We start from the raw sequence: 72089 nt of genomic DNA, 5'->3' as shown, positions 1-72089 counted from the left end.
TGACAAGACACTTACATAACAAACATGTGCAATTTAACAGTATATGTACAAATAACAGCTAAACATGTACCATTGGGAGGGGAAACATGCTGAGGAAAACACGAGATAGAGAACTACAGCAGGTTGGTAACGTGAACAGCCAATATACTAAGAACCAATAAGAATAAGTAAACACAGTAAAGGAAAAATGCACAGCATCATCCTTCGTGCTTTTACTCTCAGCCTTACCATAAAATCAATAGAAACGGCACGGCATCACCCTTCGTGTATTAACTCCCATAACATGGCACGGCATCACCCTTCGTGCATTAACATTCACAATATGGCACGGCATCACCCTTCGTGCATTAACACTCACAATATGGCACGACATTACACTTCATGCATTAACACTCTCCCTTACCATAATGCAATGAACAAATAACAATAGGGAGATAGAATAACAAGTACAACCCTTACTTCAATATTTGGTTCCACAATATCAGCCTCAACTTCGGAATCAATGCTCAATTATCACCAGAAGATCCGTAAGCATGATAAGAACGATCAATTTAACAATACTAGTCTAAACATGGATAACATGAACAAAGGAAGTTATAATTGCAAGAAACCAAGCCCCGCCCGCATACTTTAACCTGACTACAATGCATAAGTACTCGTCACCTCACATATACGTTGTTCTCCAACATTTAAACATGTAGCAAATAGACAAACAAGTCATATTGCCTCAAGTCAAGGTTAACCACGACACTTACCTCGCTCCGAAGACCAAACTCAAAGCTCAACCACGTCTTTTTCTTTTAAACAATCCTCCGAACTAATAGAATCTAGAAATTTACCAACCAAATGATTCAAATTAAGCCTTAGAAATTACCCACGATTGTAAAGAATTCAATTTAGGCCATTATTGAAAAAGTCAACAAAAGTCAACTCCCGGACTAGCTTGGTCCAATCCCGAAGTTCGGACCAAAACCCGATTACCCATTCACCCCCGAGCACGGTCATGTAATTTGTTTTGGAATACGACCTCAATTTGAGGTCTAAATCCCCAATTTACCAAATCCCTAATTTCTACCCAAAACCCCCCCAATTACACCATGAAAACTCTAGATTTTAGGTTGAAAACTTGTGAAATGTAATGAAAGATTGAAAGGAAATAGGTTAGAATCACTTACCAACGATTTGGGGAAGAAACGTTCATTGGAAAATCGCCTCTTTTCTAGGTTTGAAAATTTGAAGAATGAATCAAAAATCCCGTCTAAGCCATCTTTTGTTCAGCTGCAGCTATCGCATTGGCGACCTGGGGTTCGCAAATGCGAAATTTCCCTAGGCCTATTGTCATCGCAAATGCGAACAAGTGTTCGCAAATGCGGATAAGAGAGGATCGCAAATGCGAAGGTCCACCCCCCCAACCCACTGCTCGCAAATGCGATGGTCCCTTCGCAAATGCGAAATCTGCAGGTCTGATGCACAAGCTATGATTTTCAATTCTAAGTTCAATTCAATCTGTAGCCTATCCGAAACTCACCCGAGCCCTAGGGGCTCCAAACCAACTATGCACACAAGTCTAAAAACATCATATGAACTTGCTCGCTCGATCAAAATACCAAAATAATACCTAAAACTACGAAGTGAACACCAAATCAAATGAAATATTTTAAGAAAACTTTGAAACTTCTATTTTCACAACCGGACGTCCGAATCACGTCAACCAACTCCGTTTCTCACCAAATTTGACAGACAAGTCATAAATATAGTATTGGACATATAACGGGTTCTGAAACCAAAATACGGACCCGATATCCAAAAAGTCAACCATCGGTCAAATATTTCAAATTCATTAAGCCTTTAACTTTCAAATTTCGACAAAGTCCGATATCTCAAGCTAGGGACTTCCGAATTCGATTCCGGGCATACGCCCAAGTCCCAAATCATGATACGGATCCACCGGGACCGTCAAAACACGAAAACGGGTCCATTTGCTCAACACGTTGACCAAAGTCAACTCAAATGGTTTTCAAAGCAAAATTTCTTATTTTTCACATTTTTAACATAAAAGCTTTCTGAAAACACGCCCGGACTGCGCACACAAAACAAGGAGGGTTAAAATGAGATTTTTAAGTCTTCAAAGCGCAGAAGTAGATTCTAAAACATAAAATGACCTATCGGGTCATCACAGTTCTACCTTATGCGATATCCGCATCTGCGGGCAGAGGGTCGCATCTGCGGGCGTAGGGCCGCATCTGTGGTTTTCGCTTTTGCGGTCTCGCTTCTACGACTCTTCATCGAAGAAGCGTGGTCGCTTCTGCGCACACCACGCCGCTTTTGCGGTTACTGGCAGCCCCCTTCTTGGCCGCTTCTGCGAGCTTGTGGCTCACTTCTGCGAGCTTGCACCTGCGGTTGTCCATGCACAGGTGCGGTTACACCAAAAGTTAGGAGCTTCAGCTATTGCTCCCAAGTTCCAACTTGGTCCGAGCCTCGTCTGGTTAACACCCAAGGCCCTCGGGCCCCGCCCGAACATACCAATAAGTTTGATATTATAAAACGGACTCGCTCAAACCCTCAAAATGTGTAAAACAACATCAAAACTAAGAAACATACCCCAAGCCAAATTGATTCAACTTAGAAATTTTAAATTCTTTAAACTTACTCCGAACGGGCCGAAACATACTTAAACTACTCGGAATGACACCAAATTTTGCGTGCAAGTCTTAAATAACCATATGGAACTATTCCCACGCTCTGAATTCCACACAGACCTCAATTACTCCGAAACCTACTCCAAATCAAATTTAAAGAACTTTAAAACCTTCAAAGAGCCAACTTTCATTATTAGGCGACAAAACGCTCTCGGGTCGTCCAAAACCCGATTCGAACATACGCCCAAGTCCAAAATTATCATACAAACCTATTGGAACCGTCAAATCCCAATTCCGGGGTTGTTTACTCAAAACGTTAACCAAAGTCAAAGTTACCCTTTTTAAAGCCAAACCAAGGAACCAAATATTCCGATTTCAACCCGAACCCTTCAAACTCGTGAACTAATCATCCCCGCAAGTCATAAAATAGTAAAATCACATACGGGAATTCTTATTTAGGGGAATGGGGTTCTAGATGGCAAAACGACTGGTTGGGTCGTTACATTCTCCACATCTTAAACAAACGTTCGTCCTCGAACGGGTTTAGAATTTTACCTAGAGTGCTGAATAAGTGTGGATGTATGCTCTGCATGTACTCCTCGGCCTCCCAAGTCGCTTTCTCGATTGGTTGGCCCCTCCACTGAACTTTAACCGTAGAAATATTCTTGGAACTCTACTAGCGAACCTGCCTATCAACAATGGCAATTGGTTCCTCTTCATATCCCAAGCTCTCATCTAGCTGAATTGTGCTGAAGTTTAACACATGTGATAGGTCGGCATGATACCTCCGGAGCATAGATACATGGAAAATCGGGATGAACTCCCGATAGACTGGGAGTCAAATCAAGCTCGTAAGCAACCTCCCCAACTCGTCTCAACACCTCAAATTGGCCTATAAAACTTGGGCTCAACTTGCCCTTCTTCCCGAACCTCATGACTCCCTTCATCGGCGAAACCTTCAAGAGAACTTTTTCACCCACCATAAATGACAAATCACGCGCTTTCTAATCCGCATTACTCTTATGTCTGGATTGTGTCGTACGAAGTCACTCCTGAATCAACTTTACCTTTTCCAAGGCATCCTTCACCAAATCAGTACCATATAACTTAGCCTCGTCGGGCTCAAACCATCTGATGGGCGAACGACATCGCCGACCATATAAAGCCTCAAAAGGAGCCATCTCGATGTTGGATTAGTAATTGTTGTTATAAGCAAACTCGGCCAAAGAAAAGAAATGATCCCACTGACCTCTGAATTCAATCACGCATGCCCTAAGCATATACTCCAAGATCCAAACTATCCGCTCCGACTGCCCGTCGGTCTATGGGTGAAAGGCTGTGCTGAGCTCTACATGGGTCCCTAATTCACTCTCTACTGCTCTCCAGAAATGTGAAGTAAACTGAGGACCTCTATCTGATAAAATAGAAACGGGCACACCATGCAACCAAACTATCTCCTGAATATAAATCTGGGCCAACCTCTCTGAAGTATACGTGGTCACAACCGGAATGAAGTGTGCCGACTTGGTCAACCTGTCGACAATGACCCAAACTGCATCAAACTTTCGCAAGGCCCGCGGCAACCCAACTACAAAGTCTATAGTAATGCACTCCCATTTCCATTCCGGCATAGTCATTTGCTGAAGTAGGCCACCTGGCCTCTGCTGCTCATACTTAACTTGCTGGAAATTTAGGCACCTCGCTACATACTCAACTATGTCTTTCTTCATCCGCCGCCACCAATAATGCTGCCTCAGATCATGATACATCATTGTAGCACCTAGGTGAATAGAATATCGGGAACTGTGTGCCTTCTCTAGGATCTTTTCCCTCAAGATATCAACATTAGGAACGCATAGGCGACCCTGGAGTCGCATAACACCATCTTCGCCGATAGTAACCTCCTTGGCACCACCCTGTAGTACCGTCTCTCGGAGAACCAACAAGTGTGGATCATCAAACTGTCGAGCCTTGATCTGCTCAAATAGTGAAGACTAGGCAATGACACATGCAAGAACTCGGCTGGGCTCTGAAATATCCAGTCTCACAAGTTTTTTATCCAAGGACTGAATGTCCTCCTCTATTGAAATGAAGGATAAACTACCCATACTCTCCTCCTTTCTGCTCAAGGCGTCTGCAACTACGTTGGCTTTGCCCGGATGATAAAGAATGGTAATATCATAATCCTTCAGTAGCTCAAGCCACATGCGCTGCCTCAAATTTAGATCCCTTTGCTTGAACAAATGCTGTAAGTTGCGATGATCGGTGTAAACCTCACAAGACACTCCATAAAGATAATGCCTCCAAATTTTTAGAGCGTGAACAATCGTAGCCAACTCCAAATCATACACCGGATAATTCTTCTCGTGAGGCTTCAGTAGATGTGAAGCATATGCAATAATTCGTTCCTCCTGCATCAATACACAACCCAGGCCAATGCGTGAAGCGTCGCAATACACTGTATATACCCCCTAACCGGAAGGCAACACTAACACCGGTGCTGAAGTCAATTCTGTCTTGAGCTTCTGAAAGCTCACCTCACAATCATCGGACCATCGGAATTGAGCACCCTTCTGGGTCAATTTGGTCTAAGGTGTTGCAATAGATTAAAAGCCCTCCACAAATAATAACCCGGTAACCCTAGAAATCTCCTGATCTCAATCGCCGAAGTAGGACGATGCCAATTCTGAACTGCTTCGATCATTTTGGGATCAACTTTAATACCCTCGCCCGATACAATATGCCCCAAAAATGCTATAGAGTCTAGCCAAAATTCACACTTGGAGAACTTAGCATATAACTTTTGTTCCCGCAAGGTGTGAAGCACCACTCTCAAATGCTGCTCTTGCTCATCCACACTACGTGAGTAAATCAAGATGTCATCAATGAAGACAATGACAAATGAATTAATATATGGCTTGAACACCCGGTTCATCATATCCATAAACGTCGTCGGAGCATTAGTCAAACCGAAAGACATCACCAGAAACTCATAATGGCCATATCTAGTACGGAAAGCAGTTTTCGGAATATCAGAATCCCGAATCTTTAACTGATGGTACCCCGATCTTAAGTCGATCTTAGAGAACATTCTGGCACCCTGCAACTGGTCAAACAAATCATCAATACGCGGCAACGGGTACTTATTATTAATTGTAACTTTGTTCAATTGGCGATAATCAATTTACATTCGCATAGTCCCATCCTTCTTCTTCACAAATAATACTGGTGCGCCCCAAGGCGACACACTCGGCCTAACGAACCCCTTTGCTAACAACTCCTCAGGGTGTTCCTTCAACTCTTTCAACTCTTTTGGAGCCATACGGTATGGTGGGATAGATATAGGCTGGGTATCTGGAGCTAAATCAATACAGAAATCAATATCACGATCTGGTGGCATACCTGGAAGATCAGAAGGAAACACATCGAAGAACTCTCGGACTACGGGCATTGAATCAATTGCTGGAATCTCTGTAGTAGTGTCCCGAACATAGGCCAAATAAGCCAAACAACCCTTCTCGACCATGTGTCGAGCCTTCATAAAGGAAATAACCCGACTAGATTCACTGACAGACGAACCCTCAATTCCAATCAAGGCAACTCTGGCATCGTCAAGGTAAAAGTCTTGGCATGGCATCTATTCTGTCCGGAAACGCATAGAACCTAGCTGGAGCACCACCTGACTGACCTCCACCTGGCTGGCCTCCACCTCTAGGACGACCCCTACCCACCTGCCCTCCACATTTGGGCGGTCGAACAGCTGGTGGAACAACTGGTGTTGTAATCATAGGCTGCTGACCCTACTGTACCGCCTTGCCCCGAAGCCTGGGGCAGAATCTCTGCACATGACTGAAATCCTCACACTCAAAATAACCCCTCAGTACGGTGGACTGCTGACCTGAAGTCTGGCCCTGATGAACTGAATACCCACTGGAGGAGCCCTAAATAGCTGGTGGGAGATAAGAACTCTCTGGCATAACACTGAAATAAGGTCGCACTATAGCACCCCGAGAAGGTGGCGGTGCTGGGTAAGAGAGCCTGATGGACTGACCCCTCACAAACTGACCTCTGCCTCCAGCCGGGGCACCATTTAACTCTCTCAAATATCGAAATTGTTTGTCCCTCGCCGCTTGCTCTCAGCTCCGCTGACGGACACCCTCGATCCTCTGAGCTATCTCCACAACTAGCTCGTAAGAAGTCCCTATCTCCACCCCTCGAGCCATGATGTCCTGAATACCATAGTGCAATTCGGCAACAAACCTCTATACTCTCTCTGCATCGGTAGGTAGTATCATAAGTGCATGGCGAGACAACTCAGAGAACCTCGCTTTATAGTCGGTAACTGACATTTGACCCTGCTGGAGCTGCTCGAACTGGAACTGCAACTCTTCCCTCTGAGAGAGTGGAATGTATCTGTCTAAGAAGAGGCGTGTGAATTGTTCCCAAGTCATGGGAAGAGAACCTGCTGGTCTGCCGAGAAGATGTGACTGCCACCACCTACGGGCCCTGCCCTCCAACTGAAAGGTAGTGAAGTCTACCCCGTGGGACTCTACTATCCTCGTATTGTGCAGTCTGTCCCTACACCGATCAATAAAATCTTGGGGGTCCTCATGTCGCTCACCTCCGAAAGCAGGATGATGAAGCCCAGTCCATCTGTCTAATAGCCTGTGCGGATCACCTGCCATAGCTGGTATGGGCTCCAGTGTAGCTCCTGCAACTGGCTGAGCTCCGCCTACGGGTAGTGCACCCTAGGTCTGATATACAGCAGTTGCATGCCTATGACCCTGTATGGTAGGGGTCTGTGCTCCCCCTCCCGCCTGAGATATGGCTGGGTATGCCAAAAATAAACCGGCGTGAGTTATAGTATCCATAAACTGCAACATACGGCACATGAACTCTGAAATCCCAGTGCGGACGTGAAATCCACTGAAGTTGCTCTGCTGCGGGCACCTCGCCTTGCTCCTCAATGATAGGATCCTCTACTGGATCCACTTGTGGCATAACTGGAACAACTCTAGGATGCCCTCTTCCCTAACAACGGGCCGGAGCCCTCCCCCGACTTCTGCCTCGACCTCTAACAACAGGGGGGCAGCTCTTCCCTGGTCTGGAACCTTTGTAGAGTGCGTTCTCACCATCTATGAGAGAATAAGGGAAAGATACTTAGTATTACATCAACTGCACAATAGGAGATGAAGAAAGGTAGTTTCCTAACATCCTATAGCCTCTCGAAGATAAGTACAAACGCCTTCGTACCGATCCGCAAGACTCTATTATGCCTTCTCATAACTTGTGAGACCTACGTGAAACCAGCGCTCTGATACCATGTTGTCATGACCCAATTTCACCTATAGGTAGTGATGGAGCCCAACATCACCACTAGTCAAGCCAACTAGTGAATTAAACATGCATTTCTTCTTTTAATAAGTTTTCGAGTAATTAAACTCTCCTCATTTGCAAGATTTAAGAAAATAAAAGGTTTAAACATATAAAACCAAGTAATGGTTCAAAACCACCATTCTACTAGTGTGTGTGCCAAGACCTAGTGTCACAAGTATATGAGCATCTAGTAGATTATACAAACTTCTAACCACTGTCTGAATATGAAATTGACAGAATATAAAATTAAAAAAAAAAGGAGAGGCTCCAGGGATGCAGAACGACTCAGGAAGCAGCTCACCACTAGGCCTCGGGATATCGGGGGTACATGCCGGAAGGACCACCTGATGTACCTGACTCAGATCCTGCACAAAAAGTGCAGCAAGTGTAGCATGAGTACGTAAGCAACGTGTACTCGGTAAGTATCAAGTCTAATCTCGAAAAAGTAGAGACGAGAGGTCCATTTCGGCACTTACTATGGGTCAATAATACTAAGATAGAAATATTTAAATAAACACCATTTATGTGATCAATAACAAATATTCCTTAGGAGGCAAAAACAAATAATTCTTTCACAATTTTATAATTTCCAAATAATTATTTACCTTCACAAGCTGCAATAAAATAAATACCAAAGCACCGAATAATTTTTATTATTAAGCACGATTTATGCGAGGTCGTACGGCCCGATCCAGAATAATGTGTACACTGCCGAGGGTCGAGCGGCACGAACCATAGATGCATCTATCAACTGCCGAGGCGTTCGGCCCGCTCCACAAGAAGAGGAAGATATTTTTATAAGCATATGACTTAAATATTACTTAAATTTTATACAAAAATAATACAAATTTCATTAACGATCTTCCACAATTTCTCCAACAAATACTAATATAATTTAGGCATTTTTAGATTAACAAGTATGATCCAAAATTTCCAAATAATTCATGAATTGGGTCCAAAAACTACCCGGTCAATAGCATGATAGTAGTTACGAACGGACTCTCGTCACCTCGTACATACGTAGCCCCATCAATTAGAAACAAATATTTATTTAAATCACTTGTGGGGTAAATTTCCTCTTATAAGGTTAGACAAGAGACTTACCTCGTCTCAAAGCTCACTTCCCAATCACCATTTCGCGTTAAAGCCTCAATTTGGTGCCGAAAAATTCGAAACTAGTCAAATGTTTTATAATTTAATCAATACATACTAAAAATTTTGTAATTTATCTATTAGAGTAATTACCCAACCCAATTTGGTAAAAGTCCTAAAATTCACCCCTGGCCCACGGGCCCGGATTCCGGAAGTTTTTGGAAGAAATCGTCACCCATAACCTCAAGAATTCAAATATACAATTTTCATCCCATTCCATAACCATTTTCTTGGTTAAAATCTCATTTTATCAAAACTTAGGTTTTTCATCTAAACCCTTGATTTTCACAATTTACAAGTTATAATCTACCCATAATCTATGTATTTAACATACAATAAGTAGAATTAACTTACCTCCAAGTTGCTAGGTGAATACCCCTCTCAAGAAGCTCCAAAATCGCCCAAGAATGGAGAAAATGAGTAAAAAATACTCAAACCCGGACTTAAATGAAGGTTATGCCTTCTGTGATTTCCGCATCTGCGGGCAGAGGGCCGCATCTGCCGTGATGCACAGGGCCAGCGCTGGCCGCTTTTGTGGACGTTTTCCCGCTTTTGCGGTCTCGCTTCTTCGGCTCTTCATCCAAGAAGCTTGTGGCTTCTGCGCGTACCACGTCACTTCTGCGATCACTGGCAGTGCCCCTCTTGGCCGCTTCTGCGAGCTCGCACCTGCGGCTATCCATGCGCAGGTGTGGTTACACCAGAAGCTCGGAGCTTTAGCTGTTGCTCCCAAGTTCTAACTTAGTCCGAGCCTCATCCGGTTAACACCCGAGGCCCCTGAGGCCCTGCCCGAACATACCAACAAGTTTGAAATCATAAAACGGACTCGCTCAAACCCTCAAAATGCGTAAAACAACATCAAAACTAAGAATAATACCCCAAACCAAATTGATTCAACTTAGAAATTTTAAATTCTTCAAACTTACTCCGAACGCGCCGAAACATACTTAAACTACTCGGAATGACACTAAATTTTGCGTGCACGTCTTAAATTACCATACGGAACTATTCCCACGCTCTGAATTCCAAACGGACCTCAATTACTCCGAAACCTACTCCAAACCAAATTTAAAGAACTTTAAAACCTTCAATGAGCCAATTTTCACTATTAGGCGCTAAAACGCTCCCGGGTTGTCCAAAACCCGATTCAAACATACGCCCAAGTCCAAAATCATCATACGAACCTATTGGAACCGTCATATTCTGATTCTGGGGTCGTTTACTCAAAACGTTGACCAAAGTCAAACTTACCCTTTTTAAAGCCAAACCAAGGAATCAAGTGTTCCGATTTCAACCCGAACCCTTCAAATTCCTGAACTAACCATCCCCACAAGTCATAAAATAGTAAAATCACATACGGGGAGTCTTATTTAGGGGAACGAGGTTCTAGATGGCAAAATGACCGGTTGGGTTGTTACATGAACTATCCCAACTGGCGGGACTGCTGGAGCTTGATACTGGGGAGCCATCTACTCCAGAGAGGGAGTAGTGGGAGTTTGTGCTCCTCCCCTAGCCTATGAGACAGCGGAACCACTGGAAATGTACCATTCTAGTCCACACCCTCCATTAGGCTCACCAAACGGACTAGAGCATCATGAAGTATTGGAGTAGCTATGAATCCTTTCGGGACATGAACTGGTCCAACAGGTACAGTCTGAGCTGGAACCTTCGCTTCGAAATCCACCTGAGGCTCCACAATAGGTGTTGCTGCTCGATCTCAAGGCTAGGCTCTGTCCCTGCCTCTACCTCGGCCTCTTGCACGACCTCGGCCTCGGCTTCTACCCTTGGTCATAGTTGTCGCCGGGGGTTCTGGTCCTTGTCCGTCGGTAGATGTATTACGTGTTCTCGCCATCTATGAGAGAATAAGAATAGAATGGTTCAATCATCAATGATAGAATAAAATCGCATGACAGAATAAGAAAGAAGTGATACTGTTCCTAAACTTCATAGCCTCTAGAAGATAAGTACAGATGCCTCCGTACCGATCCTTCAGACTCTATTTGGCTTCCTCGTGACTCGTGAGACCTAAGTAACCTAATGCTCTGATACCAACTTGTCACGACCCAAAATTCCCACCTTCGGGACCTGATGGCGCCTAACATTTCACTTGTTAGGCAAGCCAACATAAGAATAATTTAAACCATTTTTAATAATTCATTTTTAATTAAGTAATAAAGAAACCAACAACCGAAATAATATCTAAATTTAAATGTGCAAACCAAAAATAATACGATATCTAAATATCATCCCAGAACTGGAGTCACAAGTGCACGAGCTTCTCGAATAATACAAATAAGGGTCTGAATAAAAATAAAGCTGTCTGAAAGAAAGCACACAACTAGGATAAAGTAGAAGGGAACTTCAGAGCTGCGAACGATGTGCAGCTATACCTCAAGTCTCCTCTGATAGCTGAATTAGAGCAAATCTACATTACGCCCCTGGGACCAACTCCAGTATCTGTACAAGAAGTGCAGAGTGTAGTATGAGTACAACCGACCCTATGTACTTTGTAAGTATCGAGCCTAACCTCGACGAAGTAGTGACGAGGCTAAGGCATGTTGCTTACATTAACTTGTACGTAATAATAATGATAATAAAACGACTGGTTGGGTTGTTACATAAACTATCCCAACTGGCGGGACTGCTGGAGCCTGATACTGGGGAGCCATCTTCTCCAGAGAGGGAGTAGTGGGAGTTTGTGCTCCTCCCCCATCCTATGAGACAGCTGGAACCACTGGAAATGTACCATTCTAGGCCACACCCTCCATTAGGCTCACCAAACGGACTAGAGCGTCCTGAAGTATTGGAGTAGCTATGAATCCTTTCGGGACCTGAACTGGTCCAACAGGTACAGTCTGAGCTGGAACCTTCGCTTCGAAATCCACTTGAGGCTCCACAACAGGTATTGCTGCTCGATCTCAAGGCTAGGCTATGTCCCTGCCTCTACCTCGGCCTCTTGCACGACCTCGGCCTCAGCTTCTACCCTTGGTCATAGTTGTCACCGGGGGTTTTGGTCCCTGTCCGTCGGTAGATGTATTACGTGTTCTCGCCATCTGCGAGAGAATAAGAATAGAATGGTTCAATCATCAATGATAGAATAAAATCTCATGACAGAATAAGAAAGAAGTGATATTGTTCCTAAACTTCATAGCCTCTAGAAGATAAGTACAGACGTCTCTGTACCGATCCTTCAGACTCTACTAAGCTTCCTCGTGACTCGTGAGACCTAAGTAACCTAGTGCTCTGATACCAACTTGTCACGACCCAAAATTTCCACCTTCGGGACCTGATGGCGCCTAACATTTCACTTGTTAGGCAAGCCAACGTTAGAATAATTTAAACCATTTTTAATAATTCATTTTTAATTAAGTAATAAAGAAACCAACAACCGAAATAATATCTAAATTTAAATATGCAAACCAAAAATAATACGATATCTAAATACCATCCCAAAACTGGAGTCACAAGTGCACGAGCTTCTCGAATAATACAAACAAGGGTCTGAATAAAAATAAAGTTGTCTGAAAGAAAGCACACAACCAGGATAAAGTAGAAGGGGACTTCAGAGCTGCGAACGTTGTGCAGTTATACCTCAAGTCTCCTCTGATAGCTGAATTAGAGCAAATCTACATTATGTCGTTGGGACCAACTCCAGTATCTGTACAAGAAGTGCAGAGTGTAGTATGAGTACAACCAACCCTATGTACTCTGTAAGTGTCGAGCCTAACCTCGACGAAGTAGTGACGAGGTTAAGGCAGGTTGCTTACATTAACTTGTACGCAATAATAATGATAATAACAGGAATAGAAGTAAGATCGGAAAATCATATCAATAATTGAAGTCAATCTAACAATCATAAACCTTCAATTAATTTCTGTTGCGGCGTGCAACCCGCTCCAACAATATAAACTTAGAATAACTGTGTTGCGGCGTGCAACCCGATCCAACAATATAATCTTTCAATTTAATTCCGTTGCGGCGTACAGCCCGCTCCAACAATATAAACTTTCAATAAATCTGTTGCGGCATGCAATCCGCTCCAACAATATAAACTTAAAATAAATCCGTTGCGGCGTGCAACCCGCTCCATCAATATAATTAAACAACTCTTAAATATATAAAAAAAACTCCAATAAATACCACATTTAATAAGGAATTATTAGGCAACAAAGCATACAATAATTATGATTTATTTAGGAAACAAGTAATGAAAAATAGCAATTAATTGTGGAAATCAAGGAGAAAATAGGCAATTTAATATTTAATATGCTAAATGTCAAGTAGCAATTAAGACACATAATTCAAATAAGTATGTAGCAATTATAGCATGAATCCAAGATATAATATTGGACAAAAAATATGAGAGAAATAATTAATATAATAATTAATTCATGATTTAAAATAATTTATAATTTTCAGATAGATATGCAAACAATCAATTTGATGACGTATAGGCACTCATCACCTCGCCTATACGTCATTACACATGAAATTCACTTATCAGATAATTCAAGGGTCCTATTCCCTCAAGTCAAGGTTAACCACGATACTTACCTTGTTTTGTAATTTTAAGTGATCACTCGACCGCGGCTTTTCTTTCTAATTATTCTCCAAACCAATCAAACCTAGCAAATTATTTACCAACAATTCACTTTGAGCTTTTGAAATTATTCACAATTCAAAAGAGACTTAATTTAAGTCATTTTCGGAAAAATCAACCATAAGTTGATGTAGGTCCCACTTTTCGGAACCCGACTAAAAATCACAGAATTCGAACACCCGTTCCAATACGAGTTCAACCATATTAAAATTATCGAATTCCGACATCGGATTGTCTTTCAAATCCTAAATTTTCATTTTTGGAAAGTTTTACAAAAATTCCAATTCCTTCCATCTAAATCCAAAATAAACGATGAATATAGACATGGATTTATGAAATATAATCACTTTCAGGTATAGAACACTTACCCAAGTAGAAGTCGTGAAAACCCCCTTTGAAATCGCCCAAATCCGAGACTCAAAACTCAAAAATGTGTAAAAATGGCTAACACCCGATTTTATGTATTCTGTCCAATATTTTCGCATTTGCTGACGAATATCCGCATCTGTGAGCCCGCATTTGTGAGAAAAATCTCGCATATGCGAAAAGATCTTACCAAATGGGTGTCCGCATCTGCGAAAAATTGGCCGCATTTGCGGTTGCGCATGAAGGAGCCGTAGAAGCAGTTTCTTCGCATTTCCGGTCGCCTAGCTGCAGAAGCGATGGCCGCATTTGCGGTCATTTGCTCGCAGAAGCAAGAAGGATGCCCAGGCTCCCAAATTCGCAGAAGCGACAAGGTCTCCGCAGAAGCGGGGACACACTTGCGCTCCCAAAGTCGCTGGTGTGAAACACCAGAACCACACCTGCAATATTTTACCAAAATGGCCCGAAACACGTCCGAAACTCACCCGAGACACTCGGGACCTCATCCAATTATACCAAGCAGTCCCGTAACATAACGCGGACTTACTCAGGGTCTCAAATCACATCAAATAACACCTAAATTATAATTCACACCTCGATTCGGACTTGCGAGTTTTAAACTTTTCACTTTACAAAACTCGTACCGAAACGTATTAAATAAACCCGGAATGATTTCAAATTTGGCACACAAGTCATAAACAACATAACGGAGTTATTCCAACACTTGGAATCTCAATCCGAGTCTGATATCGATAAAGTCAAATTCACGGTGAAACTTTGGAATCTTTAAACTTTCAAACTTCTAATTTTTGATAAATAGAGATAACTCAAGCTAGGGACCTCCAAATTAAATTTCGAGCATACGCCCAAGTCCCAAATTATGATACGGACCTACAGGAACTGTCAAAATACTGATCCGGGTCCGTTTGCTAAAAATATTGACCGAAGTCAACTTAAGTGAGTTTTAAAGCACTATTTTACATTTTAATTAATTTTTCACATAAAAAATTTTCAAAAAAATTCACGAACTATGCACACAAGTCGAGGAATGCTGAAAGGATCTATTCAAGGTCTTAGAATACATAAATAAATATTAAATTTAAAGATGACATATTGGGTCCTCACATTTATAGTAGAGCTGTCAATACGGGCCCGGCCAGCCCGGCTTAGCCCATACAGGCTTTGGTATTTGACGTATTGGGCTGAACTTGTAACGACCCGATCAGTCATTTTGTGCTATAGCACTTCATTTAGTGGTTTTAGGCCTTGAGTAGCTTCACTTCAAGTATTATGACTTGTACGTGTGGTCAGAATTAAATTTCGGGAAGTTCAGAGTTGATTTGGAAAGAAAATTCGAATTTCGGAAGCTTTAAGTTGGAAGAATTGACTAAGGTTTGACTTTTAAGTAAATGACCTCGGAATTGGGATTTGAAGGTTCCAATAGGTTCGTATGATGATTTCATACTTGGGCGTGTGTTCGAGTTGAGTATTGAGTCGCCCGGGAGCATTTCAGCGCTTATTGTGAAAAGTTGGCATTTTGAAGGTTTTAGAATTTCCTAAGTTTGGTTTGAGGTGTACTTTGGTATTATCGATGTCCGTTTGGGATTTCGAGCCTTGAAATAGGTTCGTATTGTGATTTATGACTTGTGCACAAAGTTTGGCGTCATTCCGGAATGTTTTGATATGATTCGGACGCGTTCATTGAAGTTTGAAAGTTTGAAAGTTTAAAGAAGAATTTTTATCGTCGATTCGTAGTTTGGATGTTGTTTGGTGTGATTTGAGGCCTCGAGCAAGTTTGCATCATGTTTTGGGAATGGTTGATATGATTGGACGGGATCCCAGGAGCCTCGGGTGAGTTTCAGACGGGATTCGGATCGATTTGAGCCTTAATGGAGTTACTGGAATTTCTTATGCTGGTGCCACCGCTTCTGCGGAAGTTTGGTCGCAGAAGCAACTTGGGCAGCCTGGGCATGAAGTCACAGAAGCGGAGGCGAGCAGCGCACTTACGTGTGCGCAAAAGCGAGGCCAGTGCCGCAGGTACGGGCAATTGCGCAGATGCGCGAGGTTGTGTTGCACCTGCGGTTGCGTAGGAGCGGAAGAATTTCCGGAGGTGCGATGAGCTGCTGACAATGGGCTTCCACAGGAGCGAGATTTGTTCTCGCAGAAGAGGGCTCACAAGCGCGCAAGGAGTTCCGCGAGTGCGGAAAATCGACTGGGCAGAATATATATGCTAGCCAATACGAGATTTGCTCATTTCATCTCATTTTTCTCTCTTGGAGCCATTGGGGCGATTTTGGAGAGTTATTTCATCCACCTCTTGGGGGTAAGTGTTTTTAAACCACTTTTGAATATATTTCATGAGCATGAAATTTTAACATGAAAATTAGTAGAAATTGGGGAGTTTGAAAGAAACATAGAATTTAGTATTTTGGACTTTTAACCACAAAATTGGACATGGAATTGTGAATAAATTATATATTTGAGTTCGTAATGTTATGGGTAAAGTTTATCTTCGAAAATTTTCGAAATTCGGATACGTGGGCTTGAGGGTTGACTTTTTTGGCTTTTCGAGCGGAGTTGGGAATTGTTATAAATTGTTAAATTGTAAGCATTGGATATATTTTGATTGAATTACACGTTGTTCGACTAGTTTTGAAACGTTTGGCTTGGAGTTGAGAGTTAGAGTGGCGTTGGAGCCGGTTATGGAACTTCGGAGCGAGGTAAGTCTCATGTCCAACCTTGTGAGGGAAAAACTACCCCTAGGTGATATTTATTGTTATATGCAATTAGTTGTGGGTGCTACATACGCACGAGGTGACAAGAGTCCGTACGTAACTAAAGCATGTTTATGTCCATGTAGATTTAGGACTTTATCATGCAATATTGCAATATTTGAATTGTTTGGACTCATTTTGTTAGCTTAATTAATTGAAATTTTAACTGAAATTGATTTAGAAGCATATAATATATTAGGCCGAGCCTTATCACCTTGAGTGATTAGCGAGTTAGTTGAGAAACGACAAAGATTATATTCACTTTGTGCTAGTGTACTGCATTGTAAGCACGCGTCTCGTAATTCGGTAACTTCATTCCTTTCTTGTGGAGCGGGCCGAACGCCTAGGCAGTATAATAGATGCATATATAGTTCGTGCCGCTCGACCCTCGGCAGTGTATACATTATTCTAGATCGGACCGAACGACCTCGGCAGAATCATGCGTTATTTCGCTAGTAGTCCGAATATTTACGAGATAATCTTTCCACTAATGCCCAACATTTTATATGGTATTACTTATTTATTTGATATTGGCACTTGATATTTTCGGAGATGTTAAGGCAGAGTACAAGATTGAGAAATTCATACCTTAAAAGAAATATTTGAAAGATTATGTAACTTATATATTTACCCCACTATTGCTGTGTGCTTCATATCTGCTTATGGTTTATCATATTGCTTCATTGGACCTCTAGTAAGTGTCGATGTCGACCCCTCATCACTACTTCTTCTGGGTTAGGCTAGATACTTACTGGGTACGCGTTGATTTACGTACTCATGCTGTACTTCTGCACTAAATGTACATGATCTAACATGTTCATTTGGCGATCATCTTGGCGCGTAGGCGCACCTGTTGAGGTACTTTATGTGAGCTGCATTTCCAGGCTACGTATCGCAGTCCACCGAATCTCCATCGTACTATTTATTTTATCATGTCTTATTCACATTCTGGACAAATGTTGTATTATTATTGCACTCCTTATAAAATGCTCATACACTTGTGACACCAGGTTTTGGGTTTATACTAGTTGATGTTTATGGTTTCGCATATTATTATCGCCTTTCATTTCTTTTATAAACTACAAATGTTGTACGTTCCTGTGGATTTAGAAGTATAAATCTCCTTTTCTTATTAAAATTTGTGATTTCGAAAGTAATAAAATGAGTAATCAAATTGGTAAATCACCGTTGGCTTGCCTGACAACGGCGTTAGGCGCCATCGCGACCTATAGTGGATTTTGGGTCGTGACAAGACTGGCCCACTATTTCGATGGGCCTTAATATCGTTAGCCCAACCCAACCCTACATGGGTCACGGACCGTAGGGGGCCGACCCACCATTTAATTTTTTTTATTTATATTTTTTAAAATTTAAGTTTTAACCTAAAATACTGTATGTGTGTGTGTGTGTGTGTGTGTGTGTGTATATATATATATATATATATATATATATATATATATATATATTAACAAATCAAAAAACATATTTGTTGGATAAAAAACTTATGCAAAACTTAATAATTTTGACATTGTATTAATAGATTACAATAATATACAAAAAAAAAGAGGACGATATTTCATTCATTAACAACAATACTCAAAACAAACTACTCAAAAATATTTTGGTTGCTCATGGCATATCCAACACCAACAGATCATCTTCATCAAGTACATTTGAATCCTCTTGTGAAATAAAGGTGTCTTAACATCTTTATTTTCATCTAAATATATAATTATATGCAATGATAATTAGTTAAACATTAAGAAATAACTTCAATTTAAGAACAAAAAGTATTTATATTCGCATAAAAAAAATACTATTATAAGTTTGAGATTAGACCACTCTTCTTGTTATTTTAGTTCCCTATATTTTTATATTTGTAATTAAATACGTTATTTAGCCCACAGGCCGGTCCAGACCAGCTTCGGTCAAGCCTCATGGGTCACGGGCTTAAAAGCCTTATTTTTTAAATGGGCTCCAAAAATCATAATCTAACCTAATTAAATTAGGGGTTGGGTTAGGCTGGCCCAACGGGCCAAATCCATATTGATTGCTCTACTTTATAGTCACATAAATATTATAAACTTATTTTGAACCATAAGTTTCGAAAGTTTTATAGTCACACAAATATTATGATATATTTAAGACCATATTAAATTATGATAAATAAAATAAAATAATGAGTACTATTTGGCCAGGTTGAGTCGGACCAACCTATTAGTAGTTGTTAGAGCTGGCTAGAGGGTAAAGCCAATGAAGCAGTGGCTTTAGGCCCCCAAATTATTAGGGCCCCATTTTTTAATTAATAATATGTTAATTCTATGATAATCTTTTTTCAGAATATATTGAATATTTATGGTAAAATAGTTTAAGATTTTTACAAAAAGATAAAGAATTATTTCGCCAATGTGATTTATGGTGACTTATAATTTATTTACATTCTAACATTAATATTCTTCTTCTTTTTCTTTCTCATAATAAAAATTATATATATATTCTTTTCTTTTTCCTCTAAGTTGTCTATTCTCTAAAAATTAAGAGATGAAAAAAGGGTAAAAACTTATTTGCATTGGATATTTATAGCAAACCAATGAATGTAAGACATATGTCTTGCATATACAATTTTTAACACTTAACCCTAGTAGGATAATATACATTTTTACTTCGATTTGTTGATTCTTAAGGTTAAATATTTAGTTAGGTGTAAACTCCCAGAGCAAATGAATTTTTACGGATAAAAGACATTAAATAAATTAAAATTGCTTTATTTTTCATTTTCAAGCATTGCAGCAACAATGGAATTTTATTTTGATATATTACGTTATGGGATTCTAGAATCAGATTCTATTTTTCTAACTTTCTCTTATTTTTTCTTTAAATTTGAAATTTATTATTTATATATTTTTACCTCATAGTAGTATATTGGTTTTTTATTATTATTATTATTATTTATCAAAATTTACATATGTCAACTATAAAATTTGAGTATGAACCTTTTTTTAAAAAAAGTTTAAGGCCTTTAAAAAAGTTTGGGTTTAGGACTCCAATGTTTTTGAGCCGCCGGTGGTAACTGTAATAACTAATATAAAATCTGCCAGAAATTAATTAACGGCACATATTTTGCCAAAGAGGAATTTTGTTACATGAATAACCAGATAGGCTATTTATTGTCCCCAAGTGTAGGAATGGGGCCACCAACTGAACGAAAAAGCTCTGTAGTCTTAGTCCTCCAACAGGTTAATAAAAGCAAGTGGTTTCAGTTTCCCCTAGGGTCACCTAATTAATAACGTTAGTTCAGAAAGCAGTGAAATTCAGACACGGTAACCTACCCATATAGATATTCCCAATCAACGAATCTCGTGTACACCCCTCTCTTTCCTCATTCGAGCCGAGGACGGAGATATCTATGAAAAACCCATAAACGTGATTTCAATGCCTTTGATTTTACATATGGACGGAAATACTTAGAATACCCATCTCCACTGGCATTGTTTTCCCCTCATCATTTATCCCGTCACACCTCCCCTCTTATATTTTCATTTCGTCGAACAACAAGAGCTCAAAATTTGTGGGTTTCATTTTCATGTTAAGGACAGCCATCGGTGTATCCATTTTTTGCTAACTTTTGACTTTGTTTTCAAGAAGAAACAATGGCAAACACCACTACCATTGCCGCGGGTCCTACATTTTCACTGCAACACCGTGTCACTGAACGCCATCAAACACTTGGCAGGGCCGGAATCAGTACTCTACCGCAGCACCAAGCACATACGCTGTTAGTATTCTATTTCTGATCCGAGATCTGAACAGGATTTTGATTCCAAATGTGTGCATTTGATTTTACCAAAAAGCTAAAAATATTGAATTCGTTACTTGTGCTTTTGTATTATAAATCCAAATTAGCTTATATTCAACTGAAATTCCTAAGTATGAATTAGTTTGATGCTGTGCATTTACGTGTTAATAATGCTCATTCTTTAGTTTTGTATATGTGGTTTATCATTGCTGTTAAAAGGTTATTGAGTTATTGGTATATGTAAATGACCAATGAATATAGGTTCTTTACACCAGCAGCACCTACTCTAAGGAGGAGATTTTCTCCATCTATAGGCATATATCATCGGATTGGGCATTCGTTCTCTGATGGAACCTTCAACAGGGTAATGTGTTCCAGCACTGTTGAAGGTGCAGATAAGCTTTCAACCGATCAATCTCGAGTATCAAGGTAATGTAAAGAACCTCATTTTCCAATTTCTTTTTAAAACATTTTAATTAGTAATACGATTTGCCTGTAGCAAGTGTAATTCATGAAAATTGTCAGGTGGTCTTTCCTTCTGATTCTTTTAAAAGTTATTTTTCTATTAGTTAGATGAGTTTTTTCCACCTGCTTTGATGAATATATGTTTGTGGTGAAATATATTGAAATATGATTTACACGTTCTTCCTGATGCTAAATCAAAATTTTTGCGGGGTAATCATGTTTGAAGAATCTTGATGTGGTTATCAAATTCTGATACTCCATTGCACCAATTATAAAATTATACATGTGAGTTTCTGATGTTGCTGATTGTTCGTGCTTTAACTGTTTATACTCATTTTTACTGATATGCAAGTGAAGTAGTCATTTGCATTGTGCATTGTGGCTTAGTATCTTAAACACTTATGAGATAAGTTATTGTATAGTTGAAAACACAGCTAGGCAAAGATTTCGAAGTAGCAATATGAACAGAGCTGAAATAGGGGCACATGAAATACATTTGATTAGTAGGGACTGAAGAAGTTTACTGGAAATAAAGGAAATGGACTTGGCTAGCATGAGTTGGATACCCATTGAGCTAGCGAGAAGGATGAACTATGTTGTCACTTCCAGAAACTTGGATCAGTTACATTTTGAGAAAGCTCACCTTTTTGGTGGATAGTTATGCCTGCTTGTAGAATTTGGCCTTTTATTTCTTCTTGGGGATTTATCTTCTTGGTCGCAAAAGGAGCCGTAGAGGAAGTTATCAAGTCATGCTAATATTTGGCTCCTTCGCTGGCTCCAACTGAAATAAGGGGACCAAAGCAAAAAGCTCACCTAAAGAAAGGGGAAAACGTGGGTCCAATTGTGTTCACTTCTTTCCATTTTTGTTATACTGAGTGCCTTCATGGTGCATTTCATGAACATTTTAACAAAGAACTCTAGTTTTCAGCGAGCAGGCTGGAGCTTATATGAGAGCATGTCAGCTGAATCCATATTCCTTCTTAAGTATTTTATTTGCTTGGTCAGGTTAGTTAACAGGGGCTGCAAACTAATAGGATGTGGCTCCGCAGTACCAGCTCTAAAAGTTTCCAATGATGATCTTGCAAAAATTGTCGATACTAATGATGAATGGATATCTGTTCGAACAGGAATTCATAACCGTAGAGTTCTTTCAGGCAAGTCTTTCATTGACTTCAATGCTTGTTAACTGACTGGATTTTGTTGTATTCTGTTCTTTAGCAGAAAATATAGTACTTAAGTCCCATTTGGGAATGCAGTACATTTGAAAAACAAGTAACGTGAGAAAATACTTCTATTTTTTGTGAATAGTTGTAAGTACATTTAGCACCCAAGGGTGTGGCCTAGTGGTCAGTGAAGCGGGTTAGAACCATGAGGTCTTCGGTTCAATTCCCCGCGGAGACAAAAAACACTAAGCGATTTCTTCCCATCTATCCAAGCCTTGGTGGATAGAGTTATCTGGTACCTATTGCTGGTGGGAGGTAATAGGTATCCCGTTAAATTAGTCGAGGTGTGCGCAAGCTGACTCGGACATCACGGTTATAAAAAAAAAGTACTTTTAGTTCCTAGAGTTTTTATAAAAGGCTTCTTGGTTGAAGCTCAAATTTAGAGCCTTTGAAACTTTATTTCGCCTAAATATCTGTATATTTCAAAGGATATTTTTCCATTGTCATTAATTAGTAATTCTAGTTGAGGTTAATCTATAAATACCAGAAAAAATGCTTTTTAAAATAATCCTACCAAACATCAAGCAAACTACTAATATAGAAGTACTGTCGGTAAAAGCACTATATGAAAAAAAACCCGTCCAAAGCACTCCAAATGGGTCCTAATGTGTTAACGAGATATCCTGCTTCTTTGGTATACTTCTTTTCAGTCATTTCCTCAGAAATTTAAAGAGCTTTTCATACTTCATTTTACTGTACACATTTAAGTTATCTTCTGAGTAGATTGACATAATTCTACAGAATCAAATATCTTTAGGAATCATGATGCACATAGGTGTTTCTCTGGAATTTTCCTTGTTTGAATGTTTGCAGAAATAACCTTATTGTTCATTTATTCCAAATAAAAATCAACATTTAAATTTTTTGTGGATACATATGAATGACTTGGCAAATATCAGAACATGCATTAATAGGTTTGTAGCACAAACCATTTAAACTCAGAAATGCCTTTTCTGAAATGGTGGTTAAATACTTCTTTTCTTGTTTAGATGGAAAAATATGTACGTATTAACTTTTGGTATTTAACATAAACCAGCCCCAATCTGATGTATGCTTTTACAGGCAAAGACAATTTAACAGATCTGGCCGCAGAGGCTGCAAGGAAAGCTCTTGAGATGGCAGAGGTTGATCCTAATGATATTGACCTAATATTGCTGTGTACTTCAACTCCAGAGGACCTTTTTGGAAGTGCTCCACAGGTATAACTTGGTAGAATATTATCATTGTATTTCCATGCAACTGATACTGCAACAAAATTTACCTTTCTTGTGGTTTTGCCTGTCTTCAGGAGACCATTCAGAAAGAACCTGCATTAGAGCTTTCTTATTGCACACCAATAAGATGAGTTAGCTAGAGTGAAAACATGAAATGTATCGCTATGGAGCTTTTGAGTTTAGACGTTTCTTCTTTTTGCCTTCTTGTTTCTTTATTTCCACTTTATAGAACATAATTCATGCCGAGCAATTGATTCACAGTACATATTTTTTCCTTTCTTTTTAACTGTTCTCAGCATATTGTTTGATGAACTTGTCTCGTGCATTTACTAGGATTATAACTGAAAAAGAAATCGCCTTAAGGCAATTAAGTGAAGCTCTTTGCTTTTTCCGGAAAGAAGAGAAATAGCTTAAAAAAGAAAAAATTGTGTAAATCAGTCACTACCCCCTTGTGAGAAGAGAAAATAAGCACAAGCATGCAAACTATTCGCCTTTGGTTTTGTGTGTATGATATTTTTGCTTATGCCTTTACATGTTCCTGTACTATGATGTCACAATTCAATGAAGAATGATCGACAGCTTCTGAAACTTAATATAGCTTCATCAGAAGTTAAACTGTTTTTATTTATTTGTTTATTTATTTATTTTGTCATTGGTGTTATAATATTATGTCACCATGCATTTCCCTTGAAATTATGTGAAACAAAAAAATACAGTGATGATGTAATGAGAGCTCGGAGTGGTAAAATGTTGCTCTGCAGGAGAATTAATTTGAACCTTTTCCGCCATTGTGATCTTATATCAGACAATCCATATAGAAGTTCAACAACAACAATATATAGTGTCACCATGCATTTCCCTTGAAATTACGTGAAACAAAAAAATACAGTGATGATGTAATGAGAGCTCGGAGCGGTAAAAGGTTGCTTCTCAGGAAAATTAATTTGAACCTTTTCCCGACGTCGTGATCGTTCAACTCAGAGCTAAATGCTTGGCTCATTTAATTAATGAATCCTTCAGAACTGGCTGGTTTGCTGGTCACAAGTGGCTGGCCAGCAATGGTGTTGGTACTGCTAATTGTCTTTCTGATTAGTCCCAATAGTGTTTATAAAAAAAAAGTGTGTCCTGCAAACAATATGTTTGCTTATTCAAGTTATTTTGGTTCTTGTCTTTTTGAATGCTCTAGTTATATTATGCATTTCCAGCTCACTGACTTTTTGATTCTAATTTCCCAAGCTGCTGATCCAAATTACTTAAGTTGATGCTTCATCAGTTATACATTTAACCATGTTCTCTTCAGAATTTTCTTGGGGACTCTTTATCCATTCTTGTGGCACTTTCATTTACTCAGATCCAAAAAGCACTTGGCTGCAAAAGCAATCCATTGGCTTTCGATATTACAGCTGCTTGTAGCGGGTTCATGTTGGGTTTGGTATCTGCTGCTTGCTATATCAGAGGTAGAATTTTGTTAGAAATTTCTTTCTGATAATTAAATTTTTTGTAATCTTCGACATAAAGGGATCAAATGAACCAGGGAATCATCTTTTACTTGATACACCTTAAGTGATCTGTATTTGAGGTTAAACAATTTGCATTGTCTTAGATTCTTAGGCAAGGTTTTGGATGATTCATTAGAGATGATTTAAGGCGTGGAAGACAATAGAGCATACACGGGCTGGTACGGATACTTTTTCCACTTTGGGGGGGGGGGGGGAGGATGAAGGGAGAGAGAATATTTCAGGGATCAAATGAACCAGGGAATCATCTTTTACTTGATATACTTTAAGTGATCTATATTTGAGGTTAAACAATTTGCAATTGTCTTAGATTCTTAGGCAAGGTTTTGTATGATTTATTAGAGATGATGCGTGGAAGAAAACAGAACATACATGGGGAGACAAAGATTATGACATTAATCAAAGAGAGAATAATATTTTCTATTGTAATCCTGGTACAGATACTTTTTCCGCTTTGGGGGGGGGGGAGGGGGGGGGTATTTCAGTTTTCTTAAGAATGACTCAGCATAGGCTGTCAAGTTGTAACTGGGATAGTTATGACTATTGGAGGATTTTCACAACCATTTTCCCGGAAAGCTTGTTATGATTACTTGAGTCTCTAATTTTAGGATCTTTTACCTAAATTAACTCTCTGACAAGTTTTCTTTAAGCTATATTTTTTGTTTCACTTGTAAAATCTTATATGCAAGTGTTTCGTCATGTTTTCATAATTGCCTACATATGTCATGGGAGCTAAACGCTTGCATTGGATGATAAAATGTTTAACACTTCTAGATGGACCAACTTTAATCCATACAGAAAGATCAATTTTCTAGCTGAATATGGTCTGCATGTTTAATCTTTTCGTGTGGATTTAGCAAGAACAATGGAAACAATTCCAATGGATGGGTACTGGTCCAGCCTGTGGCTCCACTTCCTCCTTAAATGCTCCCTACCCTACCCTACCCACTGTTTTGGTCGAATCCTCTTTTGTCAGTGTTGCCATGAGTCTGGACTTGTTCTGAAATGTAGCTGATATCTGAGTGGCTTTTGTCCTATGCTTTCACATTCAACTTCTGGTACCCAGCTTGGTATTGAAGCCGGGGTTATCTAGTTCGATAGATGGTTCATTTGGAGATTAGTAAAGAAAGAACACTGCTATCTGCTAATAAAAACTATGGGAACAAAATAATCCAGAGTCGTTAGTTGCAAAAATAGAACAAGAAAATGCCTTATTTTCTTTGATCAGTCGTTAGTTAAAAATACCTAACTTTTGTATTATTGATGAATTCTGTTATTCTCAGTGTAGAGTTCTAAAATTTGAGGGGGATGTTTAGTGTTTTATACCTGATTGGAAATGTAGTGGCTCCTTTAATGAGTTATGCTCAAGGTCAAAAGTGATCTTAAATGTTATTAATAAGTAAATTTAACAAAGGCCTACTAATGTTCTGTGTCATAAGTTATGTGAAAAAATGATAGATCATTATCATGAAAAAACTTGAAAACTTTTAAGGTACCATTCTAAAAAATAAAAATAAATTGAAAAGTAAAGTTGAGGTCATGCAGTTTGTGGATGCTGAAAAAGTGGTGAAAGACAAATAAGATGGAAGCTTTATAAAGAATTGGGAATATATCCACGGCATTGAAAATTATCAACTTCTTGGATAAATCCTTTGGGCATATTATTTAGTGAATAGCTGTGAAATACTATTGAATTGTCAATACCAGCATAACTACGATATATTGATTTTTATATATATGCTCTGCTAAATATTGGAATTCTGCCGTGTTGCAGGTGGTGGTTTTAAGAACGTTCTTGTAATAGGGGCTGATGCTCTATCTCGCTATGTTGACTGGACAGATAGGGGAACCTGTATTCTCTTTGGTGATGCTGCTGGTGCTGTAGTGATGCAGGTATGATAAAGGAGAATGGACGAATCAATCAGTGAATACAGTATTTAGTTATTGCAGTTTTTCCAATGAATATCCTAAAGATTCTTTACAATAAGTAAAAAAGGGATTAGTCACATCTTAGCTGGTTTAAGTACCTCTAGATTCTTCTGTACTCTTCTTGAATTCTAAATTTATGGAAGTTCATAAGGTCCTTCATTTCTCTGTCAGGGTTGGGGTTGGGTTGGGGATGTTCACTGGATATGTATAATCAGCCTCGTCAGCTTTTTGGCCAAAGTATATGAGGTTTGAAGGATGATTTATGCAAATAGCCACTTTTGTGGCCTTTTATTTGGAAGTTTCAAAATTAGACCCGTGATTTGAACTTCGAAAGTGGCCACCTTGTCTAAAGTTTGAAATTGATAACTAATATCAGACCACATATTTGGAAAAGGGGCAAACTTCTAAGTATAAGGCGACAAAAGTAGCCATCTGGACTCTGACACGATACATGTGTAGAGCTTTTTCTTTCATATGTTGAAGTTGGTTTTCTTTGTTTTGCTTTCGCATTTTGGGAGTTGTAGGTGCTATGCGCTAAGCAGTTGAAATTACTCTTCCTTCGTGTCATACATTATACTTCTAGAGTAATCATAAGATAATCAACTGCCTTCAAATTGTTTATTCTTAGTGTCAGTTTATTTATGCTTTTTACTGAGTTGTCTCTCATTCTCTCCTTTTTCTTTTTAAAAACTTTTACTATGAGCCATTTCCTATGCGTTGGCTTTTCGAACCACTTTGAAATTTTCGTATTCTTGAAAGACTGATTTGTGGACCTACTCCAGCCTATTATTCACCCAAAAGATATACATGAACTTCCTTGTCAATGGAAAAATCTTGCCCAGTGTGCAGTTTAGAGTCGAGTCTTACGGGGTCTTGTGGGTACATTGCTATGTGCTATTCATGGTTAGCAAAAGAAAAGAGGAAATTGAGATTTATATCTGTAACCTTATGCTCTGTAGTCCATTCTGCAAACTTTCATGTTGCGACTGAAATTACTCCAAAGAACCCATCCATATCGTACCTATAGCTACAACAATACAAAGTTTCATTTCTGCAAACCTCAAGTCTACCTTTTTACTTACACTTCTTCTATTTGTATCCAAGAGAATACTAGTTCTAAAAGTGGGTGATTGGGCAGAGGGAATTCCTGAAATTGTGATGCTGGATTATAAGATTGTTTGATCTGTTATTTTTCAAACCTCAGCTGGTAGTAAGTGGATTACCACAAAAAAAAAATGGTACCGTTCTAAAAAAAGGTTGAAGAGTCAAGGAGGAGCAGAACAGCTTGAACTTGCCAAGAATTACGGGAGGGGTTGGTGGCAGTGATAGGAGTGTCATAAATGTGGGGAGAGAATGCCGATGGTGGAGTAAGAAACAATTTTATTTTGTTTGGAGAAAGAGGAGGGGATAAGGGCAGTGCTTTGCGCTGGTTGCGCCAAACTTTCGAGTTGGCGGCTGTGTGTGCCTACATTTTTTGCGCTAGTGAGATCAGGCGTTGGTTGGTGGGGGTTGATGTCACTCATTTTCTTTTTCTCCTTTTCTCTCTTATTTAGTTTAATTCATCCAGTTAACCATGGTTTGGTAGGTGTAAGCAGTTCGTGATGACCATGTGTTGAATATTATAGGTCAGACAGATAGGGTAGAGAGTGCCTCCCCAGGGTTGGTCTCAGTCAGCCAACAATTTCTCATGCCATTGTCTGCAGTATAGTTGGGTCTGGTATTAAGTTTGAGATGGCCAATTTGGAACTAGTTCCCCAACCTAGCACTCATCTTAAAATGATTCAACATACTCACCGTCAATGGGTGTGTCCCAAGCCTAGTCACTGTCAATGGGTGTGTCCCAGGCCCCTAGTCATATGTGCAATAAGATGGATTGCAGAAGGCAAGAATCAGTATAGGCTCAATAATGCCGCTCCTTATTTGCCTGTTTGACCTTTTTCATCTTGATGCCGATTTGAGAGTGGCTAAGCAACGAAAGAACAGAGACTTCTCTTGAATCTTTGCAAATCCATAACTGGTTGGGGTCTTCAACCAATCTAACCTTATTTGCTATTTGCAATTATATACTTTTGATATACTTCATATCTTAAAAGACAACGTAGATGCCGTTCTCACAAAAAAAGGGCAGCCCGGTGCACTAAGCTCCCGCTATGTGCGGGGTCCGGGGAAGGGCCGGACCATAAGGTTCAATTGTACGCAGCCTCACCCTGCATTTCTGCAAGAGGCTGTTTCCACGGCTCTAACCCGTGACCTCCTGGTCACATGACAGCAACTTTACTAGTTACGCCAAGGCTCCCCTTCGCCGTTCTCACAAAAAAAAAAAGGAAAAAAAGAAAACCCATAGATGCCCGTTACACTATTGATTGATGAGTGCTTTTCCTCAGCGAAGAGGTGTGACCTTGTGTCTTCTTCTTGTTTAACCCAAATTTTTGAGGCCATGTTTCTTCTTTTATTAATGTGATCAAGTTATTGTGTGCAACGCTAATTTGCTATATCCATTTCTCAAAATTTATATAAATCCATACTCTTGTAGGCCTGTGATATTGGAGAAGATGGTTTATTTGGTTTTGACTTGCATAGTGATGGTGAAGGTCAAAGGTATTTATCATAATCTTTAGGAGAAGTTCCCCTGCTTTCATCTTTAAAGGGGCACTAAATGATAGTTTTTTTATTTAGGCACTTGAATGCTTCAATCAAAGAGAATGAAACTGATCATGTATTTGGTACAAATGGTTCTGTTATTGGTTTTCCACCAAAAGGTTCCTCTTACTCTTGCATCCAGATGAATGGTAAAGAGGTCTTTAGATTTGCTGTTCGCGTTGTGCCACAATCAATTGAAGCAGCTTTAGAGAACGCAGGTCTTCCTGGGTCCAAAATTGATTGGCTGCTTCTCCACCAGGTATAACTTTCTGGGATAGATAACTCAACTGAGTCAGTCATACCTAAATGGCTAAATATGGAATGATGACATTCTTTAGAAGCAATTATGTTTTAGACTGAATGAATATACATTTTTAAACGACTAGTGACAATATGCATTGATACTTGTGATTGCCCTCCTCTCCTCTAGTTTTATATTTTATGTTACTATCCTTGATATGCTAACAGACCAGATCATGTTGTAGGGGGCCAGGGGTAGTTGTTAAAAGGAGGAGTTCTGATAGTTCAGCAAAGAATTAACCCTAAAAGTGACAGAATAATAGAATCAGTAAACTTGAAATATAATTATTTGTTCTCAGTGATGAAACATTTTAAAAAGTACAAATCTTGACCTGCAACTTCTTACTATTAAGCACGTCATGCTTACTGCTTAGTGCTCCTATCATTACATTGGATTCATTTTGCGCGTATTAAACCTAAAACATGTCCAAAAGTGTATGTGGCTAAGGGATCAACCTTTGCTTATATTACCACATAAATTTAGCTCTACTATTACTCTATACCCTGTCAAATAAGTACATGAGATTGGGGCTAGAGTTATTTTACTAAGCTATTGGATGCGTATTAACGCCTGAGAAATGCAGGACAAAATAACAAGTATACATACCACAAAATGAGTATTTTGATTGAAGAAGAAAGAAGTAAATAGTTGAGAAAAGAACGAAACGTAAAGTGAGAAAGAAAAGAATAAGCTGCTTGCTGACAAAGCTGTAAACTCTCATATTTCAGTAAAAGCACAATATGGTTATTTCCAGATTGCTTTATTAGCTTGAGCCTTGATTAATCTTTTATGATGCACAATATTCTCATTATCCAATTGCTTTATTGGCTTGTTTGTATTGTTTGATTGATAAAGAAACTCATTTCATGTTCAAGATAATATAGGTAAAATCTCCAAGCATGTTCATTCCAGCAATTATTTTTAAAAGATTTTCTTACAATTTTATGGTAGAAATACAACTTGAGATAATTCACTGAAAGTGTCTTAATGCTCCTTTTGGAATTATCATCCTGCACCACTTAATAAATACTCTCTAGGTATCACATTAATATAGGCAACTTATTGTGAATGGTTACATGCAGGCAAACCAAAGGATTATTGATGGAGTAGCAACGCGTTTGGAGGTCCCATCAGAACGTGTCATATCAAATTTAGCAAATTATGGCAATACAAGTGCTGCATCGATCCCTTTGGCACTGGATGAAGCTGTTCGAAGTGGGAAAGTGCAGGCAGGCCATGTCATTGCTGCTGCTGGATTTGGGGCTGGCCTTACGTGGGGTTCTGCTATACTCAGATGGGGGTGAATGCTGCTACGGAGTTTGGCGGCGGCCTCACATCTGGATTCTGCAGAAATCAAATAGGGACGGAACTTCTCAACATATGAATAGAGCTCAAACATAGATGGAAAGAAGAAATGATAAGGTTGCATTTCCCTTCTGCTTTTTGTTCAGTTGTAGCCTGATTTTGGAGGCTTCAATGGCGGATTCGGTCTCCCTCTCAATTTTCTGATGTATTTATTTTTCCTAACACCAATAATTATCAACATTTTGCTCCATTTGAAGTTACTATTTTTGAAGTCCATGATTTTGCAGATTTCGGCTACAATTTCTGCTTATCCCAGGCTGTCTTTTCTAGTTTGTTGACATTCAGATTGGATTTGAGAAGCGTATTTGCACTAGATTCATGATATAATATGTTGTTTCATCTTTTGACTAGTGCTAAGAAAAATGCTCATCACACTGCAAATTGTAATGTGTTTAAAATTCGAAGTAAATCGTTACGCTTGACGTAATAAAGAGTTGGTAATATGGAACAAGCATTAAGAATACTAAGACATGATTTATCTGACCTGTTAGGATTAAATCCCTCCTAAGTTTTTCAGAAGTGAGATGGTAGCTTATGTATTTGTAATTTCAAACTTTGAACAGCCAGATTGTTAGAGGAAAAAAAGGAGATGAGACATATAGTTTGGTGTCACCTTTCTGAATAAACTCAAAGGGCACATTTTGATACATTGAACATGCTTGTCATAAAACCAAAATCAATTTCTTGCTCTGAATTTCAAATAAAGGAGATATAGGCTGCATTTAACAGAAAATGTTTTCCAGATAATAAGTTATTTTTTATGTTTGATTTCCATAAAGAAATATTTCACAAAAGGGGGAAAATGACTTTCCATGTGAAAGGAAGTCATTTTCCTATCTCAACTCTTTAACTTTGAATCACTGCTTTAATCAAAGCTTAGACATTATTATCAATCTATATATTCAAAAATATCACAAACCGATTTGCTAATATTAATTATCATTTTTTAATAATTGTTTTCGAAAAAAAGCATTGTAAACACTTTTGATCCTTAAACCTTTACACACTAGAACTGTTTAAATTAACTGTGATATCAAAACGCGCATAAAATCACAACACAGAGATCTCCCGCCCCTTTACATAAGTACTCAAAATTACCGGCCAAAGAAAATAAAGTACTGAACCTGGTTTCCATTGAGCATAAATATCTTGAGCATTCTCTCCCTTTTGCGATTTCCTCTTTTCTATAATTTGTACGGCTAACCATCACTGCTTTCTCCGGCGAAATCAAGTTGTGAGTTTCCTTTCATTCTCTGCGATTCTCATATGACATAAATCTTAAACCCTAAACCCTTTTCCTTTTGATTTTTCTATCCTCTGTATAATGGAAGCCTAAGCTTATTTTTCATACTTCATGATTTTTACTAGTCAATTTGCATTCTTACTTATATTGGCTTCGAAGTTTGGCGTTTTTTATCTGCTTCTTATCTTCGTATTACTAATCAAGTTTTATTGAATATATTCATGGAAAAAAGGAAAATAAAGGAATTAGCTTTTTGAAAACAATAGTAGAGTTTTCATTTCCTTGCTAAAGGACCATTTTTGTTTATCATTTCTGAACTTCTTTGATATCCATCATGTAGTACGATTTGTTCTGGATTTAAAATTGTGGAAGGTAAATTATTTACATGTAAAGTTACAGTTAAGAAATTTTACTTACAAGCTGAAAATGGTATAGTAATTCTTTTGATGGGAAAAGTAAAAAAAGATAAATGTTGTAATTTTTACTGAAAAATGACATGAAATAATGAGAGCCTAAGCATTTTCGGCTAAGCATTTTTTTTCTCTGCTAAAGGCTTCTGATTATATCATTCTCTAATGCAGTTTGAAGTGAGCTAATTTAAGTTGTCATGTCGCTAGAGGAAATTCTTGGTGTTTTGTGATGACTATTGTTCTAGTAAATTGGTAAAGTCACTTTCGAAAATGATACATTTGTCCTCTCCAGTTGTAGTCTTGTTAAATCTTTTTCTTTAAATCTTGGCGTTTCCCTTTGCCTGGAGTATTCTCCTCCTTGGTCTTTGATTTAAAGCTCTCGTTTAGGTTTAAAGGAGTGATAAACTGCAAGGCAGAAAATATTTTTCTTGTATGAGTTTACTCCTTGAGAGGTTATATGATGCAGTCCAAAATAGGCAATTACCAATTAGCCAATTAAGAGAAGAAAAAAGAAGAGAAAAGAAAATCTGGACTCAAAATTCAAGTGAAAACGTCGACTTTACTGATCCAAAAGAAAAAAAAGAGAAAAACTGGAAAAAGAGTGAAAACATGGACTCAAGAGGCATTACAACAGCAACAAAAGATAGAAAAAACCAGGATACTTGCTGCATGAGATCAGTGTTGTGAAGGAAGTGATCTTATTGTTTAGATTTTTGGTCCGACTGGTTGCTTATATCTGCAATTTTCCAGTCTATACTGTTGGGTGCGAGGAGACCACTAAAGCAGTAGCTTTGCCCAACCCTGTAGAGTTAAAACTAAAGATCCATATTGCTGCTTTCATGTAGTTTTTATGCTGTTCTTGATTTTGAACTGACCTGTTCCTGGAATCATGAGCTGCCACTGCTTCATACTACTCTTTTTATACTACTGATTTGCTTTTTTTAAGTTGCTTTTACTATTATGTATTTATTTTGTAGGCTGGTATCCTTGGAACAGTATGAGATTCTGGTTGGCGAGAAACTTCTAGCACTCTTCCGTACCATGAAGTTTGTAAGTCTCTTCCCTTCTCTGCATATTTGCTTGCGTGCATATTTTTGGAGTACATACTAACATCATGTATTCATGGATTCCAATATTTGCAGACATGTTTAAGTGAGGGCAGGGGCTATTATTTCCCACCATGCCACATAGTCAATATAAGTGGCTTCCGGGTGTTATTTGACTGCCCTTTGGACCTTTCAGCACTCGCGGTCTTCTCTCCCCTACCAATTGTTACATCTTCTCTGCTTGATGAAAAAACTTCAAATGTTAGTGGCCAAAGTTCATCAAATTCAGAGTCTGTAAGACGGGAAGTTGGGGAGTTTCTTGATTCCAAAAGTTTGATACAGGCTGAGCCTTGGTACAAAACTGTGAAAAGCTTGCAGCTTTGGAGTATTTATTCCATAGATGTGATACTAATCTCAAGTCCGATGGGTATGCTAGGGTTACCATTTCTTACCCGCCTCAAAGATTTTAGATCGAAGGTGATGGAAGGGATATTTTCTTGCATTTATAAATAGAATTAACCTTATGCTGGTGAATTTCTTATAATGTGGTTATCTCATCAGGTATATGTAACGGAAGCAGCTTCCAGACTAGGGAAACTGATGATGGAGGACCTTGTTTTCATGCATATGGAGTTGAGACAATTTTATGGACCTGAAGAGTCTGGTTGCCCTCAATGGATGATATGGGAAAAGCTTGAACTACTACCTATGGCACTAAAGGATATTGTTTTAGGCAGTAAAGGGACAGAACTTGGTGGATGGATGCCCATATACAGGTAACACTTCTTATTTCATTTGATAGAAAGATCTGTTTTTGTCATGTTTCTTGTGGTTTGCTTTCGTCAATTAGTGTGTTTACTTACTAGATATTACTCTGCTACTTATGCCTAAGTTTTTAGATGCCTGTTGTGCCTTTTTGTAGGATGGACTTGGATGTAAATGTTCTACTTGATACAGAAACATAGAAATAATGTACCGTAAGAAATTGAGAACACATGATTGCAGGTGTCTCAGAATTATTTTCACCAATATAAACATATGCTACTTTCATTCTATATTAAATTTACTGGTTTAAGCCAGTAGTCTGTTATGATTTCTATGAAGTTGTGAGGAGTTGTGCTTTTGCAAATGAGATATCTGCTCAACGGAGTGGACATTACTGAGACATGAAAATAGTGAAGACTTTCAATTTGGGATGGGAGTGGAACTATATAGGAGTCAGTTCCTTCTCAGTACCAATACTGAGACACGTGGATGCATTTTTTTCAGTTACAAACTTACTGACTTGGAAATTGACATTTAGAAGTTTTTTTTACAGAATTTGACTATTCATCCCACAGTCTTAAAGAAAAGGACCCTGGTTCACCTAGCCAGTAGTCGAAAATGAAAAATGAAGCAGATACTTTGAAGCTCTGTGTTTGTTATGGGTTGATCTTTATATGATCTGCAAAAGTGATGGGAAATTTTTTCAGTGCAGCTGATATCAAGGGTTGCATGGAGAAGGTTCAATCCCTTAAGTATGCTGAAGAAGCCTGCTATAATGGCACATTGACCATAAAAGCGTTCAGCTCTGGTTTGGAGATAGGTGCTTGTAATTGGAATATCCTAAGTCCAAAAGGAAGCATCACTTATCTTTCTGGCTCAGTTTTTGCATCGACAACTGCTTCCAGTTTTGATTACCAAGCTCTTGAAGGAAGTGATGTTCTATTATATTCAGACTTCACAGCCTGCAATGATGTTGATAGTGAAAAGAATGATTTCCCTCCTGCTACTGCCAGTTCCTATCCAAGGTACATTCCTTTTGTATTATTCTGGAATATTATACATATAACTGAAGCTGTCCGGCATGCATAGGTGAGATACTATTTTATGGCTATGCATTTTTTTCCCTTTAAAGGTTATCTTCTCTTGTTCTCCATCCATCTTCTGATTCATGCTTTATTCATCTTCCTCCGTATCATTTACATATTTTCTGGAAGGGTAAGTAATGAGCTTTAAAACTTGGAACATGTGCAGTGATACTGGTAGTTGTTGGGAAACAATAACCGAGTCCTGGCTTGATTCAGATGAGTACTCAGAAGAGATGGAAAAAGTATCTTTTATATGTTCATGTGCTTTGGACTCTGTTAATGACGGGGGGTCAGTCCTTATTCCCATTGGACGGCCTGGAGTCATGTTGAAGCTATTGGAACATGTATCACTTTCGCTAGAATCTTCAAATTTGAAGGTATGGTGTAAAAATTGCACATGTATTCAACACGTTACCTGGATATGATCACCTAAAATTTAAAAAATACTCTTAAAGAAAGGCGACTTGCTTTAGTATATAAAAATAAAATATTTTATAAGAATATTAAATCATGAGGGTATTATATACAGTATTAAAGATTTATTTAATTTTTGAGTTCACATTTTTTGTGGTGTATTGTGATTCATCTCATAGCAATCTCTGTATTATGATCCTAGGTAAGTAAACATCCTGTGGAAAGATTTTCAGCACGTTTATTCTTTCCGATGACTGTTCATTATTCGGCTACACAATAAGCTATTCAGACAATTATTTGCTACTCCAGTAATTCTTTTTGAATGTTCTTGTTTTTGAAATATACAAACTTCAGTTATTTTTCTATTTTGAATTTGGGAGCGTGTTGAAGAGAATCTTTAAGAATAATATAGAATATTCTTAATAATTATGTTAATCAAGTGTACGCTATCTTAATCATTGTTTCATAATTAAGAATCTCAAGTGTTAGGAAACAATCAAAGAAAGAATCTCAAGAGTTAGGAAACTTGCCTTTATTTCATGTAGCTCAAAACTCCTATATAATGAGTACTTATATTGTTAGCCAAATACTTACAAGTTCAAACAAAGCTTTTCTCTCTTCTCTTCTCTTCTCTTCATCTTCATCTTCATCTTCATAATTTATTAGAATTTGACTCTTCATTTACTCGGAAAATTCAAGGATTTCCAGGAATTTACTGAAACATGAGTATACTTCTTTTTCGATCGGTATGAAACTTGAGTATACTTTCAGTGACGAGAGATCAATAGCATTTCCCCCCATCCCTTCCAATGCTGTTTGTTGGTATTGCTGTTGGAGATATAAATTCATAGTTATACTAATTGTAATCCTGATGGTAGGAAGGAATGAACATCGAGATATTCTTGTTTCCAAGATATTATACACAATCGTGGACTATTGCCATCTGTTATTAAAGTTATATTTTGAATCCGTCTCTGATCAATACACATGGACAAGAATCTTCCAATTCTCAAGTTTTGCTTCCTTTCATATCTAATTTTAGTACACTTAGTTGCGGATACCTAAATTTGCTTCAGCTGAAATATGTTTTTTATGTATTGAAACTGGGTGTTTTTATGCTGTGTAGGTTCCTATATATTTTGTTTCTTCTGCAGCAGAAGAGTTATTGGCATTTTCCAATATCATACCTGAATGGCTGTCCAGTCAACGTCAAGAAAGAGTACTACATTAACTGATCATCACTATGAATCTTGTGGATTTAATCTTTTTGCTGTTAAAACAGAAAGCTGAGCAAGTAGATATAATCCGTTTCTTTTTTTTTATGTGTGTATCCACAGCTCTATTCTGGGCAACCTCTATTTACTCATATTCAGCTGTCAAAGGAGAAAAAGCTCTTGGTATCTCCAGCAATTCATTCATTGAAATTCCTGTAAGATATATTCTGTCTCCTCATGTCGAAATATAAGCTACAAAAAATGAGCATAGTAACCTGCTTAATAACCTTACTTTAGATGCTATTTTGGCTTTGTTACACTCTTTCTATCCTTTTACATCTTTTGACTTCACTGTTGTCTTTGGTTATGAAAAAAAGAAAAGAAAAGAAAAGAAAAGAAATGTTTTTGGAGCTGCTGTTACCATCAACATCATTGGCCTAGTCTAATATTACATGCTCAGAACAAGTTGGCAGGAACCTTGCATAGCATTTTGTCCTCACTGGAGTTTGCGACTTGGCCCTGTTGTTCATCTCCTTCAACGTTGGTGTGCCGATCCTAACTCGTTGCTTATTATGGAGGTGCAGGCCTGCTATATGACTTTTCACATTCACAAATCTCGTGTATCTGGTTGTATGACTAATGTCAAGCTTGACTATATTATTGAGGTCAATGTTTCACATTTCACAGGAAGGAGCTGATATCAATTTGGCTATTTTGCCTTTCAAGCCAATGTCAATGAAGGTCCTTCAATGTTCGTTCATCTCTGGAATAAAGTAAGCAAACTCTTTTTGATCCTCTATCTCATGTGAAACAGACAGCGCCTGTCTGGCTTTTAGCTCTTTATCCTTTTGGTGCTCTATAGGTTTTCTGTTGGAGTTCGCTGAATTTGCAAGAACTAGGATTAAGAGGTGCCTTAGAAAAAAAGAAAAGTACAAGATGCTTCTTGGAAAGGGTCCACAATGTTTGATCTAAAGTCACATGGCTGCTTACCATATGATTGATTATCTTTTCTAGGTAGTTTACACTTTATAGGCGAGTTTTGAGAATTAGAGAAGAACCCAGTAGATGCTCAAGGCTGTGCTCTTGGATAGTTTACAAACCATGCCCCCTTTAAGTGTTTTGTTTTTGATAAGGTAAAGTGTTTTATTGATAAAGCAGCAAGGGTACAGCAAAAGGTTACAGAGTTCAAGATTACATCATCTGCTACATAAAAACAGAATCCAAATCAGACATATTAATCACAGTATTTTCTCTATGCCAGCAAAACAAATTTGGCAAACATCTGAATTTTTGAGAGGCAATCATCTCCTTTCTTCCTTCAAAACATCTTCTGTTTCTCTCATGCCACACTGTCCATATGATACATAAAGGAATTGATCTCCAGATCTTCTCCAGTCTTCTTTCCGTTCTTTGACCTTGCCAGCAGTGTAGTAAATCTTTGAAGCTTTCTGGATCACCTAATGAACATCAAAGATGTTTAGGAATAGGGACCATATCCCCCATGTTTGGTTGCAATGCAGCAGCAAATGATTTAACAGTTTCAAAAGAGCATTCATATAAAAAACACCTGTTACAGAGGCTAAGACTCCTTTTCTGTAATCAGCATTACTCTCCCAAATAAAATCCCTCCTCAATTAAGTGTTAGTTGTTTGTATCCAGTGAAGAAAATAAAGTAGTAACTTTTATGAGTTCTATTTCTCATTTAAAGGACGCCGGTGAGGCCGCATAGTGGTTTAGTCATTTTCTTCAGTCTTAATTATTAAGTTCACACAAGAGACATTATTTTCTCTTTCTATTTCAATTACTACAAATTCGTAGCTCTTTAATTACCATTCTGGCTTCTAGTCATTACAAATACAAACTTCATTTTCTATTTTGCAGGCTAAAGAGAGCTATACCTTTACTAAAGATACTACAACCTAAACATGTGCTGGTAGCCTCTCTCTCTCTCTCCCCTCGACCCTTTCCCACCCCGAAACCCCAACCCCAAATTTTCTGCTCCAAGATACTGAACTGTCATTCATGCTGTCTCAACTGCTGCCTCTTTTGCTTATTTCAGGTTCCTGAGGGTTTGAGGCCCCATATTAGCTGTTGGAACCCCACAATTTCAGTCAGTTATTTCTCTGAAAATGAAACTGTAGTTATACCTAAGTTGAAAAATTATGCAGATATGTACATTGCCATGGACTTGGCTCCCGAGCTGCTCAATTATACAAAAGTAATACAAGAAAATAATATTGTAAGATTAAAGGGAGAGTTGCTCGTTGAGCAGGGAAAACATCAATTAGTTATTGGAAATAAGCAAGTGCTTTCTTCACAAGACAAGCCATTGTTATTTCTGGGTAGAGTTGACGTGAACTCCCTTCTGATGGCTCTAACGAAGATGGGGATGAAAGCAACTGCACAGCATGCCCAGATTACTAATGGATCAGAAAATGCATCAATTGTATGCATCTCAGAGCCCAATGAAGCCTTGATAGAGGTTACATCAACACGAACCATGATAACCGTTGCTGATGAGAACACCGCTTCCCTGGTTAGTGAGGCTGTTCGTAGCACTTTAGTTTGTATTTGATAAAAGTTGGCCCTTATATAACCCTAGATGTCAATGGTTTAAGAAGATTGACTGATCGCTTAACAGCTTCTAGGAGGGAAATTATTTATTGAACTGGGAGTTGAAACAATGAAAGGTGTCTTTTCAGCTTTCTTTTTTCACCATCGCCGTGTGGATGGATATTGGAAGGGAAAAATGCATATTGTCAATATGTGTTTAGTTCTGTTGATTACACACGCCCACACCTCGCTCAAGCTTGAGACGAGCAACAATGGAGGTCAGCGAGATAGAGAGAATGCATAACGGAGAGAGAAAGAAAATATCTGGAATGAACCAACCAACTTTATTTGATGTGTATTAACAATATATACAAACTTGCCTAACTAAAATGAATGGCTAAGATAGCCTCTTTACAAATTAACTAACTAACCACTTTACAAGTATCTAGTCACTTTACATAATTAACCATCTCAACACCCCCCCTCAAGTTGGTGGTGTGGAAAACACTGCCAACTTGTGCAAACTGTTGAATGTTTGACTCTTGTTAGTGCTTTTGTTAGAACATCTTCAAGCTGGTCTGTAGTTCCTACATGATGCAGTGAAATCAGCCCCGCTTACTTCTCACAAACTGACAATCCACCTCTATATGTTTGGTTCTTTCATGGAACACTGGGTTCCTTGCTATGTGCATGGCAGACTGGCTATCACAGAACACCGCAATGGGCTTGGGGAAAGGAACTGTAAGTTCTTCAAACAGTGTACTAAGCCACACCAATTCCCCCACTACCTTTCTTAGAGCTCTATACTCTGCTTCTGCAAAAGACAATTGCTTCTTGGATTTCCAGCTAACAGGATTGCTGCCCAATAATACAAGATAGCTACTTACAGATTTTTGGGAATCTGGGCATGCTGCCCAGTCAGAATTACAGTAGGCCCTGATAGTATAATCTGTATCTTTAGACATGAATATCCCCAGGATTGGATCTCCTTTCAAATATCTAAGTAGATGAAAGGCTACTTTCAAGCGAGGTTGTTTGGGGTCATCCATGAATTGGCTCAGATTTTGTACACTCTAGGCTATGTCCAATCTAGTATTGGTGAGGAAATTGAGCTTCCCCACTAGTTTCCTATAGTAAGTAGGGTCTGTCAAAGCCACACCCTCTTTTGCCTTGAGCTTGACTGTTGGGTCTAGTGGTGAAGTAAAGCTGTTGTAGTCCATGCACTGATACTCTTTGAGCAAGGTTGAACTTCCTCTGAGATATTATCACACCATCATCCTTGTAAAGAACCTCTAAATCCAGGAAGTAGTGTAGCCTGCCCAGATCTTTTATCTTGAAGCTGTCATTTAGAAACACCTTCAAGTCTTCAATTTCCATTGTGTCAGTTCCTGTCACCACAATGTCATCTACATACACTGCTATATAGACATTTGAGTTTTCAGTTTTCTTGTAAAACAAAGAGTAGTCATACATAGAGTGTGCATAACCCCTTGAACATAAGGCTTCAGTGAGCTTAGCATATCACTGCCTACTGGCTTGTTTCAGCCCATAAAGGGATTTGTTGAGCTTGCAAACCAACTTTGAACTATCTACAGCCGGGCCCTGTGGAATCTTCATGTAGACTTCCTCATTTAAGTCCCCATGTAGGAATGCATTATTTACATCCAACTGGGATATATGCCACCCCTTCTTTACAGCAACAGCTATCAGGGACCTCACAGTTGTCATCTTGACTACATGAGAGAATGTCTCTGTATAATCAATGCCTGCTTGTTGGGTATATCCCTTCACAACCAACCTAGCTTTCAGTCTTTCTACACTTCCATCTGCTTTATGTTTTATCTTATACACCCATTTGCACCCTATAGTTTTCTTCCCAACAGGTAAGGGCACTAGGTCCCATGTGTGGTTGGCATGTAATGCTTCAAACTCTTGGTTCATAGCTGTTTGCCAGGCAGGGTTCATAGCTGCCCCCTCATATGATGAGGGCTCACTGTCACTGCAAATGTCTCTTACTAGACTTTGGCTCTCAGGATTTAGAGCATTAAGGGAGACATGATGATTTTTAGAAAATAAAGCATTGAGAGAAAATGGTATAGTTGAATTATTGTGAGCAATAAGTGATGCTGATTTTAATTTTGGAAGTGAGTGTAGATAGTCTTGTAAGTATAGTGGTGTTCTGTGAGGTCTTTGTGATTTCTTTAAGGTAATGGATGTGGGGCCTGGTTGATAACCAACTGTTGATGTGCTTTGACTGGAAGACTGTGGTGTATTAGATTGTGGTGAGGAGGTGGAAGATTCAGTTAACCTGGAGGATCTCACAGGTAATAAAGGAGTATCATGCTCTAAAGGTTGATTGTGTGTAACACTTGTGCCATCATCACTATCACAAAGATGTTTATCATCCTTAGGAGTGTGATCAATGAAATGGGCAGGATTAAAAACAGAAGGAAAATATGTATTTTCAGATGATAGAGTGAAGGGAAACACACTTTCAATAAAGACAACATCCCTGGAGACATGTATCTTTTTAGTAGCAAGACTTAAGACCTTGTACCCCTTGACTCCATAGGGATAACCAATGAATATGTGTGGTGATGTTCTAGGTTCAAATTTGTCCCTATGCATCTTTGGTACATAAGGGTAACACAAGCATCCAAAGCTTTTCATGTGAGAGTATGTTGGTTTTCTTTTGTAAAGTAACTCAAATGGGGATTTAGGGTGACTATGGGAAGAAGGTAGTCTATTTATGATGTAAGTTGCACACAAAATAAATTCACCCAGTACTTCACAAGTAATTTAGATTGAAACAAGAGTGCCCTGGCAGTTTCGGAGATATTTATGTTTTCTTTCTACTATGCCATTTTGTTGTGGTGTGTAAGGGCATCTCCTATGATGAATAATGCCTTTGGATTGGAAATACATGTTTGCTTCTGTACTGGTAAATTATGAGGCATTGTCAGATCTAATAGTTTTGATTTTGGTGTTGAATTGAGTTTCAACCATGGAAACAAAGGTTTTTATAACCTGTAGTGCATTGCTTTTCCAGGTTAGAAGATTGGTCCAGGTGCACCTACTTTAATCATCTACCATTGTAAGAAAGTATTTATAATTATCATGTGTTGCCACATGATAAGGTCTCCATATGTCTATATGGAGTAATTGGAAAATTTCAGTGGTGAAATTGGTTTTCTGGGAAAATGGTAGTCTCTCTTGTCTAGCCATTGGACAGATGGAACAGAGAAAAGGTTGTTTGGATTGAAAAAGGACATGGATAGAGGAGATCCCTCTCATTTTGACAAAGGGTACATGCCCTAGCCTATTATGCCACAAAATATTCATATCATAACCAGTGGATGCACTAGAATTCAGATTATGACTCTGATTTTTATTGCTTGAACTTGAACTATTTACAAAGGGGAAAGATACACACTTATTTGTGGAAATTGAACTATATAAAAATGAATGACCGTGAAGAGTGAGTTGTGTGTGCAGTGAGTCCCATTATCAAGACAAGACACTGAATTATTGACTACAGAACCCGAGTACTTGTTTCTCAAACACTTTGGGCAAAGAAAGTATAGACCATCACAAGCCTTACCAATCTCCAGAGGCCTCTTCATTGAAGGGGCTGTAGAATGCAAAGATGATTAGTGAAAGCTACTATGCTCTTGGGGTTGGAGCTAGCTAGACAGTGAATGGAAATTAGATTGTATTTGAATGAGGGTATAAACATTACTTTATGTAGGGTGATGTCAGGCACATGTGTTGCACTGCCAATTTCTGTTACTTTTACTTTATAGCCATTTGGGAGGACAACTAGGAGTGGACAATGTAATGTCACAATGTTAGTAAGTAGGAACTTATTAAAGGTCATGTTATTTGAAGCCCCTGAGTCTAGTATCCAGGAATCAGTCTTATTTTTGAAACACTTACAGGACAATTTACCAAAATCTATAGAGGAAGTGCAGACTACTATACCTGAAAGTTCACAACTCTATTGATAGAATTGGCAGCATTTACATGTTCTCCTCCATTCCCAGATTGAAAGTATTGCAGCAGATTCATGATATGTCCATATTGCTCCTTTGATAAACTGATGTTTTGATCTTCAGTCAGGTCGTTAGCTTCCTCTACCTTGTTGCAGGATGTGTCAGGAGTTCACCACCCTTTTTTCCTTTGTTAAAACTCTGATTTCGGTTGAAACCTTGATTTTGATTGAAGCTTTGATTGGGATTTTATTTTTGATTGCGTGAATATACAGAATTGTCGGGGTAGCCGTGTAGTTTATAGCACTTGTCCTTAGTGTACCCTGGCTTCTTGCAGTAGTCACACATGGGCCTTCCCCTTCCATAACCACTGTGGTTGCCATTGTTGGGTGAGTAATTGGTCCTGTAGGTGTTGGACCTAGAGTTGGTGGCATTCAATGATGTGGACTCAATAAACAGTTGAGTGTTTGGTTTGATTTCTCTCTGTTTCTCGTCTTGTATCAGCAAGGAAACAACTTGAGTTAATGTTGGTAATGGGTTCATCATGAGAATGCTTCCTCGAATTACAGTGTATGTCTCGTTCAAATCCATGAAGAATTGTATTAGCCGCCTATCCTGTTCAGCTTTGTAGAAGTTTTCCTTGGCACCACAAGTACAATTACAGCTGCACTAAGACCTTTTACTCAAAGTGCTCAATTCTTCCCAAAGCCTTTTCAATTTAGTGTAGTAGCTGGTGATATCAAGGGTTCCCTGAGATGCATCATTTATTTCCTTTTGGATTTGATACAATCTAGCTCCATTTGTTTGCTCATATCGATCTTCTAACTCAATCCATAACTCCACAATATCATTCGCATATTCAACACTATCTGCAATGTCCTTTGAGAGAGAATTGAGGATCCAGGAGGTCACCATGTCATCACATCGCTCCCACTGACGAAATGTGGACGAGTGGGGGTCTGGACGCTTGCATTCACCATTTATAAACCCTAGTTTATTTTTAACCGATAACCTCGCAATATACTCCGCCTTCATGATCGATAACCAACTCCACTGAAAGGAGTTGACACAAGCATAGCACCAGGATTATCCGACGGGTGCAAATACAAAGGATCGCTTGGATTGATTCCGGAATTTCCTTGAACTCCGACATTCACTGCTGTACTAGCTACATCGCTCAAATCGTCCACAACCATGAGTAATTGAAACTAGTTATGCTAGTATTACACTGTTAGAAGAAGAAGCCCCTGCTTAGGCACTCGAATTAGGGCAAAATGAAACTGACCGTAGGAATCGAACCGATTAGGGCAAAATCAAGGAGATGATGAATAGAGGAGATAATCGTAATGGAGTGGTCGGGCTCGGATACCATGTTGATTACACACGCCCTCACCTCGCTCAAGCTTGAGACGAGCAACAATGGAGGTCAGAGAGATAGAGAGAATGCATAACGAAGAGAGAGAAAAAAAATATCTGGAATGAACCGACCAACTTTATTTGATATTTGTATTAACAATATATATAAACTTGTCTAACTAAAATGAATAGCTAAGATAGCCTCTTTACAAATTAACTAACTAACTAACTACTTTACAAATATCTAGCCACTTTACATAATTAACCATCTCATCAAGTTCTAGTGGTGACAATCGTCTTCCTATTCCCTTTGCTTTCTCAGCCATCTCCGCTATGAGTCAAGTACTTTTTTCTGTTTGGTAATTGATTGAATGGGCATTTAATTTGAAACAGCAGATTCCAGATAAACTAAGTTGAAATGCGGATGTTAGATTGAAATTGTCTCAAAATTTTAATGCTCCAATACTGGTTAATATAAGGATTGGGGGCTGAAGATGTTTCAAGTTTGTATAGTTATTTCAGATCATCTCAATTTGAAATCAAAGGTGCAAAAAGTGAGATATACTAATATGTACAAGTATAACAGTAAAATATTTAAGAAAATGCTAATTTTCAGTTTCTTAATGTCATTTAAGTTTTATCTTGGATTTGTGTCTCTTTTTCTCAAACTTGCCCGTTGATAAAGAAGATTTGTATTTTCATAGTAAATCTCATTCATACATTAAATAGTTAGAAGACATAAATTTGCAGCTACGGTAAATTGATCTTATTATACTGTAAATCACATTTAAAGACGCTCTGGGGAAGACACGACTATACATTATTTGTCGGGTTACGACCGATGGTCATACAACTTATCATTTATTTCACAAAAGTCACTTATTTATTTTTCATCACTTAAAAGTCACTCAATTTTACCTTTGTAACTTAAAAGTCGTTCTAGTTCAAAACCTATAAAATATCCTATAAAAATATGACATGGCATTAAATTTAATTAAAAAATCTAATTATAGTGCCACATAAGCTTAGATGGACCATACCCAATTTAAATTAATTTCATCCACAATTTGATTTGACCCATTACCCAAATTGGTTTTAATATTTTGAACATTAGAAGGAAAAGAAGAGAACAATTATTTTGTACTAAAATTTTCTTACTTTATTTGTTACGTAATAACCTTAATGTCACCACTTATAATTTCATTAAAAATATGAACAGAACAAGCACAGATTCAGTTTTTGCATCATTCATATCATTTTATAATTTTTCATGAAGTTAAAATACTACCATATCAATCTCACATAACATATAAATGTACCACTAACTGACAAGAACAACAAGCTAATAAGAACCTATTTTCACAAATTACTATTCCATTAAAGTCAAAATATTGCTCATTAAGCAATACTAACAGACAAAAATACTGCTCAGTAAGAAATACCCACAATGAAATTGCATAGTAGAAGTTGTCAATACACACCGCAATCGTAGACAACCTATAGCGATAGTTTGGACAAAAAAAAAAAACAACTTGTGTTATTGAACGTAAATGTACAACCAAAACTTAAAGATAAATTCTGAAAAATTCATACTTGTATGATTAATTTATAAGTTGAACTAAAATTAGACTTTTAAAACTGACAAAGTTGTCTTGATTTTCTTTAGTATTGGTTTGGTCTGTTAATTTTTAATGCACCTTTATTCAACCATCACAACAATAACACACTTAGTGTAATTTCACAAGTGAGGTTTGACGAGACTAATGTGTACGCAAACATTGTCCTTATCTTATAAAAAATAGAAAGACTGTTTTCAATATACTTTCTACTCAAGAAAGTATGGTCACAACAAATATGACAAAGAAACATAGAAGTGGAGAAACTATAGAAAGAGAAGTAGTAACAATACTTTCTCCGGTCCACAATAAATAATTTTTTGGCCTTTTTTGTGGTCCAAAATAAGTGATTTTTTAAGATTTCAAGAATGCATTAATTATTTTTTTCTACATTGCCCTTGGAGTAAATAATGTTGGAGTATGTGATATGGGTGTTTATGTAAAGAGATAGTAAATATTAATATGATCAATTTTATTGCTAATTAATGTTAAATGGTGAATTTCTTGGACATAATTTACTGTCATAACATGAATATAATTTATTCGATATTATATTTGAACTCTTTTAATTTTGTCCTCAAATAATATTTACTTTTCATTTACTTTTTAAGTATAACATTTTAAAGCGACACTCTACAACAAAAACAAATATATAGAAGAGAAAGAGACATTGACGAGAGGGAGAATTAAAGAAGACAATCAGATAATTTAGATAATTGGCGAAAATATAATCACAAAGAGTCATATTACTTTATTTATCGAGCTAGTTAATTATATATTTTTTTAATACAAATATATTATTTAATAATATTTATACGATTTCTTAAAAATTAAAAAATTATATATTTATTGACATGGATACACGCGCAAATCGTGTACCATAAGACTATTAAATATTATAAACTCAAACAATCTTTGAAGAAAATAATAGATTCAAACAATCTAAAAAAACAATTTTCAGACCATCCTATTTTTGTTTTTAGAATTATATGAATTGATTGAAGAACTGAAAAAGGTGAATCTCCTGCACTTTCGGAACGACTCAACTAGACCCGACGAATGCCGAGGTTTTAACACTACAAATTAATGGATACATCTCGCTCCCAAAACCCTAATCACCTAAAACCCTCCGACGAGCCTGACCACGACCTTTATACAATCCCTAGTTACACAAGTAAGTAACCCACACAACCCTCCTCTCTTTGTATTTTTCTGAAATTATCTCTAATTTATACGTTTTTGTTTTTTGTTGTTGTGTGGATTAAAAAAAAGGTTGGTTTTCTTGGCAAAGCATACACGAAGTAGAGAGGCTATCATTACGCGAATTCTTCGATGGCAGTTCGATTACAAGGACACCCAGGATTTACAAAGAGTACAGGGACTTCATTATTACCTCCTACCGTGAGGATCCGACCCGAAAGCTCAGTTTCACGGAGGTCCGGAAGTCATTAGTGGGCGACATAAGTGTTCTCCACAAGGTTTTCACTTTTTTAGAGAAGTGGGGTTTGATCAATTTTGACCCTAGTAATGCTGAAATAGCGCCGGCGGGTATTGGTGCTGCGGCGGAAGAGGATAATAAGGAGGATGAAAAGTGGAGGATTAGGGTTGAAGAAGGGGCCCCGCATGGGGTTAGGGTTGTGGCAGCTCCTCATTCTTTGAAGCCCCTTGTGCCGGTTCCGTCTCCGGTGGTCGTCGGGGACGGAAGTGGTGGCAGGGGGAGGAGTGGTGATGTGGCAGATAGTATAGTGAAGGCGTCACCTTTGGCGTCCTATTCGGATGTTTATGGGGAGTTGATGGATCAGCAAAAGAAGGAAAGTGTAGTGTGTGATAGTTGCAAAGAACAGTGTGCTTCGGGTCATTATGAGTACATCAAGGTATTTTTGTGAGTTTTCTCGAGTAGTTTGACTTCATTCTTTGCTAGTTTTCTTTATTTATTTTGAATTCTAGTTACTACTATGTATTAATCGCAATAGAGTGGATGGAAACATAATTTGGTGTTCAAGAATTATCATTTTGAGCTCAATATTGGTGCAAGAATTATATGATCAGGAATTGAGCATGATATGGTGGATCACGTTGTCTTTGTAAAAACATTTTGTGTATCTGTGGACTTAGTAACTGGTTGTGTATATATTATTTCTGTTTTGGGTTTAGCAAGTGAGCTGTTTGAGACTATCTTTATTGAAAGGCTAGTGACAAAGCGAGTGGAATTTTGGACCTAAATGCTTATCAGTAGGACTTAGATAAGCTGCAATGTATGGTTTGATTATTGTTTTTTCTTTCTATAAGTTACTCTTGGCTCTTGTCAAAATTGTTTATATAACAGAAGACAAAAAAGTTGTTAGGAGATCTATTAAGCTATAATCCCGAGACGCAACATACTCTCTGATGGAACTATCTGTATTGATGATTGCTAAATTTTTAGAAAAACTTACAAGGCGCTGGCTCTTCAAATTAATGTATTAAGAACCCCTAAATAGACCATGTTTCTTTGTTTTGCACTTGCTTGTCAGTTTCTTATGATATTTTCCCACTTAGAGAGTTTAATAAACAAGATGTGTATGTCGGTGCATGATGATTTGCCAGGTTGATCTGTAGCATTTGTCTTGTATACACTTATGTTATGAATGCTGCCAATTTTTTTTGAAATAATTTGTAGTTGGAAAACTACAGGATGCTTGAAAATAGGTATACTCAGAATAGCAGCTGTCTTGATTGCTTCTCTTTGTTTTATCCAGAATGCAAGCTATAATTTATGCGAGAAGTGCTTTAAAAGTGGTAATTATGACAAGGACAAATTGGCAGATGAGTTCAAGTTGATGGATGGTGAGAACTCCAAAGCTGTCTGGACTGAAGCAGAAACCCTACTCCTATTAGAATCTGTACTGAAGCATGGTGATGACTGGGATCTTGTTGCTCAAAATGTCAAAACAAAGAGTAAACTGGATTGTATCTCAAAGCTTATACAGTTGCCTTTTGGGGATCTTATGCTTGGTTCTATTCATAAAAAGATTAAACTTTTGGACACAAATGGCGAGGTAAGCACCGGGGATCAAGCTCAAGGTGCAATAAGTGAGTCTGGAGAAACTCCTGGAAATCAATCTCATGAGCAGAACCAGGAGCATCAACAGAATGGAGATGCTGAAACCGAAACTCCTCCTCTCAAGAAAATACGCAGGGCTCCAATTTCAGAAGCCAGTAGTTTCCTGATGAAACAGGTACACAACTCACCATTGTTGCCATTGTGTCTAGTTGATCAAATTATGTTCTATTTGTATGTGGAAAGCATATCGAGCAAATAAGCAGTTTAAGAAATGTTAAACACAGGATAATAGGAAGCCCAAGAAGGAAAAAATGCTACATGTGGCTTTTGATTGTTCTAAACATTCCAAGATGTGAAAAGAAGTAGCTTTATGGTTTCATAAGTAAATTACTGAAACGCGATTGGTGTTTGGTCTTGAGGCCGTCTTGCTTTGTTGTATGTCCACATTTATTAGTTTTGTAAAAAAATGGTGATCTGTACTATTTAGGTAGCTCGGATCTCTGGTGCTGTTGGTCCACATATCACAGCATCTGCAGCTGAGGCTGCTGTTACAGCCCTTTGCTACGAAAACCAGTGTTCAACTGACATTTTTGATGAAGATGATAATGGATTGGGATCAATTGCTGATATCAGTGAGACAGAGAGGTAACTAATTCTCATTCCATCTTTTTTTGATGAATACTTGATACTCTTTCCATTCGTTTTCATGTCAGTCTTCTATATCTCCTTTCCGGAAATGGTCATTTTTATTCCAAAACGTACTATTCATTATTCACTATATTATCTATTTAGAACACGTGAAAAAAATTTGGCTTACCTTAACACTTATTCACAGAGGGTAATTCCGAAAGGTACATTAAGACATTCCTCTTCTCTTCAATTCTTTAAAAAAGTGAAAGGTGAAAAACAATATGGGATACAGGGAGTTTTTAACTATCAGCTTGTTGCTTAACATTTGTTTCAGTCTCTGCAGTTATTCTTGTAGAATTCCCTATCATGTATATTCAGCATTTTAATAGTTGTATCTTGATTTCATTACATCTTGGCTAAATAATCATTACAGTGTTCTAAATTTTCTTTTATATGAAATTGTATTGTCATATTCTCAGAGGGAGTCAAGACGAAAGTGCTAAAGGGGAGGAAAAGCCTGCCAGCTCAAGTATTTACCCCGTGATAGTTATCATTTTTGTCTCTTTAATTTCCAATCAGACTGGAGCAACTGCTAGAAGTTGGTTCTTGGTCACAACTTGTCAGTCATGTACTAACATGGTTATGTTCTCTTTTTATCAATGTTGTGGTTATGTTGTCTTGCAGAAACAGAGGTGGCAGTCTCCCAGAGAAATACTATACCTCTAACTTTACGTATGAGGGCCGCAACAGCAACTGCTCTCGGTGCTGCTGCTGCTCATGCCAAATTGTTGGCTGATCAAGAAGAGAGAGAAGTAGAATATCAGGTTTCTACTTTAGTCGAAGCACAGGTAAGTTTATCGTCCAGAACAAGTTTCGGGCAAAAGAAAAAGAAAAATGAAAGAATCCTTTCTGGAAAAAAGAAAAAAAAAAATGAAAACTGGGTCAGGAATTGGACCTGAGAGCTTTCTTCATATTCAGAGAAGTCTAAAACACTTGTGCTTTATTATCCTCTGCCTCTGTACATGCTTCTCATTTTCTAGCTTCTTAAGTTCCTGGTACTTTTGTTCTTCCCTCAATATCTTTGGTTGGCTTGGCTTATCACTTACGTGTCTTTCCATTACATGTAGGTGAAGAAGTTGCAACGTAAAATGAAACATGTCGAAGCTCTGAACCTGATGATGGAGAAGCAACATGCGCAAATGAAGGAATTAGAAGAGTCTTTAGTTACAGAGAGAATGGACATCTTGCAGAAGATATTTAGTGTGGGGGTATCTAGATGGAGTGATCATGCTTCTGCCAAATCTCAAAGTAGCAGCATAGCTTGATGTTATACCATGATATTGTAGAGAGACTCAGCATTAGTTTCCTTCTGCAGATATTCTCCTGATGATTATTGTCATGTGCCTGATTAACAAATAAAAGATCCATTTGCCGTTCAGTTGAACTGTGCCGCTTTTCCTAAATGTCAATGTAACTAACTATAGGCTAACGTCATTACTAGTTTACTCATGGAAAGACTTTTAAAGAACTGCAAATGTACTTTTGAAGGTGTGACACATTGATTGATTTGAAAAATTGGGAGGTTATCTCTATTGCTTTGGATCAAGGTCGAAATACAATGATGTTGTTTTCAGAGCATGGATAGAAATGCTTAGTATGTGAATTCCTTTTACGATAAGGAGAATAGAAGTGTTTAATCAGAGATTTTAACACCTGATAGAATTCATGTCGTGGAAATGCAGAAGCCAATAACCGAAAAGCATAGAAATGGCAATATTTTCAATTGAATAATCTGTCGTGCTAAAACTTCCAAGAAACATCCTAAGGATATATATATATACCCATAATTATATTCTTCAATGCATGTACGATAGGGGACCGATGTCTAATACTAATATAGTATCTGATCAAAATATCAAGAAAATATAATAAAATGAAATGAGCAGTGCCAACATTCTGAGCAAGGACGAGCAAACTTTCTATTGAAATAGTCATTTGATTATACATGTACACTAATGCACCCAGTAATACATTTGGCTTAATACTATATATAGTAGTATATAGAAAAACTCAACAACATGCCTTCCTTCCCTCCCGTCTCATGCAACACCAAGAGAAGTGGATTAGAAGGAACCTTATTCTAAACATTACTAGCTTCCTCTATTCCATTTTATATGACAATACTATTTCCACTGCCATATTAAACAAAACGGAGTAAATACTAGCTAGCGAGTATCATCCCAAGCAGATACAATATTTTCCTCTAGGGCCAGTGGCACATGTTGCACTTTGGTACTTAACATTCAAGGCTTTCTTGCATGCAGCAACACATTGTGGCACTGTGCATGGATTTATGTCAATACCAAAAGCACTCTCTACAATCTTTGGAGCACAAATTAAGAGCACAATTGCCACAGCCACCATTACTATCATAGCTTCACTCTTCTTCATTTCCATTTCTTTCTTAAACGGTTTATTTTGTTTTCTTCTTCTTAATTCTTTCCATAAAGATAACTTTTCACGTCTATTTATAGTGAAAATTTGTAGTCCGCTGATTCCCATTTAGTAGGTAACCAATACTCTATTATGCTTAACTAAATGCAGCTCATAATATTGTAATCTAGGATCTTAGTAAACAAGTAAAATTAAGATATGAAGTATCACATCCCACTAGCCATATATTTTTCTAGTGTTAATATAAGCTCTGTCCAATAAGGAATCAACCTTTTGGCGATTCCTCTGTTCTTCTTTTCCACGTGTACGAGTTCGATTTTTGGGGTTAGCTGATTGGTGATTAAAAGTTTTAAAACGACCTTTGGGCAAGGGATTGAAACTGCTTTAATTTGTGTATTAGGCTTAGGTCTAATCATATAGTACAAGTGAATAAATGGAAAGTTCTTATGTTGTCTCTCTTTTTCAAATTTGGAAAATGAATATTGGAGCACCACTGTGTGTTATGATTTGTAGGGGTATTACTTTCTTGGTTATGGCCCGAAAAGATACGGACTAAGATTAAAAGGAAAAATGTATCTATTGAGTTTCTATGTTTGAAAATGGAGTATGTGAATTGCAGGTGTTATTTGGTAGTTCGTTGATGGCCTAACTGAATTTCACGATATCGGGATGGCTCGTTTTCCGTACACGTAAAAGAACGCACTTTCAGTCTTTTGGTTTGTGAATAAGACATAAAATAATAATTTCGAAATTATAATATGCGGATTAAATAATAAATAATGGATTATACAATGGTTATACTTTTATTGGTAGCACAGACGAATCTAGAATTTCTAGAACATGAGTGCACCATTAAAAAAAAGAAAAACAAAGAAAGTATTAAGTGAGAATTGATCTCAATTTCTTTAGGAAAATAACTCATCATTCAACCAAATGCATTATTCAGACTTTTTGGAGCATGCGTACGAACAAATAATATTAGATTAAATTTAAAAAATATGTACATAAAATATCGAATTTGTCGGAGAGACCACGGGTTCACGAGTACAAAAATTTGACAAGTGTATCCAACCATGATTGGTAAATGTTTAATTAATTTGATAAAAGTAAAATATAAGGGCGTAATATAAAATTTGTGTTCGCTTAAAATAAAAAAGAAACTTGAATAAATTTTCATTTTTATTTTTAACTTTAAATTTTGTTAAGATACTTTGGAGGAAGAGCTTCAAAAGGGGATAATACATAATTACTCCATTGAGGTTGTCCCGTTTTTTCAAATGCACCCTTATATTTTGCGGGGATTCTATTACCCCCTGGTTTTGTTTGAACTGTAATAAATACCACCTTTTGAGATAACCACCAGTTTCAAGAAAATCAATAGATGACACGCACCAACCAGCTTGCGCCACATCATTTCTTTTATATTATTTTTACTTTTATTCATTACTTTAATTTTATCTTTATATATATATATATATATATATATATATATATATATATATATATATATATATATATATATATATATATATATATATGGTACCTTCTTCTTCGACGAGCTCAACCTGGTCGGAGATTTTCATCGGCAGAACTTTCTAAGCCTATCAAAAATATTTCAGAACATCACCAAAATACAGAAAAACTCAAGAATTGAAATCAAACTTGACACCAAGTTAGAATCATATTTTTCTGGTAAAACAAAAGAGGTTTTTTGACCGGCGAACCTCCATTGTTAATCTTTTCTAGTTCTCTCTATTGTTTTTGCTAGAATTTTTTTAGTTTTCGAAGAACAAGCCCAATTTTTACTAAAATTCGAGGATTAGTCAATGATATTCCATCCATCCAACAATAAATTTCCGTCAATCCCACCTCCATTTCAGATCTTCTCAAAGGGAAAGAAAAGTTTTTAACTCAACAAAGTAAACTCGAGTCATGGCGGACCCATTTTATATATTGAATTTTAAAGTGTGTTACGAAAAAAGAAAGATATAATACATAAAATCCTCCCTGAACTATACCGAAATTGCTACGATATACCTTAACTTTGCGGGTGTCCTATTACACCCTAAACCTTTTAAAGTGCAATAAATGTCACCCTAAGTGCTGACATGGCATAGAAAACCAAACATTTGGCAAGCAGTGAAATACACACGCTGCCACATATAATTTCGTATTTTTATTTTTATTTTTTTAAATCTATTTCATTTCTTCCTTTTTCTTTTCTTTTTAATTCCAAATGTAATGGAAATATTATTTTGTATTTAAAAAAATAAAAAGGACAATTATTTTTGTATGAACTTGAAAAAATCTTAGAGGTGTTGAGCATATTCGGACGTCGTTGAAGTTTTAAAGTTGAGATTCAAGTGCTAAATTCATTCTAAATCTATAGTTGTAGATGAGATTCGAAAATGAGAAAAGAATTTCGAATCCACAATTGTTGAATCTTGAAAAAGCTTAAAGAACAAAAAAATGGATTTGTCAAAATTCTTGGTTGTTGGCCAAATTGATCAATGGGGGTATGATGATGATGTTGTTGTTAAGTTGAAGTTAAAATTTGAGCTTGATTGGTGCGGATTTGGCCGAGTTTTTATTGAATTTTGATACAAAAAATTAGATTTGGAGCTCTTGAAAATGGGTGATAAAATGGGGATGAAGAGCTCCTGAAAATTAGCTTTGGAATTGACACGTGGCCATTTCTTATAGGTTAGAGGCCCCTTTTTAAGTTCTCACGCCCTTGAAGGAGTTGTTCTCACGCAGTGCTCCACGTCAGCAATAAAGGTGCAAAACAATACGAAAATAAAACTTAGGGGGAGGGGTAATAGGACCCCCGCAAAAATAAGGTGAGTCGTAACAACTTCGGATATAGTTCAGAGGGATTTTATGCATTATCTCAAAAAGAAAAAGAAAGAAAGGAAAGAAAGAGAAAAAATAAAGTAAAAAAAAGGAAGAAGGAGTTATTGTGAAAGTTTGCGGATGATGTGGTTAAAGTGAGGGAAATGGCGGATGGAAGAAAAAGAAACAAGAAAGAGAAAGAGATAATACATAATAATCTTTTGGGATTGTCTCGCTTTACCAGTTGCACCTTCATATGTTGCGGGGTCCTATAACCCCTTGCATTTATTTGAAATGAGATTAATACCCGATAAGAAGTGCTTAACCATTTAAAGGGCCCTACTGATGGTAGGCTATAATCTCGTGTTTTAGTCGCTTATTGCACTCTAATTCACTGAACTTTACTTGTTTTGAGCTTTAATTGGTAGTATTTTACACTTATTGCGTATTTTATGCCTTGTAGGAATGATTTCGAGTTATATAGATGTTGTGGAGCTAAATCAAATAATTGGAGCTTTGAAGTCTAAACAAAAGCCCAATGAATTAAGCCGGGATCGTGTTCGGGGGTCGAGGATCACTTTTGGATGTCAAAAATCAAGGAAGAAGCAACACTCTGAGGAAATGCACTAATGCGACTCACCATGCGTTGCATTGTGCGACGCATCAGTGCAAATGTGCGTCAGAAATTTGAGAAGTTCAGAGACTTGTAATTTTTGGGTATGGCAGAAAAATACACTAATACTAGGCATAGTGTGTGGCATATTGCGTAGCATCAGTACAAAATTCTGTCAGATAAGCTAAGTTCAGAGAGTTTACAACCGAAAAAATTGCACTAATGCTACTCACCCTGCGTAGCATAGTGTGACACATGAAAAGTAATAAGTTTGCAAGTTTTCCTATTTCGGCTAGGAAAAGGTGATTTCATTTGGGCCCGACCCTACTTGGTATAAATACATGAAAAAATATTATTTTCTGGACTTTTGACACATATTCGACCTAAGGAGGCTAAGGAGGAGTTGGAAGAACACGAGCACAAGGATTTCATCATTCCTTCCTCACTCAAGACCCGAGTTTGGATTGAATTTATATTTTCCTATACTTTAATTTTATTTGTGATGAATTTCTCCATATCTATGGAGTAGTTAATTCCCTTTAGGTTTTGATGGATTTGGTGTATTGATGATTGTTTGTGGATTATAACTCTAATTTTATGTATTGAAGCGTTCTTTGGATGATTTAACTGTTGCATCTATATTTACTTGTTCATGTAATCGAGAGAGGCATAACTTGTGATATCTTTGCATTATATTATTGGTTGAGTTTATTAATTTTTCTTAGTAATCGAAAGAGGTTAGTTGAATCATTGATTAAACCTAGTTAAGAGAATAATCGAAAGAGGTTTTCCTAAAGACCGATTCACTACGCATTCTTGTATATCTTCACGTGCTTAAATTGGTTCATCTTGTGAAGTTAAGACTTAATCGAGAGATGAGTTTTTGCTAAACGTTTGAACTAATAATTGGGTGAATTCGAGAGACTCACTTGAACATTAGAAGTGAATTATCTAGAGTTAGATCCCAAACAATTATCTTGCACCTATCCCATCAAAACCCTATCTTCTCCCATTGATAACCTTCTTTGCTTGTTCCTTATACGATTGTCATTAGTCAATAGCTTTAGATTCTTAGTTAATTTTAGTTAGAAATCATATAAATCTCAATTATTGATCATCTTGGATAGCCATCAAGTTAGAAACTACGAGAATACTTTTTAAATCCAATCCCTGTGGAGACGATAATTTTACTATACTATATTTGATTAGCGAGCATAATTTAGGTGTGTGTTTTGAGCTCGTCACCTACACGACCTGAATCTGGATTAGTCAGGTCAATCGATCCGGATATATGATTGTTATACCCCCCCCCCCCCCCAAAAAAAAAAAAAAGCATTTCTCACTAACATTACGGATGGAAAAAAAAACAAGAATGTTTTCTATTGAAATAGCCATTTAATTACATTAACGAGGTCTTTGATTATCACCCAGAAATAGATTTACGGAATAGCGAGTGGCTTAACTATAACGTACAGTACACAGAAATGCAATGCAATTTGAAGAGAAGTGGATTAGAAGAAGCTGTATTCTGAAGATCACTCTTTAATTATATAGTAATTTGGAGTTTAAATACTTATAAAGTATCAACCCAAGCAGATACAGTATTTTCCTCTAGGCCCCGTTGCACATGTCGCACTTTGGTATTTCTCCTGCAAAATCTTTTTGCATGCAGCTACACATTCAGGAACTGTGCACGGATTTATGTCAATTCCAAAGGCACTCTCCACATTTTTTGGAGCCCAAATTAAGACCCCAATCGCCATAATCACCACGATTAGCAGAAATGGTGCTCCACTAATCTGCTTCATTGCCTTAATTTCCGGTTCTTACTAGTTTTAATTTCTGTTTCTGGTATTTGCATATGAAGTACTGCATATAGATGAGTTTTCATGTGTATTTATAGTAAAAAAAATTCAGTCTGTTGATTCCCCCCATTAAGTGGGAAATGAATATTCTATTGCTTAACTAAATGCAGTACCACAAATAGTGTATTCCACTCTTGGTACTTAATTAAATGATGTACCATAACAGTGTATTCCACTCTTAAATGCAGTACCATAATATTGTATTCCACTCTTTGTATTTAACTAAATGCGGTTACCATAATATTGTAGTCCATTCTTCGTATTTACTAAATGCAGTACCATAATATTGTATTCTACTCTTAGTTTTTAACTAAATACAGTACCATAATATTATATTCCACTCTTAAATGCGTACCATAATATTGTATTCCACTCTTGGTAATTAACTAAATGCGGTTACCATAATATATAGTGTATTCCACTCTTTGTATTTAACTAAATGCAGCACTATAATTTTTTATTCCGCTCTTAGTATTAATTAAATGCAATATCATAATATTGTATTCCACTCTTAGCATTTAACAAAGTTAAAGCATGAAGTATGCATAGCACTATCCTTATTTCCTGCCATGTTACTATAACCTCTAATTCAATAAAGAAAAAAACGTTTGGGCGATTTCATGTACTTTTCCACGTGCACGAATTCGATTGGCGGGCTTACCTGATTGGTGATTGAAGTGACGCTTGGACAAAGGATTGAAATATTTTAATTTACAAGGATTAGCATTCTCCAATCATATTCAAGTGATTAAAAAGGTACATTCTTCTTTTGTCTCTCCTTTTTCAGATTTGGAAAATGAATTGGAGCACCACTCTGTGTTATGATTTGCAGGAAAAACAAGACAGAGCACTAATCCAGATGGAGGGGAAAGGGATTAGTACTTTTTTGGTTAAGGGACGAGAAATGGCCCCAAAAGATTCGGACAAACATAAAAGGAAAACCGTATCTTTGTGATTTTTAAGTAAGGAAATGTGGTATTATGCAGGTCTTACTAGGTAGTTCGTTGTGGCGGCAGAACTGAATGTCACAATATATTGATGACCTCATTTTTCGTACACACAAACGAAGGCAATTGTTGGTTAGTTTCTATTAAGTAGTGTTTCATTTAGTTAATGAAATGTATACTATAAAGTGGTTTGAAGTTGGGTAGACGCAAGACATGTTCATCCCCGTGGGTGGACTAATTCTAGAAAAAAGAAAGAAAAAATAACATATATGCCGATTTCACTTAAAGATGCATCTAATAATTATTGATTCATAAGACTCTTTGAGCTTGAATGTACACATATATATTTAAGTAATTTGAAGAAATATCGCATAATTATACATAATCTAGAAAGAGGAGCATGGATTCACATGAGCTCATATCCATACACGTAGATATGCCCTAGTCACATATTGAAAGGGTATGCCATAATATCAAGAATGTCGATCGTGTAGGTATGATAACGATTGAATTACTTTCTGTTTCGGTATAGCGTTTGCTAATGATTTACAAGTGACAGGAGCATTTAGCTTTTGTTTCTCTTTTCATTTTTTGGAGAATGAATAATGGTTTGAGCACCATGATTTGTAGAACAAACAAGAAAGCGCATTGATACATATATGCAGGGGATTAAGGAACGAGATATGGCCTCGAAAAGATTCGGACTAAGCTTAAAGAAATACTGCATCTTCGAATTCTTACTTAAGTATGAAGCAGGTGTAATCTTGTAGTTCGTCGACGGGCGCACAACTAAAAAGTAGCAATATTTTGCTGACATTTTCCATGCACAATATTTGTCTCAGTTTTGCAATGAAAAGAAATCGGTTCCTGCTGCTTACTTCTTTTATCTTTCGCAGACTCAGAGAATTTTGTGGCCTAAAGTCAAAATAAATTTTCATAAATTTCATATTATTATAATGAGACACAAAAGAATCCTACATGATTTTGATCTAGTGGTAAGTGTGCAACACGTGATAAAGTTTGGCTCACATCACAATTTCGAACTCTCCTCTGGACAATGGCATGATATTTAAGTGAAAAAGGCAGACTTGTGGACTTATTATCCATCAATTCAAATTTTGTGCCATAGCCCTCGGGAATTTTTTAGCTAAAAAAGATGAGATATAAAAGAACTTACTTTCTGATGTATGGATCAATCAAATATGGCAAAAAAAAATAGCTAATTTAGAGAATCAGAGTTGAAATTAAAGAGTGAAATCGTCAAAAACATGAAGAAGAAAAAAGTGTACATAAAGAAAAAAATTAGAATTGATGAGAAGGTAAATATACCATTTAATTAATTTAATAAAGGAGAAAATTTATGATTATTTGCTCACTTAGTCATACAACCTCAATCAAATTTTAAAAAATATAAAATTGAAATCTTTTGTTAATAATAATTTTATAAATTATATGTTGTATATAATACTAATATACTAGTAGTATTTTATAATTTTGGGGCCCTTAATATTTGGGGGCCTAAGGCAAGGGCCTCATCTGCCTTACCTTAGAGCCTCCCTGTCTTTTCGGCACGATTGGTTGAGGTTTTGAAAATGCAAATAATAAGTGGGCGTTTGGACATAAGAATGGTAAAATTTTGAAAAAAATCAAGTGAAAATGATATTTGAAAACTACAGTTGTGTTTGGACATGAATATAATTTTGGGTTATTTTTGAAGTTTTGTGAGTGATCTGAGTGAAAATTTTGAAAAATAACTTTTTGGAGTTTTTCAAATTTTCGAAAAATTCCAAAATTCATGTTCAATTGAAAATTTGAAAATTTAAAAATTTATGGCCAAACACTGATTTCGGAAAAAAGTGAATTTTTTTTTTTTTAAAAAGTAAAATTTTTCTTATGTCCAAACGGACTCTAAATATTGAAGTTCTTTAATAACCACATATGAAATTAAATTGGATTAACAATTAGACGACTCAGTGTGTTCCAATACAAAAGCCAACTTTCGATTCACCTGCGGGATCAAGATCAGAAGAGCTCCTCTCTTCTCGAGAATCTATATAAGGAATGGTGTAAGAATAACTATCCCTCGAGCATAGGTTAATTCTCGAAAAGGAATAAAAGAAAAAGTAAGTCTTGAATGAGCCCCATGGCTCTTCTTTTCTCGAGAATCTGTACAAGGAATGGTGTACGAACAACTATCCTCCGAGCACAGGTTAAGTTCATGAGAAGGGGTAGAAGAAAAGTGAAAACTTGATGCAAATAAACGAATTTTTGTTTGAAACTAATTCGACGAATAACTAATCAATTACCTTCCTTTCAGTTATTCTTTTTCGACTCGCAAAATTTAATGGTTGTAGAACTGATGTGTTCAGGATGGTATTTTGATTGACTTTTAAGATGGTCAAATCATCTTTAAACTCTTTTTAATTTCTTTAAGTATTTGACAAAGTTAAAAAATACTTAAAATAAATTAAAAACTACTTAAAACAAATCAAAAACAATAAACTAGGCAACCATAACTTATTGTTTTTTGGCTAAAAAATTATTTATTACTTAAAAACTATTTTTTTAAGCCAATCCAAACAAGCTCTAGGACTCGGATGCTTTCTTCCGTGCCATACACCATTAGAGAAAAATAGAAGAAGAGGAACACTATTTTAACACTATTTCATTAGAGAGGATCTAAGGAATCCTTGAAGGGAACACTATTTAAACAAAAATAGAAGAGGAATGCAAGAAATTTAAATTCTGTGCCAGCTAGTAACTAGTATTTTTTTTGCACTACAATGTAAATCTTTTGCACTATGATGTTAAAAGTTGACCTATGACTTAATTTGGGCATATATACCCAGAAATTTATTCTGTTAATCTGTTTTTTTCCTGACAACTGTGTGAAAGAAGGGGGATACAAAAAGACAGCATCAGTACCTATCTTTGACTGATAATTACAATACTCCAAACTAAAAGTTTCATGTAACAGAGAAACAAACAGACTGCAAACTTATAGGTTGTGAAGGTCAAACTTTGGCATCAGTTGGTCTTGGGTTCCAGTTCCTTGATATTTTCTGGGTACAAGACTTTCTGGACACCACTGTAATCCAATATTTTCTTTCTGGGCGAAGTTCCCGAACCGGTAAGGCACAGCAGCCTCAAAATCCAGTCAACAACTTCTGGGCAGAAAACCTTCCACAAGTAGGTGACCCTGACCCAAGATGGCACAGTAACATATCTCTCTCCGCGACAAGCCCCATTAACGATGGTTTTGGCACATTCTTCTACTTTGACTACTGGGATTATGCCCACTTGAACCTAGTTTATTCAGTAAACACAAATTAAACTCATGACACCGTGATTCATTTTGTAGCCAGTTCCCCAACTGGGGACAGCGAAAATCATTACTATCACGTAAACTTTTAAGTTTTTAATTTAAAGTCAAGTATCCTGAAATATAACTGGAATTGAAACTTACACTACAATCTATTAGACCCACAAAGAATTAAGTTCAATTTACAGTCAATCTCCATACCTGAATAAAAAATGTAGTCGGTTCGCTAAAATAATATCTAAATTCACTATCTAGAATAAGTGTACATCTTAATATCTAGGACTTAGCAAGTTCATCACGCAGGGTTTCTCGAGTGATGGTGGAGAAAAAAATCTACCTACATCAGGTACGTTTGCACCAAATTACATTAAGTGATAATGTACTTATAACCATGATTTAATGATAAAAGTTCATGTGAAACTAACAAATCATGTCATTGCAAACGTGCAATATTTTGTGCAATCGAGAGAGAATAGAGACAAAACACAAACTTACATCCCTCATTTGAGTTTTAACATCCACTTTGCCAGTCTTGTTTATGAATTTCCCTTGTGTCATTTCTGATTCAACGTAGCCAGGTGTGACCAATGTTATCTTGATATCCTGTCCGAATTCAACTCTCAACGTATCGAAAAATTGTGCCATTGCTGCTTTGCTTGCCTACAATAATTAAAAATAGGGGGGTCAAAATGAAATATGAATGTCGCCTGGGGGTTAAAATAATAAAACACTAAAATTGGTGGACTTACACAGTAAAGGCTCAATCTTGGAGTAGGCACCCAAGAAGCTGAAGAAGATAGCACAATGACCCTACCTTCACTATATCTCAGATACGGAATTGCAAATCGTGTCATGTAGACCGAACCCCAGAAGTTAATGTCCTGCAAATTCCAATTAATCAACTTCTTGATGGCAACTTACACTAGGATAAATTAAGCTAAATAGTTGTTCATTCAATCGCTTAAACTAAACTTCTTCCCGTGCCTCAACAATGGATGATCTTGGTAAATAGTCACTTTTCAGGTCGGCTATTAGAGTTTAGTCATATTTGAATTATATCGGCAAAATAGCTGCTTATTAATGTTGAAATACAAGTCTGGACAAAAATACCCCTATCAAAAAACACGGAACAACTCCAAGAATGACTACTGAACTTTGAAATTTACAAGTTCAAAATCCAAGAATTGTTCCAGCAGTTTGAATAACCTGAAGCGGTAGCTCTCAATTGTTGAAGTATAATTTGAATACAACAAATCATGAATCGTTCCTGGATTTTACATTAGAAAAGGTTCAAAAACCAGTAGTTTTCCTTGATTTTGTATTTAAAAGTTTAATATTTGCTGAAGTATAATGTGAATTTAAAAATCATAAATTGTCCTGAATTTTCGTGAATTTTGCACTAGTAAAGGTCAAAACCAGTATTTTTTTGAATTTTATATTTAATGGTTAAAAATTGCTAAAGTATAATGTGAATTCAAAAATCATGAATGTTCCTAAATTTTCCTGAATTTTGCACTATTAAAGGTTCAAAAACCAATAACTTTTCCGGTTTAAAAGTTAAAATTGATGAAGTATAATGTAAATTCAAAAACATTGAACCGTTCTTGAATTTTTCTAAATTTTGCACTACAAAAGTTCAAAAGCCATGAATATTCATGGAGTTTGAATTTTTTACTAGTACAGGTTCAAAGTTGCTGAGTGCATTATGAATTAAACCCAACATAATTTTCATAGATTCCACTTGTCAAAGTTTCGAACTCCAGTATCGATTACTAAAATTCTGTTTCGTGATTTAGTTAGGGGCGAACACGTTAATTTAATCGTATCATTATTTTTGGCGACTTTGCCATAACAATTTAAAATATGGCTAAACTCTAATAGTCACCCCCAAAAGTAGTCAACCTAGCTAATTTTTAGCTCAACATTGCAAAATAGCCCATTAATTTATATTAGTTTCATTATTTTGTGGTAGTATGGCCCAAAGGTTTTCTATAATTTACCTAGGTAATATTACGCGTACTATTGTGGTGGCAATCGGCATTTAATTAAAACTTCAAACCATTTGTATATACTGATTTCCATTTGCACATTTACACATGACATGAATATATTTAGTAAAATTATTACCATGACAGATCTAAAGTTGGTGATCTCTTCTGTTTCATCAAACAGAGAAACTGCCGTAACTCCAGCATTATTAACCAGATGGTCCACTGCAATTCACACATGGAAAAAGTTAGTCAAAAGACAATTAAAGGTTTCAAAAGCTAAGTACGAGAATATATAAAACAAATTGAATCTCACATCGTCCAAAATGGCTCATGGTTTTATCAACAATCCTTTTACAGTCTTCAACTTTTGAAACATCTGCTGGTACGACTAAAACATCAGGGGAGCCTAGGTCTAGTGCCCTTTCAGCTACTTCACGTAGACTCTTCTCTCTTCTCGCTGCAATAGTTAAGCATGCACCTCTTCTGGCGTATTCATATGCCAAATACTGCAAAGTCAAGAATTTAATTCTAGCTATCAAACCGTCTGCCTCAAACCGTAAATAACTTAACATTCCACCAAGGGGACTATTTAGCCTGTTCAACCTTTTTGGAACATGAACTAGCAAATGATTTTAGATCAATTCTAGAAAATATGTAGATAAAATAATACTTAGTTTACAAAAAGATCATGGATTCACGTGCAATATAATTTGAGCTTAAATCCGCCCCTAGACAGAGAATCATCCACTCTAAAAGTTGGATGAGTGAGTTTCCAACAGGGGGAGCTAGGTAGAAATAAGGGGTTAAATTAAATCCCCTTGTTGAACAATTATATTGTGCAAATAGGAAAAAATAATTATGTATAAACCGTAGAAAAAATTCTAGTGGAATAGTAAAGGGGCTCAATTGATTTTAGCCACAAGTTTAAATCCAAATTCTAAGTGTGACATTGTAAAACAAAATCTTTCTGACTTCGCCACTGAGTTTTAACGTGGGATGTTTAACGGAAAGTAAATAAGTGAATAACCTCGCCGATGCCAGAGGAAGCTCCTGTGATGATGACAACCTTGCCAGAAACATCCTCACTAAAAAAAGTACCTAAGATTGAAAGGAACCACTTGAAAAATTGATAGGGTGGCAAGAAAAACAACAAGCTGAAGAAGGTAAATGGAGGAGCTACTAAGTTGAGAAATTTGTGAATTAAGTCCAATACCACCATGGTTTATTGCTTAATTAGCAGTTGCTCTGATCTTACAGAGAAATGAAACTATGGATTAGAAGCTGTGCAATGGAACTACGTTTATTTAGTGTGACATAAAGAACAAAGAAAGGGAAAAGAAATAGTTGGATATGCATGAAAACGTGGAAGCGGTGTTTGTATTTGGTAGTTTGTTTGAAGCAAAATCGACACGTAAACTCACTTCAAGCAGTCGTGTCGCTCTTCTCATGCTTATATCGTTCTTCCTCGAAAATAGGATAGGTTGAAACTATTTTTTGTTTTGTAGGATACCAAATTACCAATCAATTTATGTCAACCTTAATCAACAATAGATGAAATTATGATATAATCCTACTCAATTCGTGAACTGGCAAGACTATTTGGAACCTGCAGATGTTTGAAAATTGCGGAAATTAATCCCATAAAAAGTTTGTAAATTCAACAGTTCGTATTACTGTCCAATAAAAGCTGTAGCCACATGCATGCGTCATACTTGGGTAAGTTTGTTTTCGTTTAAGAGCAAAATACATAATTTACCATTCACCTTCCAGCGAAATCTATGTTACGCGCCTCACGTTCACGGAAAACCCTTTACACACATAACCTTCAAAAAGTGTGTTTAAGATACACCATTTTATGCTTGATCAATTTTTCAGATAACGTGGAAGGCCCTAATAGGATCGTGACACATGTCATTGACTTTAAAAAGGAAACAAATATTAAAAATTACAATTAAAACCCATCTTCTTCGTTTTCCCATTTTCTATCTTAAACACCATTGTTGCTTCTACCATAATTGTTTGTGAGAAAGTTTTCAACAACACCAATATTCAACCACACTATCTAAACAACTAGTCAAAAATAATCGACCAACAAATTGAATTCAATAACCCAATAATCAATAAGATCCAATTGAATTTTCAAGCTTTTTTCAATCCCCAACAATGGTGGATTCTAGATTTTTTTCACCAAACCTTCAATACTACTGTTAAAGCTTTTAAATCTATCACAAATAAATGGTTTTCACAAAATTTAGACAATAAACCAACAAAAAACGCTCAATTTTAGATCTAAAATTTTATGTTCTTTCAAAAATTCTATTTGGAAAAGAAGATGAGGGGGAGGGTGGTCTGAGGAAGAAAACCAGAGGGAGGGGGAGGGTTTCCTGTGGGGAGAGAAGACAAAAAATGGGATTTTTTACGGGCGTCACGCGTTTTTTTGTGTGTGTAAATACGCAAGTGCCATCTGGTCAAAAGTAGTGTGTCTTAGACACACTTTTAAAAGGTTGAGCGTGTAAAATATTTTCCGTGAAAGAGAGGTGTGTAACAGGGATTTCGCTGCAAGGTTGATGGGTAAACTATGTATTTTGCCTTTAAGAAACAAGAATTTGAAACAACATTTAATATTTTACATTGTAGCATGTTGGAATAAACTTTAACTTGTATTAATTCCTGAAAAAAGAAGGATTCACTATTAGAAGATTGTCAAAATTCGTTCAGAGCATACCGACCGAAATTGGTCGGAATAAAAAACCGACCTGTCGGTCGGAAACAAAGAAAATTGGTCGAAAAATTCAATTAACAAATTGTACATAAATATACCGACCGCGGTCGGTCAGAAAACGTGGTCCCACAACAAAAAAAGTTTGCTTTATCTCACAGTTGAAAATTCTGACTGCCTGCGGTCGAAAAATAGTCAATTTTTTTACCAAAACCTGGTCAGACTTGCATACTATCTACCAAAGAAAATATTAATTAAAATATTTACAGAGAAATTCCAATTTATTTTTTTTCGCCCAGGATCAATTGTTTTTTTCGATAATAAAAAATTATTTTTAATATAATTATAAAGTTTAATTAAAATATTTATAGAATACCGACCGATATCGATGGGAAATTCTAATTTATTTTTTTCCGCTCAGTATCAATTGTTTTTTTCGATAATAAAAAATTATTTTTAATATAATTATAAAGTAACCGACCGAAATCGGTCGGTATTAATGGTCAAAATGGTCAAACACTTATAGATTATTGTTATTTATAATATACATATATATAACATCCTAAATTATTTATATATTTATATACATACACCCCTCCCCCACACAATTATTATTATATATATATATATATATATATATATATATATATATATATATATATATTCTCAAATCGTGTGATTTGACCGAGTATATATTGTTGTTACTACAACTTAAGTTTTAATATAGCACTATACATTTTATTTTTAAATGTGTTATATAAATTATACACACACACACACAAATATATATATATATATATATAACAAATCTTGAAGTTTAAGTGACTAGATTGTAACGACCTGACCAGTCGTTTTCAGCATTTGCACTTTGCTCGGTAGTTTGAGGGCATGAGTAGTTTCGTATGATATAGTATAACTTGTGTGTATCGTCGGTTTCAATTTTCGAGTGATTCAGAATTAATTTGGAAGAATAATTCTTAACTAGGAAGTTTTAAGTTGGAAGAGTTGACAAAGTTTGATTTTTGAGTATTTGGCCTCGGATCAGAGTTTTGATGGCTCCGTTAGGCCCGGATGGTAATTTTGGACTTGGGCGTATGCCCGGATTTGCATTTGGATATTTCTAGAAGGTTTCGGCACTCATTGGCGAAAGTTAAAAATTTGAAAGTTTGGAATGTTTATAAGTTTGACTGAGAGTTGATTTCGATGTTATCGGGTTCAGATTGTTATTTCGGGAGTTGGAATAGGTTCGATATGTCATTTGTAATTTGTATGCAAAATTTGGGTTCATTCCGGATTCGCTAGACTTGAATCGGACGCTTGGTTCGAATTTTATGAACTTAAGAGATTGATCTTTATCGACGATTCATAGTTTTGATATTATTATGTGTGATTTGAGGCCTTGATTATGTTTGTGTTATATTTTGGGACTTGTTGGTATATTCGAAGGGGGTTCTGAGGGGCTCGGGTGAATTTCGGAGTGGTTTCGGACCATTTCTAGGCTATTTTTAGTTGCTGATTTTTGACTACATGGGTGTATATTGCGATAGCGAAGAATTGGTCTATAACGACCCGACTTGTCATTTTAAGAATTAACGTCCCGTTCAGTGACATAAGGTCTCGAGCAGCTTCGTAATATGTATTATGACCCGCGGGTGTGGTCGACTTTGATTTTCGGAAGATTCGAAATTTAATTAAAAAAATAATTCTTATTTAGAAGCTTAAAATAGAAAGAGTTGATCAGGGAGTTGACTTTTTAATATTGGAGCCGGAATCCGATTCTGAAAATTTGAATACCTACATTATATCATTTATGACTTGTGTGCAAAATTTGAAGTCATTCCGGATTGATTTGATACGTTTCGGCGCAAAACATAGAAGTTGGGAGATTCGAAAACTCATAACTCAATTCGAGGCGCGATTCTTAATTTTGACGTTGTTTGACGAAATTTGAAGCCTCCACTAAGTTCGTATTGTATTATGGAACGTGTTGGTATATTTGGTTGAGGTCCCGGGGGGCTTGGGTGTATTTTTGGATCATTGGTTGAGAGATTAGTAAAGTTAAAAAATTTGGGAGTTTGACCATGGTCAATATCGGGTAAAGACGACCTCTTTTCAGTGTTTTGAGTGCGCGAGCAGGTCCGTAGCGTATTTTATGATTGAAATTCATATATGGTTTGTGTCCGGGAGGTTCCGGATGAGTTTCGGGTTGAGTTTTGAGTGAGTCACGGCATTTCAGTACTCTGATATTGTTCTGGCACTTTTGGGGAGGCGGAGCGCGCATTTTTGGACGCTGAGGCAAAGGAGGGGCACGGACCGTACATAAGAGTGCGGACAGCAGCAGAATTTCGCGGCCGCTCTTAAGATTTCGCGGACCGCGCAATTCTGTCCGCGGCCGCGCTCCAGGAAGTTCTGCAGACCCGCTAGTCCAACTTCGGAAGCCTATATCTTTTGATCTACAAGGAACTTTTAGATGATTTAAAAACGAAAGTTGTAGTCCTTTGTGTCTAGTTTCCGGAAAGATAAAGAAGTCATCATTTAGACATCGGTAGACAAAGTTATGGCCAAACTACTAAAGCCTGGCAGTGCTGCCCCAAGAATTTCGCGGCCGCATCATTTTTTCGCGACCGCGGGACTTGGGGCGCTGCCGCGGTTGGAATTTCTCGGACCGCGTAGGGAAGTTCAGAGGGTGCACTATATAAATGGGGTTTAGGGAATTAATTCACATTTTTGACCTAGGGAGCTCGGTTTGTGGCGATCTTTCGAGGGTTTTTCAAGAAATTCATCGGGGTAAGTGATTCTAACTCGGATTTGATTAATATACATGAACATATCATTAATTTCATCATTTAATTAGTACTTTGAGATAAAAATTTAGAAAAAATTGTAGAAACTTCATAAACCATAAATCTAAGATTTGGAGGTTGATTTGTTATTGGAATTCGATAAAATTGGTATGGTTGAACTCGTATCGGAATGGGTATTCGGATTTTGTGAAAATTTTGTCAGGTTCCAACAAGCGAGCCCCGCGTTGACTTTTGTTGACTTCTTGGAATAAAATTTTAAGTCGACATATTATTATCCGAAATTATTTTCGATGAATTTTAATGAAGTTATACAATTACTTTGGATAGATTTGAACGGTCTGGAGGTCAATTCAAGCAAGAAGGCGATTTTGGAATATCGACATAACTTCAAAAAGGCAAGTGTCTTGCCTAACCTCGAGTGGGAGAAATACCCCTTAGGCATTGAGTATTATATGCAACCTGTGTAATTGAAACCATGTACGCGAGGTGACGAGCACGTACTTGGTTTATATGTGCAAATTTCGTTAATTAAAATCCTTAGACGCCCTTAGGTATTAAATTAGAAATTATTGACACTTATTAAATCCTCTATTTGTCATGCCTAGATCCTTATTTGTTGAAATTATTTTATACGATGATTTGGTGTGATTGCCACCTTGATTTTATGTGAATTATTATTTTGTTGAGCTATTCACTTCCGGATATTTTTGTTAAGATTTTGTGCACATTATGGTCGAGCCATGGGCTCCTTTTTGCGGAAAATAATATATTGTTGATTTCTGTGGCAAGTTGTAATATTTGGGCACTTGATGTGCAATTTGTGATATGTTGTAAGATTTGAGCACTTGATGTGCAATTTATGATATGCTGTAAGATTTGAGTACTTGATGTGCAAATTGTGATATGTTGTAAGATTTGAGCACTTGATGTGCAATTTGTGAAATGTTGTAATATTTGGTCACTTGAGGTGCAAGTTGTATTATGCTGTGATAATTTAGCACTTGAAGTGCGATTTGTGAAATATTATGATATTGATACGCATGCGGTGAGATAAGGATGGCTTGAAACGCGTGGCTAGTAGGGGAACTACTAGAAGTTATGCGGTGATATAAGGTCAGGGTGTTGAAACGCATGCGGTGAGATAAGGGTGACTTGCAACGCGTGGCTAGTAGGGGAACTACTAGAAGTCATGCGGTGTGATAAGGATGGCTAAAACGCAGGATGCTATTTCGAAAAAAATAATTTATTTAAAATTAAATGTGAAGGCTCCCGTGGTGATATAAGAAAATGAGATATTGTGAATTTATTTATGATTTGGGACTACGAAGCGGTATCTCGGGAGTGCCCTGTTGATATTTTCTTTATTTATGTTCTTGTTTTGGGTTATTGTGTTTCATTTAATATGTAAATTATTGTCTTCTTCCGCGATGTACTAGTTGACTTTATTATTATGTGTTTTGTGCTCCTAGTTATATCGTGTTGGCTTTGGCTTTTTAGCACGTGACTCTGAAGAACTATATTTCTGTTTTTTTTTTTCTTACTGATTTTCGATGATTGAGTTGATTTAAATAAAAGGAGTTATTATGTTTTAAATTGAATAGTTTTACATCCAAATTAGTAGTTAACTGATGCTTTAATTTAAGTGCAAATGTTATTTTCTTCACCCAAATGATTTCTAAAATAAATTCAGTTCTTTGTTGATTTTCTTACTTGATTTAAAAATTGTGAACTTACTTTATTGAAAATAAATTGATCCTACGGATTTTATATACATTTATTATTGATACGTGAGTTGTCCGTGTGGTTGTGATAGAAATGAGGGCATGA

General features: G+C 37.0%; 6 protein-coding genes across 6 annotated transcripts; 3 read left to right on the top strand and 3 right to left on the bottom strand.

The window, feature by feature from the left end:
• Positions 1-20084: 20084 nt before the first annotated feature.
• LOC104119676 (beta-ketoacyl-[acyl-carrier-protein] synthase III A, chloroplastic-like) lies at positions 20085-31577 on the top strand. Its single transcript, XM_009631248.4, has 9 exons — positions 20085-20676; positions 20959-21126; positions 22168-22316; positions 23448-23584; positions 24951-25056; positions 26891-27009; positions 29579-29643; positions 29722-29944; positions 31069-31577. The coding sequence occupies exons 1-9, from the start codon at positions 20552-20554 to the stop codon at positions 31288-31290; spliced, it is 1314 nt and encodes a 437-aa protein (XP_009629543.1). The 5' UTR covers positions 20085-20551; the 3' UTR covers positions 31291-31577.
• A 763-nt stretch (positions 31578-32340) lies between these two features.
• LOC104119677 (uncharacterized) lies at positions 32341-40291 on the top strand. The gene is made up of 12 exons (XM_009631250.4): positions 32341-32585; positions 33982-34054; positions 34147-34527; positions 34612-34826; positions 35523-35840; positions 36067-36277; positions 37441-37533; positions 37652-37743; positions 37989-38106; positions 38216-38301; positions 39410-39461; positions 39588-40291. Exons 2-12 carry the CDS (start codon positions 34046-34048, stop codon positions 40101-40103), a joined length of 2091 nt encoding a protein of 696 aa, XP_009629545.1. The 5' UTR covers positions 32341-32585; positions 33982-34045; the 3' UTR covers positions 40104-40291.
• Positions 40292-41209: 918 nt separating this feature from the next.
• LOC138908216 (uncharacterized mitochondrial protein AtMg00810-like) lies at positions 41210-41554 on the bottom strand. The gene has a single exon (XM_070198867.1). It carries the CDS (start codon positions 41552-41554, stop codon positions 41210-41212), a length of 345 nt encoding a protein of 114 aa, XP_070054968.1.
• A 3185-nt stretch (positions 41555-44739) lies between these two features.
• On the bottom strand, positions 44740-45752 carry LOC104119681 (uncharacterized). The gene is made up of 2 exons (XM_009631255.1): positions 45693-45752; positions 44740-45123 (listed from the first exon to the last, which is right to left on the bottom strand). Exons 1-2 carry the CDS (start codon positions 45750-45752, stop codon positions 44740-44742), a joined length of 444 nt encoding a protein of 147 aa, XP_009629550.1.
• A 2263-nt stretch (positions 45753-48015) lies between these two features.
• Positions 48016-52243, top strand: LOC104119678 (SWI/SNF complex subunit SWI3A). Its single transcript, XM_009631252.4, has 7 exons — positions 48016-48216; positions 48315-48916; positions 49781-50260; positions 50573-50730; positions 51195-51244; positions 51400-51563; positions 51843-52243. Exons 1-7 carry the CDS (start codon positions 48129-48131, stop codon positions 52038-52040), a joined length of 1740 nt encoding a protein of 579 aa, XP_009629547.1. The 5' UTR covers positions 48016-48128; the 3' UTR covers positions 52041-52243.
• Positions 52244-62248: 10005 nt separating this feature from the next.
• On the bottom strand, positions 62249-66114 carry LOC104119679 (11-beta-hydroxysteroid dehydrogenase A-like). The gene is made up of 6 exons (XM_009631253.4): positions 65767-66114; positions 65053-65245; positions 64876-64961; positions 63498-63629; positions 63244-63408; positions 62249-62732 (listed from the first exon to the last, which is right to left on the bottom strand). The coding sequence occupies exons 1-6, from the start codon at positions 65956-65958 to the stop codon at positions 62454-62456; spliced, it is 1047 nt and encodes a 348-aa protein (XP_009629548.1). The 5' UTR covers positions 65959-66114; the 3' UTR covers positions 62249-62453.
• Between the last annotated feature and the right edge of the window lie 5975 nt (positions 66115-72089).

This window comes from Nicotiana tomentosiformis, chromosome 3 (assembly GCF_000390325.3).
Source record: "Nicotiana tomentosiformis chromosome 3, ASM39032v3, whole genome shotgun sequence".
Lineage (NCBI taxonomy): Eukaryota > Viridiplantae > Streptophyta > Magnoliopsida > Solanales > Solanaceae > Nicotiana > Nicotiana tomentosiformis.
This window is presented reverse-complemented; position numbering and strand designations above follow the sequence as displayed.

Bases quoted from the DNA above. Each gene is read 5' to 3' on its own strand.
- LOC104119676 (XM_009631248.4), top strand. From the start codon at position 20,552: ATGGCAAACACCACTACCATTGCCGCGGGTCCTACATTTTCACTGCAA. The intron at 21,127-22,167 runs GTAATGTAAAGA...TTGCTTGGTCAG, and splicing joins GATCAATCTCGAGTATCAAG to GTTAGTTAACAGGGGCTGCA. The intron at 27,010-29,578 runs GTATGATAAAGG...ATACTCTTGTAG, and splicing joins CTGGTGCTGTAGTGATGCAG to GCCTGTGATATTGGAGAAGA.
- LOC104119677 (XM_009631250.4), top strand. The intron at 36,278-37,440 runs GTATGGTGTAAA...TATGCTGTGTAG, and splicing joins TAGAATCTTCAAATTTGAAG to GTTCCTATATATTTTGTTTC. The intron at 38,302-39,409 runs GTAAGCAAACTC...TCTATTTTGCAG, and splicing joins TCGTTCATCTCTGGAATAAA to GCTAAAGAGAGCTATACCTT.
- LOC138908216 (XM_070198867.1), bottom strand. From the start codon at position 41,554: ATGTATGACTACTCTTTGTTTTACAAGAAAACTGAAAACTCAAATGTC.
- LOC104119681 (XM_009631255.1), bottom strand. From the start codon at position 45,752: ATGGCTGAGAAAGCAAAGGGAATAGGAAGACGATTGTCACCACTAGAA. The intron at 45,124-45,692 runs GTTAATTATGTA...AACTCCTTTCAG, and splicing joins CACTAGAACTTGATGAGATG to TGGAGTTGGTTATCGATCAT.
- LOC104119678 (XM_009631252.4), top strand. From the start codon at position 48,129: ATGGATACATCTCGCTCCCAAAACCCTAATCACCTAAAACCCTCCGAC. The intron at 50,731-51,194 runs GTAACTAATTCT...TCATATTCTCAG, and splicing joins GATATCAGTGAGACAGAGAG to AGGGAGTCAAGACGAAAGTG. The intron at 51,564-51,842 runs GTAAGTTTATCG...CATTACATGTAG, and splicing joins CTACTTTAGTCGAAGCACAG to GTGAAGAAGTTGCAACGTAA.
- LOC104119679 (XM_009631253.4), bottom strand. From the start codon at position 65,958: ATGGTGGTATTGGACTTAATTCACAAATTTCTCAACTTAGTAGCTCCT. The intron at 63,630-64,875 runs GTAATAATTTTA...TGGAATTTGCAG, and splicing joins CCAACTTTAGATCTGTCATG to GACATTAACTTCTGGGGTTC. The intron at 63,409-63,497 runs GTAAGTCCACCA...TAATTATTGTAG, and splicing joins CAAGATTGAGCCTTTACTGT to GCAAGCAAAGCAGCAATGGC.